Source organism: Chenopodium quinoa, unplaced genomic scaffold (assembly GCF_001683475.1).
Source record: "Chenopodium quinoa cultivar QQ74 unplaced genomic scaffold, ASM168347v1, whole genome shotgun sequence".
NCBI lineage: Eukaryota > Viridiplantae > Streptophyta > Magnoliopsida > Caryophyllales > Amaranthaceae > Chenopodium > Chenopodium quinoa.
The window spans coordinates 1,819,307-1,891,395 of record NW_018743979.1 but is presented as its reverse complement, the minus strand read 5'-3'; the positions used below and the strand labels follow the sequence as shown (position 1 = coordinate 1,891,395).

Genomic DNA, 72,089 nt, shown 5'->3' with positions numbered 1-72,089 from the left:
GGGCAACTATAATAGTGAATTACAATATGTTTTAGCTTAATTTTCTAATTATGTTATCATATGAAACGGCTATTAAAAACCAGAACAATCATGTAAATGTTAGTTGAGGAAAAGAATAAGTAATTAATTAATTAAATAAATTATGCAATGGAATTTTAAAGTTGAAATTTACCTATTAAATCACGGCACAACATAGCTTGAAGCGTATGTACTCCACAACACCAGCTATAATATTAGGTGTGTGCAACAACACCTCGCTATTTTTTTTTTTTTTTACTATAATAATTTTTTTTTTTAATTATTTTTTTTAACTTTAAATTTTGGCTCCCTACCACCATAACATTCATTAAACCCTTATCTCTTCCCCCCCCCCCCCCCCCCCCCCCTCACCTCACCACCACACACCCAACAACTTGTCCATTGTTTACATTAGCCCCTGATTCTTGTATCCTATTATGGTAACCCTACATAGCCCACCAATCTTTCCTCTTTTTTTTAGTCTTACTAACGCTCTCCATTCGCCAACGAAACCACACACTCCGACCAACGAGCCACAAGCTAAATCTTTTAACTTTTCTCCCTTATCTTATACAAGTACATGTTTTTATGGAAGAACAATTGAGGGTAAGCCACCACTATCAACAAGAATGACGGTATAACCTATAATAAACTACCATTATATAGGTGAGGAGCTAAACATCACTAGCGTTTTACTACCTAGCTAAATACCATGGCCATTGTACCTCTTTCTCCATCCCTCTTTGCTTCTTATTTTTTGTTCATTCCACCACCACCACCACCACCACATTCCTGAAATATCACAGCCATAGATCCCTAATTGTCGCAACTCCCCCACCGGCGCCACAACGATCCTAAACATATTGAGAAATAATTAACATGTTAACATTTAAACCACTATATAACACAACAAAGTAATTATTTTCTTCCCCTACTCCTTAACTTTCATTAATTGATAGAGTTAAAATCACACAACGGTTACAACATTTCTCCTAAAACATTCATTGAGATTATTCCAAGGGACAAATTTCTTTTTCAATTTTCTTGTATATAGTCTATGCATGGCATGGGCCAAAAGACTAGTTGTGTATTAATAAGCATTATATATATTACCATTTAAATTAAGTTATGCAGACAACTAATTGATACTTCGAATGAATTAGAGGGAGTAAACAAATTCCACCTAGTGACCTAGAGAACCCATACAATATGAAATTAGAAAATAAAACTATATAAAAATTCTTAACATACTCTTGTAAATAGAATAAAATAAACATATTTACGTACTCTCTATTAAGTTTTAATATGCACTAAGAATGACCAATTCGTGAGCAAATTATATAGTGTTGCATGTCTTCAACTCTACCATGTGGTGGTTTAGACAACTTAATTATCTAGATTTATATATGAATAAATTTTAACCTAGACCTTTTAAGATAAGCAAGAGAAAATTTACACAAAGTTGACTTTTGATTGAGGGATCCATGAGAACCATTTACTACTATTTTTTTTATGGTAAGATGAATGATCCTATAATACTAAAATCTCTCACAGATTAATTAAGTTAAACAACGCAGGTCATCACTTAAATGTAGAGGATAAAGGGAGGTAAGGGAATCCCCTTACTCTCAAGCAAATGTAGTTGGTGTGGCTTAAGTCACAAGGTGAGTTGACCACCAACTCCGTTAAGATTTCTTGGTTATGAGAGTCACTTAATTGGGTCATTCTTGTAAAGTACTTAGTAGAAAACAAAATTACTGGACATGTGAATGATCATTATTTAATGCTACCACTATACTCTAAAATCCTTTTACAGTCGTAAATACTTGTACACTAGAAATTGCTCGTAATATTAGTAAGAAATTAAAGTATCATTTGGAAATGTATACAATAATGTAAAGAATATATACGAGTGGGGCTAATGGAAGAGTGTAACAAATATATATTTTCACAATAACAGTGATCCCATGCTAAAATAGAATGAGCAGTAAGTTTGAAAAATGAAAAAAAAAAAAAAAAATTGCTAAGTGTCATAAATGAAGGGTGTAAAAGATAAAAAATTTATAGTGGCCGTTTGAAATATAATTACCACAATGTTTTAATGATTATATAGTCCATAATTGACTTATTTTTCTCAAATTATAAAGTTTACTTCTTAATTTTTGGTATAAAAGAGTATCATCAACATTTTTTTATTTATCCAATTTTTAGTTTAATTTATGTAATTTTTATTTTTGTTTTACAATTTCTCCAAATATATTTTTTTTAATGTTGGATTAAAATTTTCAAAAACTATTTTTGCATTGTAGATATTAAAAGAGTAACTAATTGTCTTCATATTATAATGTAAAAAAATGGACGATTATGTTACTATCTTATCATTAAAATAATATAATAGTCATATTTCAAACGACCACTATATAAACATCTAAAAAATAAAGTCAAGGTGCTAGGGAACTTACAAGAAGCCGAGGAACGTAACTTGTAGGTATAGCATATCAAATCAGAAACAAATACCAAGTGTTTCCTCCAATCATTTGCAAATATTCTTGCAAAGAAGAGTCTGCAAACTTTGTGGTTAGATTTAGACAAGTCCCGGAGCATAGCAGTAGCCCAGGTCCGACGATCGAATAGAGCTAATAAGCTATAGATCACGTCTTTGAGTTTGTCCCTTATTCGTACGCAGTCGTAACACCTTATTTCTAACCATAACATATTTATTTTCTACTTAGAACTTCGATCAGTTTGAAATTCTATAGCTGAAGGCGGACGCCAGAAGAAATTATTCAAGAACAACCGAAAAGAACGATGATCAACGGATGATAATACCCTCTTAATCTTGAATAATAGGACATAATCTAGCAAATTACTTTGGCAAATTTTGAGACACTTTGACTTGTTCCAATTCATGCTGTCTTCCATTTTTTCGCCTGTAAAAACGAGTATATTCTCTCTTTTGTTTCTGACTTTTGTTCTGCTTATGGCAACCAAAATTGCAAGCAATATATACACACAAGTATTGAAGTACATATATAATTACATAAAGTTGTGTCAAAAAAAAAAAAAAAAAAAAAAAATAAAAACATAAAGTGACACGTTAATTATGAAAGGGATACCAATTTTTTTATTTATACGAAAAGGGGTCAATATTAGTAGTCGTTAAATTAATATTTTAATTCCTTGACTTTTAATATTTGTAAAACCCCTTACCTTGAATCAAGATTAGTTCATATTATACCTTGAATTAGGAATTTAAGACCCTTAGCTTTTTTCTAGCATTTAGGAGTTTAGGACGACTTTCCTCAAGGTTTGTAACGTCTTTTGTTATTTAAACCTTCTTTTCTTACTTTACAAGAATAACAATGGTTTAAGAAATAGAAGTATTATTAGGTGTTAAATGGGGGTGTTTGGTTTGGAATCTAATACTAATTTATTTATTGTGTTTGTTGTTAAGCTCAAGTGAGATTGGAGAAAACGGCTAAGCCTAATATTTTCTGTAGCTCTAATTTTATCCTTCGTATAAGTTAATTTTGCCTTGTCATTGTTGATAAAAATGAAAAAAGAAAAAACCTCTAAATTAAATCTAAATATAAAAAAGAATGAGTTAACACTAAAGTATATTAATTCAAATAAACACAGTAGCAGTAGTAGTAGTAGTAGTAATAATAATAATAATAATAATAATAATAATAATAATAATAATAATAATAATAATAATAATAGAAGGGAGGTTGACATTGAGTTGTCTAGAAGGAACGACGGGGCCCTCAGACCTGCAGATGTGTTACCTTATTCATGGGATAGTGGTTGCAATGTCTGTGTTGACTTGACAGGGTCTTCTCCTTTGACACAGTCTGGGATATCTGACTTTGTTCCTGGACGGGTTGTGGCTGATGCAGCTCATCATAAGTAGGTCAAGTACGAATCCAGTTGTCGGGCAATTGCATATGGCTTCCTTCCTTTCTCTTTCTCTACACTTGGGGAATTAGAGAAGGAGGCAGTTGCATTGTTGAAGCGGATCCAAAAGTTCTCGAAGACCCAAGACATTGGGGCACGTGCTGCTGCTCATATCTTCACTAGGATAGGATTTGCTATAGCTAGAGGAGTGGGGGCTTAGATTGTATCTCGGCTTCCCACTAATATTTTGTACGTTGTATGACTTTGTCTGTTTTTGAGATATAATAATAATAATAATAATAACAATAATAATAATAATAATAATAATAATAATAATAATAATATTTTGTAGGTTGTATGACTTTGTCTGTTTATTATTATTATTATTATTATTATTATTATTATTATTATTATTATTATTATTATTATTATTATTATTATTATTGTTATTATTATTATTATTATTATTATTATTGTTATTATTACTATATTATTATTATTATTATTATTATTATTGTTATTATTATTATTATTATTGTTATTGTTATTATTATTATTATTGTTATTACTATATTATTATTATTATTATTATTATTATTATTATTATTATTATTATTATTATTATTATTATTATTATTATTATTATTATTATCATTACGCAAATTCTTATATATGGCTAGCCACAATGTGTATGTTCTATCATAGAGATTACTTCATTAGTGTTATAGAGCACTCGGTCAGTGTTACAGGGGTTACTTCGCTAGTGTTATAGGGATTACTCAATCAGTACATGTTATAGGGGTTACTCGGTCAATATTATAGGGTTATTCCGTTAATATTATAAGGGTTATTTGGTTCATTTGCATGTGGTCACATGGTGTGGTCAGGCGCACACAAGACACACTGTTATTATTATTACTAGAGTAGCTCCCATGCGATGCACGGATATAATAAAAAGGATTTATAATTGTGTAAATTTCAAAGACATATATGTCAAAATATGTAAAATCTTTGTATTACTTACAATATTATTAACATTTACAAAAATTAAAATAATATAAACAAAAGAAAATTCATGTCTACAATAAAATTTAGCGGACTTTGTAATTAGATGGACTAATCACATATATACCAGGTTGACATTTATTTTCCTTAAGACTTTAGAAATGTTTTTAAAAGAAAAAGTAATGAAAACTAAAAAGTTTAATGTACTGTATTAAACTACTTTGCAGTTAATATTTAGATTTTAATATATATATATATATATATATATATAATAATAATAATAAAGAAAAAATAAGTTTTGCAGGAAAAAAATGAAAGAGAAGCTGACACGTGTACAATTTGAAAAAAATAAATAAATAATATCAGCGATTATTATTTTAATAATAGTTATAAAAGATATGCAATATTACTTGGAAAAAGTAAATGATTACTGAATATTAGTAAAATTTAGAATTTGTCACTGACGTAAATTTGCTTATGCAGCAATAACTTTGAATTAATAATAACTAAAAAATGATGTATCCATGCTTAAAGAAATACTTAAGAGCTAGCTGTAATATTGTCATATACGGAGTATACTTCAGTTCTTTATTTATTAATTGTAATTTTTTAATTTGAAATAACACACTTTACCATTTAAATATTTATGTATGATATGATTTTCTTTCTCCTGTCATGGAAAAGTTGGCAGCAGAATTATGTTAGTCCAAGCAAATACAAATTGAACCTCTTTATAAAACTAAAAATATGGATGGGTACTTGTTCGTTAATGAACCCCTTTAACGTATAATATTTAATCAAATAATGGCGACAAAATTGACGCATTCACCTCCACGATTTATTGATGACACGCAATACAACTTGACATTGCCAACAAATTTTAGCATTTTGTCAATTGAGTGGTTGTGTTTCGTCACTTGATTTGCATCATGCTAAGGAAAGTTATTTTCTTTACTGAAGCTATGAGCTCATTACCTTGAAGTATTATTGGCTCAGAGAAGTCTTACTTAACTATTGGTATTGTAAGACATAAAAATAGTATAGTGGAGAGAGGTGTATCGTGTGCATGGTACATTCGAAAATACATTATATAAATATAAAATAATATTTTTGTATAAATTTGATTTTTTTTTTATTTATAGGTAATGTTCTTTATTTTATAAGTAATATTCTTTATCGAAAAACATAACTTATTCCACTCCTGTTATCCCCCTAAACAAACACCCTTTTGAAAAAAAAAATATGTTTATAACTACGATTTATTTTATATGCCCATAATTATTTAAATTCAAATAATATGTTTATTTGTAATGTTCTTTTATTTATAAGTTATGTTCTTTATTTATAGATAATGTTCTTTTATTTATATGTAATGTTCTTTTATTTTAATAAATTATTATAACTACAAATTTTTTTATATGCCCATTATTATATAAATTCAAAGAATATATTTATATGAAATGTTCTTTTATTTATAAGTTATGTTCTTTTATTTATAGGTAATGTTCTTTTATTTATATTTAATGTTCTTTTATTTATAAGTTATGTTCTTTTATTTTAATAAATTATTATGACTACGTTTTTTTTATATGCCCATTATTATATAAATTCAAAGAATATATTTATATGAAATGTTCTTTTATTTATAAGTTATGTTCTTTTATTTATAGGTAATATTCTTTTATTTATATGTAATGTTCTTTTATTTATAAGTTATGTTCTTATATTTATAGCTTATGTTCTTCCGGGTGTATTAAGCACATGCAATACCAGCCTGCATGTATGAATCACGAACTGGGTAAGACGTGCGTTTTTTGAGCTCGAATAATAATATCATCCATTTACTAGATGATACTCTCTCTGTTTTCATATGATAGTCCCATATGTAATCAATTACGTGAAATAAGAAAAGAATATTTAATTTGAAATCTAACATTATAGTACAAAAACAGTTTACAATTAGTTTGCCCTATTTAAATTTTTGATTTTTTTTTTTAAACCATCCGCCATAATTGCATAATTCAAGTGCGAATTTCCTTACTTAGATCCATCTCATCAATCCACAATCAATTAATTTAACCAATTAGATGTTTTTGACAATTTTTAACCGTTTTTTTTTACGAAGCCAAGTTGTCTATTTACAAGCTTTTGAATATATTCAATATCAGTAAAATAGGGGGAAAAAGTTATGTTAAAAATGGAATATATTCAATATGGGTAGATTTTTTTGAAATGTCTAAAATAGGATATGGGACTAACAAATAGGAACAAAAGGAGTATGATTAATGACAAATATTTTGAAAAATCGGATGTACAATTGTACATCCGCTGTAAAGTTACCTTAAATCATCAAAAGTTACCCTATAATTTATGAAAGTTGCCCATAATATATAAGTTACTCTGATATAAATAAAAGTTATAAGCATACAAGTTACCCAAAAAAGTCTAAAAGTTACCCTAAATTTAATAAAAGTTACCTCGATGTATAGTAATATTATTTTAGATCGGATGTAACAAAAGTTTTTGATGATTAATCATGTGGATGATATCATCTGTTTAATGGATGATATGGTTAATTATCTGGATAAGATCTGTAATTATATAGACTTGATATAGTATTTTTGAAATCATTTTTTTATATTCTTGTCATATATGATGATATCATTTAGTGTCTAGATACCATTAGTGGTTATGGGAAAATATTTATAATATTTTTTTTATATATTTTTGTATAGGCTTAAAGATATACTCTCTCCGATCCGTACAAGAATAATTGACACATTTGTTAGACTTTTTTTTCACTATTTATACTTCCTTCACAAACTATTATGTGCAATAAAAGGGGTGTGCACAAACTCCTGGGCAAAAACTTTTAAGAAGATTTAATTAACAGTGGGGGGATGTAATTAAGAAGAAAAATGGAGGGAAGGTCCCCGTTTTTTTTAGACCAGAATTTTCTTGTTTGTGGGAAACCATATTTTCCTTTCCAAAATTTCACCCAAATTTAAATTTTGTGTACGTTTTTACTTGAAATTTTCCCTCCATTCAAATTTTTTTCCCTTTCATACATCATATAAAAAAGAAGAAGCAACAATTTAATGTATAAATTCTTACTGATTAAAAATTTTAGAGCAATAACTACAGTCACCCAAACCCATGAATTACAGCCAGAGTTAGCAACAGATTAGCTCCCTAATTATCAATTAGTCCTAAGCTAAGGGCAGCATCAGGTTTCACTTCATCACCATTTCGTCAAAAAACAACAAGCAAAAAACTTCATCACCTTCCTTCAGACATGCACAAATTCAAGCAAAACAAAGAAAATGGCAAATTTATTTGATGAAGAGTTTTATGGTATAGAGCAGTTACTTATGGAACATAAAGACAAGTAAGGCAATGATACAGATAGCACAGAGGATGCATCACATAGAGTCATCAACATAAAACAACTCAATGTATAATACCCCATATTTTTGAGACGTATTTTCTAAATAATTAATTAATTATTATTTTTTAAAAAGGTATTTTAGTAGTTTATCTTACTATTTGAATTTTGGAGCCAATATTATTTTGAATTTTGGCACCAATAATATTTTTAAACTCAAATATAATTTTGGATTTTTGGATAAGATTTATTATCCATTTAATATTTTAATAAAAACCGAATTATATATATATTTCGGATATTTATAAGTAAAAAAATTATATTTCCTAATTGTATTTAAGGGGGCCAAAAATCCCCATTAATTAGCTAGGAAATTCGAATTTTCTAAGTGTAGAAAAACTGATTTTCCTTAGTTAATTAAATTGGTTTTAATTTAATATTTTCTAATTAATTATTTTCTACAAAATATATTATTTACACAATCATTTTTAATCCATAAAATCTAGCAAAATATTTCCTAAAAACTAGCAACGAGATCCGAAAATATGAGCATGGATAGGCTCAATAATTTTGTATTTCAATTATCTTCCTATTTTCCATATCTCCCAGTCAAAAAAAAAAAAAAAAAAAAAAAAAACCCTTTTTTCCCACTACTACAAAAATTGCATAAGAAACCGTACAAAACATGCCAAAGAAACCAGAAAAGTTATGGTGCCTAGGTAGTAGGTCTCTTAGCCTAAAAGATCCCAAAATTTGTCTGATTTCTTAGATTAATCAAAGAAACCATTTATCACATATAACTAGTTTCTTAGCTAGATTTGAAATCTGTTTATTGTTGAGGGAAAGGAATCATATATTTTAGATATTAGGTTTCTTAGATATAGTTGAGGCAGTGTAGATAAATTAAATATGGTCTCTTAGATTTATATAAGAAACAAAATGATGTTGAAAATCCGGTTCTTTGGTTCTTTGTTTTCACATACGATGTACATAATAATCTAAGCTAAGAAACCATAATACTTATACATCAAATTTCTTTTGTATTTTTTTTTTATATGTATTATGTATAATATTAACACTACATTGGCTGGGGTGAAGCTGTCCAAATTGATTAAAAATAAAATTGCTTCAATTTGCTATATGTACCTGTAGACCTGTAGTATTATATATTAAATAAACACAACAATATCAAATTGGGCTCAATAATTTAATACTTCACTAAATATATTTAATTAGACACTGTACGTTATGTATCTACAAAAAAATGAGGAAGCTGATTATAAGCCAATAATTCACTAAACATCACTATCCATTTTCCTATAAAAAAAAATAAAAAATAAAACTTCATCTAAAATTCTCCAAAGTCTAAACTTTATTCATTCGCCTCCATAAGAAAAAATCCTTGTATCCCAAAATATATATACAACGTTCAAATATGTGCAATAATCACTCATGATCATCAGCCATTCCCTCATTACTGACTTGTTTTTGCTTAAAAACATACGTAACTAAAGTGTCTCGTATCTCGTCTATCATTTCTTGATGATAAATAGCGAGAGCTTGGAGAAAGTACTGCAAAAATAAATTATATATATATATACATATATATATATATATATATATATATCATAACCATGTGCAATATCTATACAATTATAGGGATTCAATAGTAGACAGGCACAAAAATTGACCTTTCAACAAAAATAGCTTTCAATGTTAGAAGGTTTGTCAGCTGTTATGAACTAAGTTACAAGTCAACATTTTTCTGCCCTTGAAGCTAAAAAACAGTATACCTTCTAACGGTTCACAATGGCAAAGTACAAAGCTGCAAGTCTAATTATAATTGTGATGACCAAGTGAGCTTGTTATTTGAATTCTTTGATAACAAAGTAACAATCTTACCCTCTTAAAAATACATTGGCCAAAAGTTTAAAACTCAAACATTAAATAGCCAGACTGGTTATGCAGCAGTGCGCAAGAATAGCAGTGGGAATTGGATCGAAGTAATCCAATGGGAAGGATATGTAACAAGCCCCAAATCACTACAATGAAATTAGCACTTGAATGGATAAAAATCATGAATTGGCATAAGTGCATCCTTATAACAGACTCCAGGATGGCACTTTAAGAAATTCAGCAAGGACTCAACTACAATAAACTAACTTTCTATGTCTTTTATTCAAGTCTAAGAGACTCGATATTTATAATATATGGTTTCATTTTCTAAGAAACCGATGTTCTAACTATCCGGTGCTAAAGAAGTGGTTCCTTAGGTCATTTTTGTAGTAGTGTCCTTTAATCCTTTTTTCCATCTCACAAAGATATGATCATATAATTTATTTGCCTTAAATTCTACTTAGTTATTCTCCAAGAAAGTTTACTTACCATCTTATATTTCATGATCAAGCTACTTACCTTATATCCTTATTTCTTAATCATCATAAACAAAACCTTCCTTAATTCTTAAACTCTCCTTTCCAAGTAATTCCTTAAACTACATTTATCATAATTCTTCCTACAAAATCTTGCCTTAATTCTTGCATGCTCAAGCCTATAAATACCCCCTTGCATCAAAGCAAAAACTCACACTAAAACTCTCTTCTTTCTCTCATATTTTCCCACGGTTTCTTCCCCTATAGCTCTTCGTTTTCTTGCGCACCACCACCACAAATCACAAACTACACTGTCAGCCACCACCACCTCACCGGTGACCACTGTGACCAGCGAGCAGCAGCCACTTTCCGGCATGATGTTGTTGCTTTGTTGTGCCTCTTCTCCTCTCTTCCTCTTCGGTTTTTACTCTCTTCTTCTCTTCTCTTGATTATTATTATTATTATTATTATTATTATTATTATTATTATTATTATTATTATGGTTTTACAAAAAATTATTATTAGTGTTTAAATTAAATAAAAATCGGAAAATTATTCAAGTTTATGAAAAGAATTTTAATAGGGTTCCTGTTAGAATTGGGAGTTTTATTTTAATTGTTGTGATAATTTGATGACCTTATATTGTTTAAGGTCATATTTAATTGTACGGTGTTTTTGACAAGAGTGCTTAAGGTTCTTTGTGTCTTGCTAACCAAGGATTCAAGGTACGTTTAGGTGGCATTGGTTTGAATAGAACGTTTCATATGATTTTATTGGTGATTGACTTAAATTCATTTGAATTAAGATTTATGAAATAATCTTGAGAATTCATGTTTTAAAAATATGTTGAGAATGAATTTTAATATCATGTCTTAAATGGTTTGTATTAATTATCATGTTAAAAGGGTTTGATTTTGAAAGCATGTTGAATTAAATAAAAAAGAGTTTTGAGTTAACTTTAATGTAAAGGTTGATTTAATTCAAGCATGAGTTTATGAGGAATTATTGAATTATTATTAAAGCTTTACAAGCATGATTATATTAATCCCACATGCGGATTTGGTTGATAACACTTTGGACTTTGTACGACCGAGTCTTTCCTCAAGCATAGTCTTTCAATATAAAGATACTAACTTGGGGGGTGTGCACACTTAAGAGAGAAAATAGGTTTTAGAAAGAGGAATTGATTTATGAATCATTATAATTGAAATATTGAGTATTGGATTTGTTTTGAGAATCTTGAGATTGGTTTTGAATTATAAGGTTTGGATTATTGAATTATATATTGGAATTGTCCATGATTCGTTTTAAAAGCATGTTTGTTAATAAATTGAGTTTACTTATCTTGCACTTGAATGTACTTGGCATATTTTGCTAATTCGTATTTCCTATTTGTGTTTGGTTCACCCTGTTTACCTTAATAGTAAGTAGTGTTGACTATTTCAGGTGGAGTGACGATTGAGCATATAGGATTCCCGGGATTCACTTCACCTAGTTTAGGAATGTTGGTTGTTTTGTCTTATTTTTGAGTACTCATAATAATGGAGATTTCTATTTATAAGTATTAATAGAAGAAGAGTTTGAATTTAGCTGCAAGTTTTGGTAATGAGTTAAGTATTTTTAGTAGCCTTGCGTAATCACACGGTGGTAATACTCCTAAATCTATCTCTATGATATAATTGTACGTATTATACTAGTATTTCCGTAAAGGGAGATTCGAGGGTGTTACATAATGTCAACCAAAAACGAGAATAGTGGATGAGATTTTTGTTAACATGCAAGGGGGAAATTTTGTCACAATTAACAGTCAAGTTTGGGCTTCACAGAAGTACAACAACCAGATTACTGTAGAACAATAAACAACAAATGGCAAAGGGGAATGTGATTGATGTTAGGAGAATTGAAGAAACTTGGAAAAGCTGGTTACAAACCAAAAGAATATTCTGATGAGTGGTTACAATCAGTTCCTTTGTACCTAAGGACCATATAAAGGAGTTACGTTGCAGCTTTGAAGATAATAAATGGACAACTTCATAAGTTGAAGAGAAAAGGCAGGTTAAGAACACATACAAGTAGCAACCATCCAAGTCTCACATTAAATCACAAAATAGCAAGACTGAAGTAGGTGTTAACTTGGGCATATAAACATTATCCCATCAATTAGAGATCTAAAGTTTAGGGATATGCAACATTTTATTCACATTGATGAAAAGTGGTTTTATTTGAACCTTGAAACAATAAGGAAGTATTACCTCCTTCCAAAGGAGGAATATCTTTACAAATGTGAACAATCAAAGAGATTTAAGATCAAAGCAATGTTCATGATGGGGATGGTAGGGAAGCCCTTGTATGATAGAGGTGGGAACCTACTACATAGTGGCAATATTCCCATTTGTGGTACATACATCAAGTGGTAAAGAAAAAAAAACAAGAACAGAGAGCCTAGAACCCTTAAAACTACAGCAGTTTCTAGCATTAAGAAATGCAATAAGGGATATGTTAATAGGCACCATCATACTAGCAGTCCTAGCATAATGGCCTCCTAGTTTACCTAAGGGTGTCATAATTTAGTGGGATAATGCAAGGCTAATCAAATACCAAGAAATGATGAGTTTTTGGCAACACTATTCAAATTTTTTTTCAACCAGCCCAATCACATGATCTCAATGTTTTAGATCTAGGGTTATTAAGAGTCATTCAGTCATTTCAATAATAGTCTTTTCCCAAGAATATTGATGAGCTCATTGAGAAGGTGAAAGAAGCATATGATAACTTTGATCCAACACTTAACAAGTACACATGGATAACTTTACAATCATGCATAATTAAAATACGGGAGAAAGATGAAGGCAACAATTATTACAATACCCCTCACATGGGTAAGAAGAAGCTTGACCACTTAGGTGCAGTTACATGTAAGCAAAGAACTCATTCAATGTGCAGTTGACTACCTTAACACACTCTTTATTCCAACAAGCTTAGTTAGAGCAATGAAGAAGAGACTCAAATGGAAGTGGATGCAATTAGGTTCAAGTAAAGCACAACAACATACAACACATTAACTGTCACATCATATAACCAACTCATCACTTATAAATGAATATTCAAAAAAAGTAAGCCACAATGTTTGTCTTTTTTTTAAACTTTATTCCCTTTTTTTGAAGATTATGTATTGGTTATGTGTATATAGTCTATTTAAATGGCCACATATGTAAGGAAGTCATGTAAAGTGAATTTGGTTATAAAAACTCAGTATGTCCAACAAATGACAATGCAAACCATTTTGAAAATAAAATCCATTAGGTTTTTTTTTTTATCTTTTTTTTCAAGGGAATCTCATAAGTTGTTACCTCAACAACAACTTTAACATAAATTTGTAGGAGCAATACAACCATATACACCCTAGTTCAATTGAGTCCCTTAACCATCTAGATTTCAGCCATTAAAAAACCAACAAAATTAGGACTCAAGACTAATAGGCAACCCACCATACAAAATTGGGACTCAAGACTATAGGCAACCCACCAAACAGAACACCATATGAAAGGATTAATGACATATAACCACTTCATTAGTGTACCAAGTGGACTCATTAGGCACACCGTTCATCATCCATCAATCATTCATTCCCCATAGCCAACAAATTGGACATACAGAGTATTACATGGACACAAATTAAGGCTTAGTGATAAAGACACAAGGAATACAGAGAAACAAACTCCAACAAGGTAAAATAGTGCACAGAAAGTCCATGAAATCTAATTGCAGGCTATTATTAGCGCAAAACCAACATGCTCATTCACATAACTGTAGACACCTAAAAATGTCTCCCCAAAACCAAACCCGATGATTAACAAACTTTCACCACCATTATTGGTTGGGTTGTGTATTGAATCTGCAGAGTGCTTAAAATCATAGCTTTAGCCCAACATTTAATTCACCTAAACCAAACCAATTCCTAACTCATTTCCCCAAACCATAACTTATTTTTCCTCTTTTCGGGTCCACATCACAAAGCCGAGAAAAACTTATTTTATGGCCCCTTAATTTTGATCCAAATATTATTAGGTTAGATAGGCCTTGAAATAAGTTTTCCAACTATATATTCATAAGCCCAATTCCAATTTAAAACGAAGAAGATATGAGCAAAATACTAAAACTCGGCCCAAACCCGACACCCTTGCACTAAAACGGCCATATCTTAAAATCTACAAAAGCTTTTGACCTGATTCCAAGTGGGTTAGAAACTGTACTTAAAAATCTTTCGAATTATATATAATATGCCTTATTCCTAGTTACGGAACAAAAGTTATGAAAGTAATAAAAATGCGTAAAAATTGAAAACTACCGCACCACGGTACCAAGTGCCAAGCCATGGTACTAAATGTCGTGCCACCGTATTTTTTCCGTGCCACGACACCATGATTTTCCAAATTCTTTTCCAAAAATGATAGAATTTGGTACCGTGCCACGACACCTATATATTGTCGTGCCACGTTAGCTTTTTCTTTAGTGACACCTCGTTTCTAGTGATCCATACCTCACTCCATCATTTTTCTCTATAAATACAAGGCTCATTTATGAGTTTCGGGCCGGAAACATCTATTCTCTCTTCCTTATCTCATACTTATAATTATTATTATTTCATCATTTTTTCCCTAAGCACTCCAAGGAATCCATACAATACCCGAATTTTCGTACTTAAACCAAGGCGTGAAAGGTAGAACCAATTGAGGGTTTGTACTAAATCAACTCTACTTTTATTTAATTTAATTTCAATTTAATTTAATATTCTTTGAAGTTACTAACCGTTTATTCATGATGTAGCAATTTAAAGAAGCACGCAACGTGAGTAATTTATTCAATTACTTACTCTTATTTTATATTGCTAGTATCATGTTTAGGTTTATTATTATATTTTTGATGATTTGACTAACGATATTATGGCTAAATTGCTTTCAATATTATTGTTATTCTATTGTTAATTTTTTATGGCCATATTGCATGTTTAAAGGGAATATGTAATTGAAATAACACCTAATATGATAATTTTTGGACGACTGTTTTAGGTTCCTTTTTAATCTTGTTGTTTAATCAAGTGATCACTAATAATTAGAATTATGTGTTGCATTTATATTCAACCAATTTTGCCTAATTTAGTTTAGAGCAAATTGAATCTTTGTTTGTATGCATTTGAGATCGCATGAAATACTTTTCACTATAAGAATCGAGTAGAGGCCAATACGGACGAATGTAACTCCATGACTCACTTCGTACCATCATCCCCGATTCTCCTTTCGTGGTTCCGAACCATATGGAGTTAGTAATCTCATGGATTATGAATGGGGTGTAACCTTCGTGGGTCAATCATTGTTGCCTATCGTTGTCGCTTAATCTTGGTTGCCTTAAATGATCCGTGAATGGTTTACAAAATCCTTAAAAACTTGTTGGCGGCTCCCTACTTTATTTGTTTCTAATTGAAATATGTCAAATCCCACTTTCTATGATTGCCAAGCATATTCACACATGCTTAAGTAGGCACGCTTTGAATGACACCTACAATAATAAACAGCATCAACCACAATATTCAAACATTGGACTCAACTAGAGCAAATTAAATCAGGCCAACCAATAACCATTTAACCAGATACAAGACCATAAACCATACATTGACCAACAAAGGCACATTAAACAGTCAAATGAATAATCTTTAATTCAAAACAGAACTAAAAAAGATTATATGGTTTTATAGTAGTTATGGGGATGCTCACGGTAGGTAGCCCTTAATTAACCAAATATCAAGGATCCCAGTCGTACGTATCAATAGGAGGCCAAGATCTGACTCTCTTAGTTCCATAGGATGGTCCAGACAGATCAAGGTCCATCGAAGGCTTAGATAATGCCTCCTCTAAGGACTTAGTGTTAGCTACAATAAGGACCTCCTCCAAGGGCCCTTCATTCTCCAGGTATTCAACACCAGAGGAAAGAACAACGGCTTTGTTGGCCACAACTTCCTTAGGGACATCAGTCACCTCTTTCTCATCTTGAACACCCCTGAAAACCACCATAGCAGCACCGGTTTTGAATAAATCTAGGCCATTAATGGGCTCTTTAGCAACATCCTTTGCCGGATCTACAACAAGACCCTTCTCCTCCTCGTCATCACTTGAAATGTACTTAAATAACTTAGCAACACCACTGTACTTCAAGTAACGATGGGGAAGAACACAACAGCAAACTGGTCTTAGGACCCCAGTTCCTCTCTAAGCCTTCATAGCAATTTTGGAAGATTCTTAGCCTTATGCTAACTCCTCTTAGAAGAAAGGGACTCATAGAAAAAAAGCTTATTATTTTCATCGTTGGGGGAACTCATTTTAGGGAAAAACTGATTTAGGGATAGATTTTTTCAGAGAAAATGAGAGAAATCTACAGATCGCTAGAGGAGATACAGTAAGAAAGATAAACAAATTAAAATGTGAGGGATAGGGTTTTTATGGTGGAGAGTCTCTAGAATTGAAATTGAGAAGCCATATTGATGGAAAGAATCGAATGAGGAAGCATTGAATGAAGTGGTTTAAGAGATGAATGATTTTGATGAAGATGGTAATTTTTGCTGGAAATGGTTAAGGTTGTCAGATTCATTAAGTGTTTAATGAATCTGTTGATCAATTCTTAAATCTAGTTTAAACAAATTAATGAAGTAAGGGAAATTTGTTCATTTTGACATAAAAAACTTACTAAAAATGGAAAAAAAAATCGTTGCACATAATAGGAAGCATCCAAATATAGAAAATGTTGCACATAATGGTTTGTGGAGGAAGTATTAACTTTGACTATAATTTTTTACTAAAATAATAAAAAAAATTATCATAAAATATGACGTTAGACAGGTATTAATATAAAATTTCATAATATAACATTTATTATAGCTTTCATTAATATTTAATTATATAAAAATAAGGTCAAATTTGTGCATCGTCGAGTGTGCAAATTTTGACTGTGTCAATTATTTTTGGACTGGGGGAGTAATTCATTTTGGGATGATAGGATTGATTAGCCAAATGACATGGTTAATAGTCTAAATGATATAATTAATTCTCTGGATGATATCATTAATAGTATAGCTATGATGATATTTTTGATATGATTTTCATATATTCTTGTCTTAGATTGATGATATCATTCATTGCCGGGTGATATGATTAAATGTGTGGATGATATTAGTAGTCGTGGGATGTTACTTTTCAATATGACTTTTTATATTCTCTTGTAAAGGCTTGCTGATCTAATTTGTTGTCAAGCTTGGATCATCATATGATTAATTGGTTAGATGACATGGTCTATTGTCTGGTTGATATGATAAATTATATGGATGATATTTGTAAATGTGGGATTATATTTTATTTGATATTATTTATTTTTAATTTTTTATTTAGGCTGGATGACATCATTGACTAGTTGAATGATATGATCAATTATGTGGATGATACCATCGTATATGTAGATATCATTAATTGTCTGGGTGATGAAATATGATATTTTATCTGGATGACATCATTATTCATTTGGATGATGTAATATGATAACTTATTTAGAAGATGTCACTATTTATTTGGATGATATCGTCCAATGTCGGAATGATATTAGTTAATCTCGATAATATCATTAATTATTTGGATGATATCATTTATTGACTTGATGATATTATTAGCTCGTGAAGCCAGTTTTCCTCAGGCCACAATATATCAAATAATTTATATCTGTAGAAATCCCTCCAATTCTCTCTCTAAAAACTCCTTCATTTTCTCTCTCTAAAACCCCCTTCATTCTCTTTATCAATCTCTTTCTCTATTGAAACCATGGTACCAAAAAACCAAAGAAGTGAAGTTGACAACCTCGCCGGAAAAGTGGAATCAAGCATTGAAGTTCCTCTAAAGAAGGATGACTCGTAGGCTGACTCGAGATGACGTGGTCCCACCACCTTCACTATCCCAGGTGGTTTCAAGAGGAGAGGAAAAAACATATAGCCAGAGTGAAAAGGACATATTGTTAAAGAACATATTATAGAATTATAAAGAACATGTTGTTAAAATGTAACGAACATGATAATTTCTGAGCATCTACTTTAAATACATACTAAGTAAATATTTTACCTGCATTTAATGGTAAATATAATTTTTTTTTTAAAAAATAGTTCCTCAAAATAATTTTCTCCTAAAAATAATTCAAGATTTCATTTTTGAAATTCAAAACTTCAAATTTTTGTCTTTTGATCATGCTAATTAAATTTTAATAATGTTCATTACATAATTTTATCATGTTCTCTATCAATATTACAGATGTTCTTTAGATTGGAAAATCAATCATTGATAGAGGATGTCCCAAAAGACTATCGTCATCAAACTTAATGATCTTGATTTCAAAAAAAATATAAAAATAGTTATGAAATAATATTTTAAGAAAAACATAGAATTCATAAAAACAATTCACAATTAATATTATAATAATTAAAAATGGCGTAAAAATCTAATTTAAGAATAAAATATGTTAATACATCTATTATGTATTGTTCAATACCATAAAGACCATAATAGTTAAATTCAAAGAACACAAGGGTTAAATTTAAAGAACATCAACACTAAAACACATACAAGATTAACAAATAAAACTTTTCGCTTTTTTAAAAAAAACAAAATTGAAAGGCTGGATGTACCAAGCTTGGTACATCCGCCTTTACCATAAAAATTTCTGTTGACAACCTTAATAAGTATGCATTCTATGCATAAACTGGAATTTGAGAACAAAAAAAGGTTGTTGTTTTTTTTTTTCTAAAAAAAAAATACTATATGTTATTAGTAGGAAGATTCCTAATTGGGATTTTTTTTTTTTTTTTTGAGATTTCACAAAATGGAATGCTAAAGGAAAAAAAGGAAGTAATATGATTATTTTGGTGTTTAGAGAGCCGGTAGATGAAGAGAAGAAATCTTAGACTCATGGTCACTTGGTACTAAAAAGGAACTTCTAAGTAGGCCTGTAAAAAACTGTCCGAGAATCCAATCCGCACCTGATCCTAATTTTTGGATATTCGATCTGAAAAAGGCGGATATTGGATGAAGATTTGAATATTTATTTTCAAATTTTTGGATATCCGATATTTAAAATATAAAGGTTGAAATACTAAAATATATATAAAATTTTTAAATTGTTCAAATAAAACTGATTATGTATTATTAACTTATTATAATTTTCTTAAAATATTTTATGATAATTTTTATTTCAAAAAACTACTATTTTGTTGAAATATGTTGTACAGCTTAGCGATAAAATTAGTGAAACTTAGAAAATAATCATAATGAAATTTAATTAATATTGGATAACGGATATCCAAACAATCCATCCGATCCGAAAATTTCAGATATCCGAATATTGGATATCTGAAAATTTCGGATATCCAGTTATTGGGTATTCAAAATTTTCGGATCGAATTTGGATACCAATTTCTAATATCCGAGTATTCGGATATCTGAACCGAAATGTGATTTTGGTTCAGATATTCGATTTGTGATTAGGCCTAGCTCTAACTAGTTGAGCTATCCCTCACTCTCAATACTATAATTATATTATTTTATACTATCAAAATTTACAAAAGGAAGAATCGCCAAAATGACATCACCTATTAACGAGGTGCATAGAAAGTATAACACAAAATATTGATTAGATACCATGTAGCACCACCTATTGTCTTGAGTGCGTACAATGACATTAATGATACTGGAGGCCGAACATTCCACCGAAAAAGTAAAATTTTGCTTATTTTATTATTATTTTTTATTTCTCTCTTTATTTTAATTCCTTTATTAAAAATTTTCACAACCCACACATGACTTTTTTTATTGCTTTCTCTATTTCATTATACTTTATACCCCACCTATAAACCATGAACATTATGCAACCATGAAACAAAGGCTGTAAAAATGCAAATTTGGGTGAAATTCTTGTTTTCATCTTTGTTAACAGTGGAGATTCTTCATGGTTGAAAATGATTAGATGAAGAGTGGAGGGTGAAAAGGTTAAATTAGGAAATTGAGGTCAGGTGGGGTATAATGAAATAAAGAAGGAATAAACAAAGTTACGTGGAGTGTTGTTATACCCTGGAAATTTCATCCTTTTAAAACTCCCTTTTCACTCTAACAAAAACTCAAAATTTTAGGAAATAACTAAAATATTACCGCCACCGTGATAACAACTAAGGTTTTTCAAAGTCAAACAGCGGAAGTCTTAACTCAAAATAAAACTTTTAAAAATAAATAACTTGAGTTCACAACCTCAAAACCAAAGTAAAATAAAACATTCACAAGTTGGAACCAATATAAATATGGCCCTTCAAAAACCAATTTCTTATAAACATAACAATGTTAGTCCAAAATAAATTATCAATGAACTAAATATAAGTCTAAGAAAGCATAACAAGTAACTCTCTACACTCATCCCAACATGCTCTTCATGCTTCGAGTACTTATCACTTTCTCTTTATTTCAACCCTTCCTACTCACCATACAAAATGGGTCATGTGAGGAGGGTAGCCCGTCGTTGGGGATCCCACTTCCTCTATGCCCATGGCCTTTTAAAATCTTAGAACTTTACACTTTTAAAGGTGTGTTAGGATTTGAATTCCAGACTGTTTGGGGGACCTTGAATTAAAATTGATTCTATGATTACGCTTTTTTTTTTTTTTTATAAGAAACCAATAAAGAGTCGCCAATGAGTTTTAGAAAAATTCATAAACCTCATTCATGCCTTTCTCCCAAGTAAAGTTCAAGGGATATTTAGCACGAATCATAAGTTTATCCATACCCAAATCGGTCTACGTGTACCAGAAATGAGTTCGGGAGCGAGGGTAATAAAATAACGTTCCCATTAGGGGGGGAATCGCTATCCTTGCCCTAGTGCGGCCTCTACTACCTCCCCCTTTTTCACAATTTCATCGCCAAACAATATATGCAAAGTGATACCTAAAAATAAGTTGGTTGATTTTATTTACACGCATCAATCACATAAAGACTACAGTACAGCGAATGTCGTTAATCTTATTTAATTCAAATTCGTGAAAGAATAAAAATAAACAAGGTTCGCCTTGGCTTAAGTGATAAAACAATCAATTAATTAATTTAATTCTAGTATTATTTAACCAAAGCACACTATGTCGAAATTGATAATTAAATGTTTATTTAACGTGATCAAGCAACACTAATTAATCGTTTTAGATGATTTAAGACAAGAAAAGTAAAGTGATTTATCTAAGCCCTCGGGAATTACCACTTTTCCTTGCTAGAACTTCGTTTAGAATGCAAATGGACACCTTCTTGTTGGGGAACCTCCATCGTAAGGACAAAATAATTAAAGGGGTGAGTATTTTGGACAAGAGGGTTGATTATTGCATAAGTTCACAAAGATGTTATTGCTGTCTTTATGGCTATTTTTTTGTGTGTTTAGAGCTCGTATTGAACCTCTATTTATAAGGAATGGGTGAGATTAGGGTTTTGGAGATTATGCCGCAGCAGGTGGCGCGCGCAACTATGAAGGTTGCGCGTGGCTTTCGCGCGTAAGTGAAGGAGTTGCGCTGCCAAGGACACCGCGACTTCTAGTCATGCATGCGAGTGGCTGTATGGTAAGATTCCATTCAGTATCTTTCTGAAATTCTGAATCTTCCCCAAGCACATCTCTAAGGGTTGCGTTGGATGTTGCACACAGCCTTATGAGTTGCGTGCGCCAGGCTGACGCGACTTCATAAGTTGCGCGCGGATTTTCTTGCGGCAGCCCTAGATTTTAACCTAGGCGCTTTAATCAATTTGTCCAAAATTAGGTTTAATATATGGATTGGGCCTAATTTCTGATTGGGTTTAGTGTTAATGAGTTTTAGCTCATTTCGTTTGGGCCAAGCTAGCTGGTTTTATGTGTTTAGACTTTCCATCAGTAATCCATAAGCATTCCTTACACCAATCCAGCACAAAGATGGAATTATTTATCATCATAGCACTTTTGGTCAGGATAGGGGACCAAAAGTAGATTTCTACAAGTCATAGTAGGGCCAATCCAAAGGAAATCCAAACACAAACACAAAAGTACGAATCAGAAAAGCTGAGTACATATGCACTTATAAAGCTAACACACTAACATGATCATCCTAGTAAAAATAATTGAAACATGCTCGCTATACAATTCACAAGTCAACTTACCTTTGACTGATAACTAGAAATATTAATTATTAATAAGTAGCTTTGGATTACACATCGAACGGGTTTCTTCCTTAACTAGCCCTTATAAATATTTGGTCTTCCAACTAGGGAGCTACCACAATTGGCACCTACTATGTCACCTACTATAAAAGAAAGTACAGCGTTGTAGACACTTGATTGTGTCTCCCCAAAAACCAAACTCAGTGACGAGTACCTTTCACGTCTTTGATTATCGAGTTTGGTGAAGAGTTGAATAGTCTCGTGAAGTTCCCTTAAGCCTTGAGCATTTCTAACCTTTCCTAAAATGTCTTTAAACTCAAAATCATTCATTTTGTGTCTTTGAAAATCATTCATTTCGTGTCTTTGAAAACCATTCATTTCGTGTCCAATTTATTAAAGCATCCAAACCAGTCTATTTTGGTCCATAATCTGTTGGGTTTTGCGGTGTCTGACACTCTGCGGAAAGTAAACCCGATAACCGGATCGCATGCATAATAATTACAACATAAATAAAAGCATGCAAAATAAACACAAACATAAGAGAAGAGAGAGAAGAGAAAGAATGCTCACCCTTGTAGCGTGCTTCGCTCAACCTCAAGCTCGGACTTGAAAGCTTCAAGTTCCGCAAGTGAGAGAACCTCCGACGGCTCACACCCTCGCTACCAAACCGAACCGGTCTCAACCCCAAAGCTTAGTCGGGGCTAGACCAAAAGCAACTTAGAGTTATTAGAACAAAGGATTTCTCTTCTTGGAGATCCCTTAAGTTCACCAACTCAAGTGCTCTTACCCAATGCCAAATAATTGGTATTTATAAGGAATAGTGCCCTTGAATTCCCATCATCTTTCAATGTGGGATAGTTGTTAAAAAGGTAAAATAAAATTTAAATTAATTCTAAATTAAATTAAAAAGCCAAATGAATCACAAAACCATAAGTGTCACATGAAGAGCAAGGGGTTAGGTTAGGACCACAAGGGGAAGACCACCTTCCCCTTGCTCCGCAAGCAAACCCACAAAACCGCTCCACACACATACACGACCACTCGCAGCGTGCCAGCTGGCGTGGCCTGCCTTGGGCGCCGAGGCTGTCTTGTTGGCAACCTGGCTTCCTTGGCTAGGCCTGCTAGCTGGCCTCGCACGCTCGGACACACAACCCAGCAAGCTATGCGTGCTTGCGGGCAGCAGGGGGTGCTGGGTACTCCTACCGCAAGCCCAGATTGTGTGCTGCTATTGTGCTACTTGTGCGAGTACTTGGGCTTCTAGCATGCTAGCACGCCTCCCGCGCCAATGATGTTGGCCTGCTGCGCCAACTAGCCAGGGATGCTAGCATGCGATGGTAGCTGCCAACTAGCTCGGCATGTCACAGCTCCCCAAGCAAGTACGTGCATGCTGCGGCTGGGCTTGCGGCCATGCCTCGCATGCTGGCAGCCTTTGCTAGCCACATTGCTCTAGCCCTCGGATGGTTTAGCCATTCCGAGGCTAGGGCTATACGATGTGACTTGTCGTTTGGCTGACTTTTCCGTCTCGTCATTTCCAAAATTCGACTCGACTTATGACGCTCGATTTCGACGCTCTAAGCTCTAATCCGACGTCTTTGTTCGTAAAAACTATATTGACTCATTCAATCCTTCGTATTAAATCGTCGCTTCGGTTCGGTCACACGATTGCGTGTGACTCGAAGGGTTCAGTCAAGATTAAGCTGTAATATTGATTATTCATTAATATTACTGATCGGAAGCGGCCTCTAGCTAGGCATTCCGATCACTTGACCTCACTGAATAATTATCTTTCTAATTAATTCTGAACCCTCTATCGGAATAATACACTTGTCCGAAGGACACCATTCCTTTCAATCTCCTCCTTGTCCTTCCGGACAAGTGTGCTAATTGTGTATAGCTTATTTCCTATGTCTTTTAATGTCTCTTCATGAACTATAAGGTAAGATTCTTCGTCATGCTTATTACGTCTAGAAGTGTTTCTTGATTATCGAGTTCGACTGTCAATAAGCAGATGATTTCTAAAATCCATCTGAGCACAACCATGCATTTTCATAGTCTCGCAATTCGAGAGGCCTTGTAAACAACAAAGACATGTTCCCTACTGTAAATACGGGGACATTTCAAGTCTTGTATTGTCAGCTTCCTTTACTAAAAGGCCCTAGCCGCCCAACAATTGCCTTTATAATCCTCTTGTACAGCAAACGTTTGACAATATCAAAGCGGACTAGTACTCAAACAAGAGAACTAACAACACTCATGGTCGAGGAAAGAGGTTCTGATAATTATAATGAGTGATATACTTATGACGATTGTTAAATCTCTTAAAGTATTTTCATAAGTTGATCCGGTATAGTTCTAAACTGATACCTGTGCAAATAATTTTTGACCATTTTGTCCTTGTAGCACAAGAAGCGGTGCTATAAATCATATTACACACTAATCTCACGCGATCATTAGTCGTCCAACTTTCAAATGACCTCGATCGATTATGGATAATTTCGATATGATATTAAACGTTCACTTGATAGGTGTTTCTTTATCCAAGATATGTCTTGATACCCTATTTTGAATGTTTAAATCGAATGGACTCATTATTTAATTCTAAACCATAATTAAATAGAAATGGAATAATAATTTACAGAAAAATCAACTTAATTAAAACACACACAAACTCATCCGAATGGGCGTCGCCGGACGCCTACTCATGTTGGAGCAGACAGATTTGAGTTTTATTCAAGAAGCGAACGACCAGTGGCCGTATCTAGTTGCTTTTAAAACTTTAGCTGCTAAGTTTTGGACTTAGCTTATTTTTTCAACTAGATGTTAAGTATAGGACTTAGCTTATATCTTCAAATTTAGCCGTCTGTATTGCCCCTGAACAATAGCAGGCGGTATCTGACCAAGTAATTGGTAACCGCTTGTATTAAAATAGTCGGCAGTTATCCTGGTCTCATTTGATCGAGTCAAACGGCTGCGATCTTATCTTAATCCAGACAGACGGTAGGGCCGTTTGTTTTTAAGTTTATAGAGCAATGTGACACTTGAATGAGAGATGCTCTCTGCGATGAATTCACCCAGATGGGCGTCGTCGGGGCCTACTCGTGTTGGAGCAGACGAATTTTTTATGTAATCCAGCCATTGGCCTCATTTGGATCATTCGGCCATTGGCCTCATTAATAGCTGCTAAGTATTGAACTTAGGTTATATCTACTCATGTTGGAGTAGACGATAGAATTTAATAAGGTCGTCTGCACATTGCAAAGACAACACTCCCATTAGGAGGATGCATACAAGTAAACAATAAAAGTCATTGAAAACAAACAACAACTTTTTATTGATGTGCCTTTATTTATAAAAATTTTACAAGTCTCAAAGTAGAACTTTTTCAAGTTGTCTACGTTCCAAGTTCTGGCTAGTTTCTTGTCGTCTGGTGTTTCCAGGCGGTAGGTGCCGCCTCTTACTTTTTCATAGATCTGGTAGGAGCCTTCCCAATTAGGAGTCAGCTTTCCCTACTCATTTGCCCTTCCGGTTGCCTCCATTTTTCGTAACACAAAGTCCCCTACTATCAAGGGTCGTTTTTGTACTCTTTTGCTGTAGGCTCTTGTAATTCTCAGACGGTAAATCTCATAACACAAGGCAGCATTGCCTCTGCGTTCCGGGAATGAGTCCAATGCTAGCCTCATGGCCTCCCAGTAAACCTTTTCGTCATAACGCATGACTCGAAGAGTCGGCTCATAGTGCTCAATAGGCAAGATAGCCTCAGCACCATAAACCATGAGGAATAGGATTTCACCAGTCGCACCTTTTTCGGTTGTTCTGATGGCCCATAGGACATGTGGCAACTCACCCGCCCATAGACCACCAGTTCTTTCAACTTTCTTTTTAATGCCATTTGAGATTAACTTGTTGAAGGCTTCAACCTGGCCGTTTGTTTCGGGACGGCCGACTGATGCAAAGCAATGAGAGATCCCTTGGTCTCATAACCAATTCTTGAGAACAGGTGTCTCAATTGAGGACCATTGTCAAAGACCAGAGACATAGGTACCCCAAACCGGGTGATAACATTTCTCCATATGAAGGAGATAACATCTTTTGTTTTGATGCCTTTGACCGCCTCTGTTTCTACCCATTTGGTGAAGTAGTCAACAACAACCAAGATATACCTCTGTCCGCCTGTAGCAGGCGTATACTGACCCAGAATGTCCATGCCCCATTTGGCGAATGATACTGGGCTATGAATGGTCATAAGATCAGTGGTCAGACAGTGTATGAGTTTGCCAAATCTTTGACACTTATCACATTTCTTCACTATTTCCATGGCGTCTGCTTCAAGGGTGGGCCAAAAGTAGCCTTTTCGCCTGACCCAATTTACTAGGGACCTGCCGCCTGTGCGGGAGGCACAAAAACCCGAATGCAGGTCCTATAAAACCTCTTGCCCCCTTTCCAGGGTGATGCATTTCAATAAAGTTTGCAGATAGCCCTTCTTGAAAAGTTCTCCATTATGGATTTCAAAATTGGCCGCACGTTTTTTCATTGCAACCATCTCTAAGTAAGTGTCCAACAAAGTGTCGTCTATCAAATAGGCCCGGATGCCATCCATCCAGGTTGAGCTTCAGTCCAGTACTCCAATGGGATCTTGTTTAATACTTCTTTTTTCCATAACTTCCCAAAAGATTGACCTAGGTGTGTCACAGGAGGCGGATGAAGCCAACTTAGAGAGAGCATCCGCCTGATTGTTCTCTAACCTGGGCACCTAACTTAGATGAAATTCATCAAGTGTCCTAGCTTCTTCTATGACTTCCTACAAGTATTTGATCATGGCCGGATGGGTGGCCTCATAATAACCATGGTATTGGATAACAATCAATTGTGAATCAGAACATACCTCAATCTTTCTTGCCCCAGCCGCCTTACACATGCGGATGCCGGCTAGTAAGGCTTCATATTATGCATCATTATTTGAGGCCTGGAGCTTGAACCGTAGTCATATACTGCACTACAGTCGTTCATAGTAGAGCTCCCGTCCACATATACTTTCCAAACCTGATCAAGCTTTTCCAGCTCAGTCAGCCTTGTCATTTCGACAATGAAGTTGGCAAACGCCTGTCCCTTCACTGCCTTCCTTGGTTCGAAAGAGATTTCAAGGCTTTGACCTTCAATAGCCCATTTGATCATTCGACCGAATGATTCGATGGTTGTTATTGGCCACTTGATAAGTTGGTTTGTGTAGACCACAACTGGATGTGCCAAGAAGTAAGGTTTTTAACTTTTTAACTGGCATGAAGAGAGCGAGATCAAACTTTTCAACCATGGGGTACCGTAAGTTACCATTTCGCAGAACATGGCTAATGATATAGACCGAGAGCTGGGTGATGTCTCTTTCAGCAAGGAGAACAACACTGAGAGCATGATCTGAGACGGCTAAGTACATGTACAACACTTCCTTTGGAAAAGGGCTAACAAGCCTTGGCAACGAGTGCAAGTGTTCTTTCAATCTCTGAAAGGCCGCCTCAACATCCGCCCCCCATTCAAACATAGTCTTCTTTTTTATAGCTTGGAAGAAATAAAGGTACTTGTCACCAGACCGGCTGAGGAATCTCCTCAATGCCGCCAGGTAACCTGTTAATTTTTGAACTTCTTTGACAGTGCGGGGTGATTTCATGTCAATGACCGCATGTATCTTCTCTAGGTTGGCCTCTATCCCCCTTTGATCACTCAGAAATTCGAGAAACTTCCCAGACTCAACACCAAAGACAGACTTCTTGGGATTGAGCATGACCTTGTGCCTCGCTCTTGAGTGTGGAGAATGTTTCTCGGAGGTCGGCAAGGTAATCCGTCTGTAGCTTGGATTTGACTATCATATCATCAATGTACGCCTCTACATTCCTCCCAATTTGATTAATGAAAACCGTATTAATAATTCTTTAGAACATAGTAGGCGCATTTTTCAGACGGAACGACATCACGATATATAGCAGAATAACCCCTGATTATGACGAATGTCGTCTTCTCTTGATCTTTCTTCCACAAGGGTATCTGATGGAAGCCTGAATACGCGTCCATAAAACTCATCAAGGCAAGGCCGGCTATAAAGTCGACCAAACTGTCAATCTTTGGAAGAGGATAACTATCCTTTTGATATGCCTTGTTTAAGTCTGTGTAATCAACACACATGCGCCACGTACCATTCGGCTTCTTGACAAGCACAACATTGGCAACCCAATCTGGGAAGTAACATTGCCGAATGAAGCCATCATCTAACAGCTTTTTTACTTCGGCGGCTGCCCCCTGACATCTCTCCTCGCCATGGTTCCTTTTATTTTGCCTAACCGGCTTCTTTTTGGGATCCACGCCAAGTTTGTGAACAGCAAGATCTGGACTGATGCCTAGCATCTCTTCCACTTCAAAGGCAAAGATGTCTTTGAATTCTTTCAACAGATTGTGCAAGTCTGCACCCAAGTTTGCAAAAGCAGTCGTCCCAACCTTAATAGTTCGCTCTGGACATGTGTCATCCAGAGCAATATCAATGTGTTGACCAGCCGGCTGGGGACGGAGTTTAACTGACCGTTCCCCGGTCAATGATTGCTATTGTTTTTCTTTTTTTATGGCCACCAACTGGTCCACCTTTCTTTTCTTGCCGGCTGCTAATGGAGCAGACGCAGCATCCTTGACTTTGTCAAGGTCTATTGGTCCGTCACCCTGGCCGGATGCAGCCATCGTGGGCTTGACATCTTAGAGGAAGCACTCACTAGCCGTCTTTTGATCTCCGCTTAGGGAGCCAACAGACCCATCATCCTTCTCAAATTTAAGAAGCATAAGGGATGGAATAATAACAGCTTTGAATTCGTTCAAAGTGGGACGACCCAATATCAAATTATATGCAGTCAGCTCTTTAACGACCAAGAATCGGACTACCATGTGGCGTCCCTCACCCTTCTCTCCTAGCCGAATGGGTAGGTCAATCCGGCCTACCGGATGCACAACTCCACCCCCAAAAACAACTAAGGGGTGAGATACCTTGTGCATGCTGCTAGGTTTGTAATTTAGCTTCGCTAAGCACTTGTAGCTGATGAGATTAGACGAACTACTAGTGTCAATGAGGATCCGACCTACCTTTTGGTTGGCCACTTTGCATTCAATGACTATGGGGTCATCATGGGGTCGCCTGACCTTGCCCCTGTTTTTTTCCAATGATGAACACTTTAGGGAAGGTGTCCTTAGACGCTTTCCCCTCATCAACTGAGCTGACATCCAGCTGCCTGAGATAGTCCTTGATACCCCGGATGGTTAGGCTTCCCCCAGCAAAGTCGACTGCTATAGTATAGATCGATTCTTCATCAGTGTCCGAACTATTAACAGGTTGGGACTTCTTTTTGGACGGCTGCCCATGGTTAGTTTGCAAGGTAACCTTAGACCTCAGAATATATGACTTTAGCACCCCTTTATCAGCTTGACGGTCCAACAGATGCTTGAAACTATAACAATCGTTGGTGTCATGGCCTATGTCCTCGTGGAAGTTACAATAATTGTTTTTGTTCCGATTTTTGGCAGAACCATTCATTGCAACCGGCTTCTCAATGGTCACCCGGTCTTTGATCTCCATGAGGATGGAGTAACAGTCCTTGTTAAACTCGTACTTTGGGATGTACGATTTATATTCCTTCTTTTTCTTCTGGGACGGCTACTCAAAGTCGTCTGCCGCCCAAATCTCTTTTCTCTTTTTATTTTCTTCTTTTTTAGTCGGCTGTGATGGCAGACTCTCTTTGTAGTCAGACTTCTTGGAGTCCGACTGCATACTGATGTTGCAGAGTTCGGTCGCCTGTATATAGCCATCCGCCTCCATCAGAGCTTCTTAGAGGGTAGCAACCCTCTTTCTGACGTGGTCGAACTTAAAGGACGACCCGTCTTTCAGACCTTTGAAGAAGTCTATATAGGCCACTTCATCAGACAACCCTTGAATCTTAATTCTCATCAGATCTAACTGTCTGATATATGATTGTAGCCCTTCTCTATCTCCCTACTGAATTGCACCCAAGTCAAGACTTGTTTTCTTAGCAAGGATGTTCATAGAGAAGTTGGAAGCAAACAAGTATGAAAGTGTCTTGAAGTTGTTAATGCATTCGGCTGGCAGGTTGCCGAACTATCTTTGGGCGACACCCTTTAATGTGGCCGGGAAGCATCGGCATCATGCTACACCATCCAACCCTTGTAAATACATGAGGTTGGTGTAAGCCATGAGGTGATCTTCTGGGTTGGTGGTACCATCATAGGCACCAACAAGAACATTTTTAACCTTGGCCAGCTGAGCAGCCTCGGTTATTTCCTTGGAGAACGCAGAAGGTTGTTCCCCAAATTTTAGCGGACGGAGCTGCCAGTCCAAAGGTTAGACATTTTGTGCCGCCTACCCTCCAAAGAGGGTCGGCTGCATGTATGGTTGTCCATAAGACATGTATGGCTGCTGAGGCACATACGGAGCCGAATGGATTATCTGAGGGCTAGAGTGGACGAATAGGCCGCCTGACTGACCCTCTCGGTTTGATTGAGAATACCTCATAAAGGTATTCTGAAAGCTATTTGAGTAAGTCGATGTTGAAGCCGACTCAGACATTTGTTAACTTTTCTTCTGCTCAATTAGCATCCAAGCATCGGAATATGTCTTTTTTGAACCATCCGCCTAAACATGTCGGATGGCCTTCCTTTTCCCTATCTCAGGGAATCGGATCTTGGACAAATCAATCAAGGGCTTGTTCCCCTCTTTTGCTTTAGGATGTGGAGTAGGGACACATTCCTTGACTGGTTTATTCTTCTCTGAAAGAGAAGATTTCCTGGCCGACTGCCCCTTGTTGGGGCCAGCTGTCCTTTTCTCAATTAAGTCATTTATTTCCCCTTTCAAACTAGTCATGAATTTCATGAGTTCGTCTCTAGTAATTGGAGCTATGCCTTTTGCCGCCTGGGGTTATCCAGACGGTTGTTCAGTTGGCTCACTTGGACCAATTTGATCATTGCCTTGTCCCCTTATTTCTAAGGGACGAGTGCGCCTGGTTCTGAGTGAACCGTTGGCAGGTACATAGGTGTCGACGCCAAAGTCGTCACCATGGTCCTGGTCTGAGTAGACCTGGACTTCGGCCGAAAGCCCCTTCTCAGTAAAAGGCAATACAGACTCATGTGAATCCATCTTAGAAGTACTCTCCCCACAGATGACACCAAATGTTCCGGGGTTTTCTGTGTCCCTCGGAAGAGTTACAACACCAAGACTGGACTCCGAACACCTGTACCTGCAAAACAACGAAAACTCAGGTTGGGAGGAGCTCCGCCTCCGACGATCGAGTTAGAACGCGTTCGGGAGATGTAAAAAGTGCGAAAAGTAAAGTAATATCCTCTCGGATTCCGAGATCAAGTTTCTCTACGGTGAGAATGTGTTATTCGGCAATCATTGACTGCCTAAATATCTGAGTGTTTCTCTCATGTGTATTCAATGTATTGAATATTCTAAACCCGTTTCCTAGGAGGAAACATCTCCCTTATATAGGGTCTTGAAATGCGTGCCTTTTCTAGGTTACAAAAACCTAGGACTGACGGGCTGCTTAGGGATTTCGGCCTTGAAGGCTGCCATTCCTATATTGGATATTTGTTTGCCACTTGTTAAACCCTGGTAGGTCCACTTTGGGCTCTCCTTAGGGTGACACGTGGCGGACTCTGATTAGTCCACGTGGCGAACTCTAATTGGTCCACGTGACGGGGTATTAATACCCTAATCAACATCAACTATCCAAAAACATCATCAAAATATAATTAAAATCATGCCTTAAATTAAATAAGCAAGCTTTGAAATTAAAATAGGAGAAAAGAAGTTTTTTTTTTTATTTACTTAATACCAAATCGCAAAAGAGGAGAGGACAGAGAGTGGTTGGATGACCGGCGGTGTACTGGCAGCTGCTGCTGATCGCCGACATGCCCTGGTGGCCAGTGGTGGCTGATGGTGTCGTCGGTTGTGCGTTGAAAGAGGAGAGAAAGAGGCGTGGGAAAGAGAGAAGAAAAGAAGGAAAAAGAAGAGAGAGAAAAAGAGGAGAAAAAGTTTGGGTCTTTTGTGAAATATGATAATTTCATTTTTGAGTGAAAAATTCTTGAGCTTTTGGGTATTGATATTCCCTTTTAAAAACCAAAAACATTTATTTACAAAATTGTTCTTTACTAATCCTAATCCCTTTCAAAATCTCCTTCGGGGCTAGTTTGTTGTGCCTTTAAAAACCTCTTTATTCCCAACAAGCTAGTCCAATGTTTTAAATCATGTTAAACCAATTTGAAGTACTTTATTGCCCAATTAATAGCTCATAATAATTTATACATACACACTTGCTTTGTAATTAAATAATTAATTCATTTAAAATAAAACGAATCATTTTAATTTATAAATAAAATATATAATTTAAACATGTAAAATATTATAAAAATATGGAGTATTACAATATAAAAAAAAAAAAAAAAAAACAATATTTTACTTTTTTTAGTGGAATCTCCAACCTCCAGTGTAAAAAATGTCATTGTACGCACCTAATATAATTGGTGGTGATATAGGGTATCTAACGAACAGGTGGTGTCACTGTGGCCAATTTTCCATTTACAATATCACAAGAATAATCTATTGTTAGTTATTTACAAAATACACTCTTCTAGCTAAATCATGGAAAGAGTAAGAATGCTTTAACGTCAGAGATTTGACTAAATACAGGAACATTTCTGCATAAACATACAACATTATCCATCCAAAATTTAGCTTAAAATAACTAATCATCCAAAATTTTATTCATCTATTTACACGCCCATTCAAAAGAGATCAGCTCCTCTACAAAGTTGGATCATCACAAGCTTTCCAAGATGGACAACCTGCACCACATAAGACATAACCCATGTTAGGGAACAAAAAGTAAGTAAACAAGTTTTTTTTTTTTTTTTTTTTTTTTTTTTTAGAGCTATAAGGACAGGTGATGGGAATCAATTCAGGATTACCTGAAATCGGGAGGGGAGCTCTAATCACTTGAGCTATCTCTCACTCTAAACAAAATAACTTAATTAACAAGATCACTTAATAAATATGCTTTAATTTGTACTTTCTAAAAAGTGTATGCACAAGTAAAAATGAAACTTGCACTTTTATTTGCCTTATCTAACCTCTAATATTCTCATCTTATTTTCACTTATTTCGGATTTAATAATACGCTTAACTAAGGTAAAATTTAGATAAAATAAAATATAAATAAGATCTAAATTCTAATAGTATAAATGTACTATAAGGGCTACTATAAAATAAAAGGTTGTTAACTTTGAATAAGATAAGATAAAGTCTAGGGTCTAAGGTCTAAACAAATTCAGCAACTTTTGTGTGCGGGTGGTCACACCATGTGGCCAGCTGACACACACCAAGTAACCCTTGATCGACGAGTAACCTCTGACCATGTAACCCCTGACCGATCGAGTAATCCCTAACCAAGTAATCACTGATCGACTTAATAACCCCAGTTCGAGTAAGTAAATCCTGACCGAGTAACCCCTGACCGACTTAGTAACCCCTGACCAAGTAAACCTTGACCGACCGAGTAACCCTTAACCGACCAATTAACCCCTGACCGAGTAACTCATGATCGACTTAGTAACCCTTGATCGAGTAATTAACCCCTGGCCAAATAACCCCTGACCGACTTAGTAACCCCTGACTGACCGAGTAACCCCTAACCGACCAAGTAACCCCTGACCGACTTAGTAACCCCTGACCGAAAGAGTAACTCTTGTAGCACTAACAAAGTAACTGCCATAATGATTGGCCACACGGTGTGGCCAGCCACATATAAAAGTTTGTGAAATAAATTTATTTAAAGTTATATAAGAATTGATAAATTCAACTAAAAGATTATTTTGGGACTAATAAGATAAGATAATACGTGTGTAAAAAAAAAAGATAAGAAAATACATAGTAATAAGATAAGTAAAGCTCATTAGATATAGAGGGAGCACTGGTTACTCAATTTGAGTAACAAATATTGTGACTCAAATGGCAATCTTGTAAATATTGGTCTTGAAATAGCTGGCAATCCTTTCTTCTTCATCTCTCTCCGCCCAGATTACTCCATAGCTGGCAGTCCTTTCTTCTTCATTTCTCTCCGTCGACTTTCACCACCATCACATCCACCACCATCATCACAACTACCATTATCACTTCGCCGAACACATCACAACAACCACAATCGACCTCCTCTTCTCTAATCTTTCTCAAGCCCGTCAACCTCCGATCTTCTTCGTCCTTTCTCAAGCCCGTCGACCTCCGTCCTTTCTCAAGCCCTTTGACCTCTGATCTTCTTCTTCCCCCATCGACCTCCTCTTCTTCGTCCATTCTCAAGCCCACAACGCCACTTTGCGGCGGAACAAAACGAAACCCTAGTAATAAAAAGTGTCAAGTAGGGTCATATCAACCCCTTAGGGGAAGCATCTTGTTCACGGCATCAATTTTAACTACCTTAGGTGATGGAAATAGAGGAGGCGTTGATAAAGGAAGCTAGACTATGGAGGATGAAGGAGCCAAAAATGGAGGAAATCTGAGATGGAGAGGATGAAGAAAGCAATTAAATCGTGGCCTACTATTTTCCTCCCTACTTAGACAGACAAAATGACAATTATGTCCCTTGAGTAACATGAATTGTTACTTAGCTCGAGTAACTTGGATTTCCTCTTAGATAAAGAGAACAATACACTACCTTGAATGATGACAAAAAGAGTAATATTGTTTGATACATCTTTTTAACTCATAATTTAACATTTGAGAAACACAAATTCTTATATGAGGCTAGCCACACGGTGTGGCCAGTGATCGTAGACAAGGTTACTCGTTAGTGTTAAAGGGGTTATTTCGTCAATGTTATAGGTGTTACTCAGTGAGTGTTATAGGGGTTACTCGATCAGTATTACAGGGTTACTTGGTCAATATTATAAGAGTGATTTTGTTCTTTTACAAGTGGTCACATAGTGTGGATAGCCGCAAACAAGACGTAATTATTCAAGGAAATTGTACCATTATATTTTATAATATCATGCATATAGGTTACTACTAATCAGTTATCTTGCATTCTTACCATATTACATTGAATCTCCAAACATTATTGACATTGCAGACTAATTTTACAGTACAAAAAAAGGAAAAAAAATCATTATGACAATTCGTTTGGTTTAGATTTTGTTTAAAAAAAAATTAAGACATGAACACATACATACCTTATTCGCCATTGCCAATTTCCCACACTAAACTTTCTCATAATTACTCTTCTAAGAATTCCAAGTCTACAACATTAAACAATTGAAGAACCCATTAGTAAACTTATAAAATAAAGTATAATTAAAATAAATAAATAAATAAAACCTATGTTTTTTCACTTATATTATATTATCTTATTTTATTAATCATGAACTACTTACTAGCGTTTATATTATATTATCCGATCATAAATTTTTATATGTAGCTGGCCACACGCTTTGGCCAGCCATCATAGGAGTTACTTCATAATGTTATAGGGGTTACTTGGTCAGTGTTAAAGGGGTTAATTCGTTAGTGCTATAGAGGTTACTTGGTCAGTGTTAAAGGGGTTACTCGGTCAGTGTTATAGGGGTTACTTGGTCAGTGTTATAGGGGTTAATTTGTTCTTTTACAAACGGCCACACACAAAACGGGTTGTTATCAGACTAATCAACTCTTATCTTATACATCGTGTTATCTTATTAGAACTTTTTAACCCTTATTAGACCCTATTGGTCCTTATATATACAAGATGCTATTAGGCCTTATTATAATTAATTAACTCTTACCTCATTTATCAAACATAAAAATGAATTTAGTAACTCTACCTTAGATTATTAGAGCATTAGTTTAGTTTCCGTGCGATGCACGGTTTTAAACAAAACACATTGTAAGGTTTATTTATAATTATAATAATGAGAAAGAAAGTTTTCTACTCTGTAATTTTTTGTATACATGGTAATAAGTAATTTCTATTGTAAGCATATTACTTATAAAATATTAAAAAAATAAAAAAATTATAATAAACACTTTTGAACATTGAAATGTTAATATACTTAAAATAAAACCTCGATAACGACAAAGGATAAAGTATATCAAAAGTTTATTAGATAAAAAATAAAAAAAAAAAACTAATGACATCATCATAACAAATTGGTGGGAAAAAAAATTTATGTCAAAATAACATGTGATTAGGGGAATTTTATCCACCAATCACCGTCTGACAAGTGGACCAACCAGGTTCCGCCACGTGTCCTTCACGAAGGCCAATAGGAGCCTGCCACGTGTCAATCACAGATACGTCCTCTACGGACCAATCGAGGCACGCCACGTGTCCACCCATGCCAAATGGGAAAACCGGCCATCAAGGCCCAATCCTGTCTAGAGGCTTGGTCAGCCCTAGGTTTACCCTAAACCTAGAGAGTGGCACGCTTCTCAAGGCTATAAATACTTAATTAATCCTCATTAATTAAGCAATCCAGAGATCAAGAAATCAAGCAGAGAAGAACAGAAATATTACGGAACACTAATAACCGGCTAATCTCGCTAACGACGCAGATTACCAACATTAAACAGTCTCACCTAGAGAGATCTTATTACTTTAATTTCCGTATTAATTACTCCTTAATCAGGTACTAACTTGATCGTTGGAGGCGGAGCTCTCAGGAGTCTCCGTTATTTTGCAGGTACAGGCGTCCGGTTCCAGTCTCGGAATTGTAACTCTCCCGCAGGACATCAGAAAACCCCGAAACATTTGGCGCCGTCTGTGGGGAGAGTACTTCAGAGATGGCATCCAAGTCTGTACCGACTCCTGAAGAGAGGCGTCCCCTAGACGACCCTCAAGTTCAGTCGGACCATGATACCGAAAGTGAATTTGAAGTGGAAACTCATACAGCTCCAGACGGGACCCTAAGGGCCCGACGTACCCGTCATACCGAAAGGAGGGAACGGGAGCATCTTCAAACAGGAAGCGAGCCAGCAGGCGCACCGCCTGCTCGGCAACAGCCGACTGATGGGTCTGCTCCCATCACAAGGAACGAACTCATGACCTTCATGAGGGATTTCAAGGGAGAGATTCAAGAGTTGATCAACAAAAAGCCGCCTGCGTCAGTCAAAGAGCAGTCGGCCAAAAAACCTTCCACTTCACTGAAGAGGAAGCCAGTTCAAGGGCGAGAGGCGACTCCTCATCCTAAATCCAAGAAGCGGGAGCCACTTGCTCTTGATTTCACAAAATTCCGTTATCCTACGGGAAATAGGAAACCGGTTCGTCATATTCAGGCGGACGGGTCAAAGCAAACGTTCACAGATGCTCGGCTACTGCTAGAGCAAAAGAAGAGTGACCGGTTGTCAGAGTCGGCCTCTACTTCAAACTTCCAAGACAGTCTGCGAAATATCTCAATGAGGCATACGCAGTCGTATCATGAGAGTCAGTCAGGCGGCACCTCCTGTCAGTCTGGCTTTCATAGTGACCAGGCGGTACCAAACTTACTGTTTGTGCCGCAACAACAGTATTTTTTGCAGCCGCCTCCGTTTGGTGGACCTGCAGCAAAAAACGTCCAACCTATGGACTGGCAGCTACGGTTGCTTAGACTTGGTGAACAGCCGTCGGCCTTCTCCAAGGAAATTACTGAAGCCGCTCAGCCGGCCAAAGTAAAAAATGTACTAGTAGGCGCCTATGACGGCACTACTAACCTAGAAGACCATCTGATGGCTTTCACCAACCTGATGTACCTTCAAGGGTTGGATGATCCCACTTGGTGCAAGTGTTTCCCAGCGACTCTCAAGGGAATCGCACAGCAATGGTTCGGCAACCTGCCGACTGGTTGTGTAAACAGCTTCAGGACGCTTGCTTACTTATTTGCCTCCAACTTCGCCATGAACATCCCTGCGAAGAAAACGACCCTTGATTTGGGAACAATTCAGCAGGGCGAGAAGGAGGGGCTTCGTTCTTACATCAGGCGGTTCAACCTGATGAGAATACAGATTCAAGGGTTACCGGATGAGGTAGCTTATACTGACTTTTTTAGAGGTCTCAAAGACGGGTCTACCTTCAAATTTGATTTAGTTCGAAAAAGGGTGGCGACTCTTCAAGAGGCCTTGATTGAAGCAGAAGCCTATATACAGGCGACTGATCTGTGTACGATAAAACAGTCGGACGGGAAAAGGTTCGACAAAAGAGAAGGACGTCAGAAACAGTCGTCTAACAAAGATGAGAAAAGAAAAGAGGTCTGGGCGGCTGATTCCACTAAACAGCCGGCCCAGAAAAAGAAAAAAGAATTCAAACCATACTCCCCAAAGTATGTGTTTAACAAGGATAACCAGTTTATCCTGAAAGAAATAAAAGGACGGTTCTCAATTGAGAAGCCGCTCCCCATGAAGGGTTCTGCAAACAACCGGAACCAAGACAAAATATGTGCTTATCATGATGACGTAGGTCATCACACCAATGACTGCATCAGTCTCATGCGGTACCTAGACCGCTTGGCTGAGCAAGGTGATCTTGACACTTATGTCAAGAAATCTACGGGGAACACTTCCTCAAAAAAGCAGTCGGCCAAAAAGAATCAACAGGCCGACAGTTCCGATACAGATGATGCAGTCGTCTACACCATTGCAGGCGGCTTCTCAGGAGGCGGCCCCACTATTAGGGGCAACAAAGATAATATAAGGCGGTTAGATGTAAATTCCGTTCACCAAGAACGGCCGTCCAAATATACATTTCCTGAGATTGTCATCACTGAAGAGGATCTAGGAGGGGTAAGGGGGCCGCATGACGACCCTCTTGTTATTGAATGTAAAGTGGCCAACCAGAGAGTTGGCCGAATCCTCATAGATACCGGGAGCTCCTCAGATCTCATCAGCAGCAAATGTCTGTCAAAACTGAAATATCAGACGGACTGCATACATCCGGCCTCCCACCCTTTAATAGGGTTTGGAGGAGGAGTCGTCCACCCACTGGGACGAGTAGATTTACCCATTCGCCTGGGCGAAAAAGGGGAAGGACGTCACATGGTAGTCCGATTCCTAGTAGTAGAGGAACTCTCGGCCTACAACATGATTCTGGGTCGACCAACCCTGAATAATTCCAAGGCTGTTATAATCCCGTCTCTTATGCTGCTTAAGTTTGAGAGGGATAATGGAACAGTCGGCTCCCTAAGGGGAGATCAGAGGATGGCCCGAGAGTGCTATCTCTCGGATGTCAAGCCCACTGTTATGGCCACTGGGTCAAGTGGAGAAAAAACAGACCTTGACAATGTCAAGGAGAGTGCGCCTGTTCAAGAAACATGCGACAAAAAGAGAAAGGCGTCCCAGACAGAGTCCGCAAGAAAAGCAAGAAAATAGCAATCATTGGCAGAGGAACGGCCGGATGAGTTCCGCCCTCAGCCGGCTGGTGAGCATGCGGACCTGATCTTAGACGACTCACGTCCTGACCGAACAGTCAAAGTTTGAAGTCCATGAAATGCCAGGCATTAGTCCTGATCTGGCAGTACATAAACTCGCTGTGGATCCGAAAAAGAAGCCGGTACGGCAAAAGAAGCGGAACCATGGCGAAGAAAGAAGTCAGGCGGCAGCCGCCGAAGTCAAAAAATTACTTGATGCAGGGTTCATTCGGCAATGTTACTTCCCAGACTGGGTTGCAAATGTGGTGCTTGTTAAAAAGCCGAATGGCACCTGGCGAATGTGTGTAGACTACACAGACTTAAACAAGGCGTGCCCCAAAGACAGTTACCCTCTGCCTAAAATTGATAACCTGGTCGACTCAACAGCCGGCCATGCCTTGATGAGTTTTATGGACGCCTATTCTGGTTTCCATCAAATTCCTTTATGGAAGAAAGATCAGGAGAAGACGCCCTTCGTCACTGATCAGGGGTTATACTGTTACACGGTCATGCCGTTTGGTCTTAAGAATGCCCCGGCTACCTTCCAAGGAATGATAAACACAGTGTTCTTTGATCAGATTGGGAGAAACGTCGAGGCATATATTGATGATATGATTGTCAAGACTAAACTTCAGAAAGATCATCTAACGGACCTCCGAGAAACTTTCGCCACACTCAGGCGGCACCATGTCATGCTCAATCCCAAGAAATGTGTACAGGCGGTCATTGACATGCAGTCGCCTCGTATCGTCCGAGAGGTTCAGAAGTTAACAGGTTGTCTGGCGGCCTTGGGGAGATTCCTAAGCCGATCAGGCGACAAATGCCTATACTTTTTCCAGGCAATTAAGAAAAAGGCAAGGTTTGAATGGGGGCCGGATGCTGAGGCCGCCTTCCAGAAATTAAAAGTTCACTTGCATTCCTTGCCGAGGCTGGTCAGCCCTTTGCCCAAAGAGGATCTCTACATGTACCTGGCCGTCTCTGATCATGCGTTAAGCGCTGTGCTCCTTGCTGAAAGGGACGGCTGTCAGCTCCCGGTCTACTTTGTCAGTCACGTACTGAAAAATGCCGAGTTGAGGTACCCCCTAGTGGAGAAATTTGGTCTTGCACTCTTCATGGCTGTTAAAAAATTGAAGCCCTACTTTTTGGCACATACAGTCGTCGTGTATACCGACCAACCAATCAAGCGGCCCTTACCATCATGGAGTCGTCAGGACGAATGATCAAATGGGCCATAGAAATACAGAGCCTCGAAGTTACTTTCGAGCCTAGAAAAGCAGTGAAGGGGCAAGCCTTTGCTGACTTTATTGTAGAGATGACTCGTCCTCCTGACTCTCAAGTTCCAGACCAAGTCTGGAAGGTATATGTGGACGGAAGCTCTACTTCAAATGGTTGTGGAGCAGGCGTCGTATGTCAATCTCCAGAGGGCGACAGGTTCGAGTATGCTCTACGCTTCAGTTTTCAGGCTTCAAACAATGAGGCAGAATATGAAGCTTTACTAGCCGGGATCCGCATGTGCAAGGCGGCAGGGGCAAGAAAAATAGACGCCTGTTCTGATTCACAATTGATAGTGAGTCAGTACAATGGCGAATACGAAGCAACCCATCCGGCCATGATCAAGTATTTACAGGCGGTCCGACAAGCAGTCGGCTCCCTTGAGGATTTCCATCTGATCCAAGTGCCGAGATCAGAAAACAACCAGGCAGATGCACTGTCAAAATTAGCATCATCCGCCTCCTCCGATACTCCTCGAACTGTTTTTTGGGAAGTAATGGAGAAGAGAAGCATCGAGGAAAACCCTATTGGAATCCTAGACAGAAGCTCAACCTGGATGGATTCAATCAGGGCATATCTGACAAACGGTACACTGCCGGATGATCCTCAACAGGCGGCAGCGCTGAAAAAACGAGCCTCCTGTTTTGAAATGATACAGGGAGAACTTCACAAGAGGGGGTACCTTCAACCCTTCTTAAAGTGTGTTACTCCTGAAAAGGGACGAGAGATACTAGATGATCTTCACTCTGGTTTCTGTGCTTCCCATATAGGTGGTAGGATGCTTGCTCAAAGGGCAAGGCGGCAGGGCTACTTTTGGCCTACTTTGGAAGCAGATGCAATGGAGATGGTGAAAAAATGTGACAAGTGCCAAAGGTTTGGCAAATTAATTCACCGTCCGGCTACTGACCTCACTACCATTCACAGCCCACTACCGTTTGCTAAGTGGGGCATGGACATTCTGGGTCCATATACGCCTGCTACAGGCGGCAGAAGGTATATACTTGTTGCCGTTGACTACTTCACTAAATGGGTAGAGGCGGAGGCTGTAAAGGGAATCAAGACGAAAGATGTAATTTCATTCATTTGGAAAAACGTCATCACTCGGTTCGGGGTTCCCATGTCTATGGTTTTTGATAATGGTCCCCAATTTGAGACGCCTGTTCTCAAAAGCTGGTTGGGAGACCAAGGAATTGCACACTACTTTGCATCTGTCGGCCGTCCACAAGCAAACGGCCAGGTAGAAGCCTTTAATAAAATCATCTCAGACGGTCTCAAGAAAAAGATTGAACGAGCAGGCGGCCTATGGGCGGATGAACTACCACATGTTCTCTGGGCCATTAGGACGACTGAAAAAGGGGCGACTGGAGAAACTCCATTCCTCCTAACCTATGGTGCGGAAGCTGTTCTTCCAATAGAACACTACGAGCCGACTCTTCGAGTAATGCTATATGACGAAGAGGCAAACTGGGAAGCCATGCGCCTGGCATTAGACTCACTTCCTGAAAAGAGGGGCAATGCTGTTTTGCGCCATGAGATCTATCGCCTGTGAATGACTAGATCATACAACAAAAAAGTACACAGGCGTCCACTCAAAGTAGGGGACTTTGTACTTAGAAAAATGGAAGCAGTTGGTAGGGCTAATGAGTCTAGCAAACTAACTCCCAACTGGGAAGGACCCTACCGAATCTATGAGGAAGTCAGGGACGGTACCTACCGTCTGGAAACACCAGACGGACAACCGTTGCCTCGAACTTGGAATTAAGATAACCTTAAAAAATATTTCTTCTGAAAGATGTAAAGTAAAGAGCTACTTAATAAAGTTTGCACTTACTATTCAATTTTTGTATTACGAGGGGCATGCCGTCTGTACCTTTACAGTCGGCTACTCTCCATTGAGTTTTTTCACTCTATCTTCAGAGGGGCATGCCGTCTGTACCTTTACAGTCGGCTACTCTCCATTGAGTTTTTCACTCTATCTTCAGAGAGGCATGCCGTCTGTTCCTTTACAGTCGGCTACTCTCCATTGAGTATTTTACTCACAATACTTAGCTAAAAAGATTAGGGCCTGGCCGACCCTGTGCCTAACAGGCGGCTACCCTTCTTTTACTTAGCACCTACGTTCACCAAGAACTTACCAAGGCCACCGGCCGAATGATCAGACCAGGCGCCAAGCCACCTGATCAAATCTACAAAACTAATACGACCTGTCCCAACATCATAGCAGGCGTCCGACGGCATCCATCCGGATGAAATTCGTCGCAGAGAGCAGCTCCCTTTTGGGTGGAACATTGTTCTATAAACTAATTACACGGCACCTATACGACTGTCCCCAAGGGCAACCACATAGCCGTTTTTGAGACAAGGATAACTCTATCACTAACCAAACCAGTGGTAGCAGTTGACATCTGAGTCAGATGACCGCCTGTATTACTTGGGATAAATGCAGGGGGTACCTATTGAGTTAATAGCCAACAAACATTGGCGAATCAAGGGGTCTAGCCGGCCTACGCCGCCTGGTACCTCTACTTCTCAAACAAAAGTGACGGCGACTGAGTAACTCCATCGTTAACTCATAGTCACTCCTTCAAATTTGGTATGGAACCTAAAAGGTTTGAGTCGTCCGCCTGTTTTAAACAAACAAGGGCACTCAAACCCCTATTCCTACTAGGTAACCTATTGAGTTAATAGCCAACAAACATTGGCAAATCAAGAGGATCAGCCGGCCTCCGCCGCCTGGTACCTCTACTATTCAATTTAGAGTGTGACAAAGACTAAGTAACTCCTATGTTAACTTAATAGTCACTCAAACTTAGTATGGAGCCTAAAAGGTATGAGTCGTCCACCTGTTTTTAATAAACAAGGGCTCTCAACCACTACTCTTGCTAGGTTAATGATATACGTGTTTTATACAATGGTTTTCCCCGGTTTGATTGCATGATTTTACATGGTTTTGAGCTCTACGGAGCTATTTCTTGCTAACAATCTCTTCTTTAGTGTATTCGATTGTTTTAGTAAGCTTTTCAGGAATATGAAGCGTTTCTAGGCAATTGGACGTGTTTTTAGTAGATTCGGAAGAGTTGATAGCCAAGAACTGCAATTTATGTGGAATGCCCGACCGGGCATGGCTTGCCCGGGCAGACCGGGCAATGAGGAGTTCACAGGAAGAAGCCCAATTCTGAACGGTGCAACGCGCGCCCGATCGGGCAGGCTTCGCCCGGTCAGACCGGGCGATGAAGAAATCAAGTTATGAGATGCAATTTTGGAAACGTGTTACGCGCGCCCGACCGGGCGAGGTTCGCCCGGTCAGACCGGGCAAAGAAGGAAAACTGTCGTATTTTACGCAGCCTTCCTCCGCCCGATCGGGCGAGGTCCGCCCGGTCAGACCGGGCAAAGCTCAAGAACGCGTATTTTCTTATTTTTCCGAAATATTATCTTTTGGGGGTATAAATACCCTTTTGTAATTAACTTTTAGACAGTTAGTTTTTCATTAGTTTTCTCCTTAAGCCCTAGAAAACTCTCAAGAACCCTAGTTTTATTTTCTTAAGCAATTTCAATCTTTAATCCTAGTTTTATTAATTGTTCCTCAAGAATTCAAGATCATCAATTGAAGTATTTGGTATTTCTTACTTTCCATCTCTTTTATTTATTTTATAGTTCTTTAATTATGTGTTCTCTATTAGATCTTGTTTTTGATTTAATTATGATTTGTGAGTAGTTTCCTTAATCCGGGATCTTGCTAAGCCCGATTATGATTGATGTATAAAGTAGATCTTTAAATTCCCCAATAATAATCCCAATTGACATGCTTAATTGATTGTGTTTATGCCAATACTAGATTAGGGATAATTAGTATTGTTATCATCCCTTTGTTCTTATTGCAACGGAAGTTGGGTATTAACGGGATTAGGTTATTTCAATTAAGGGTTTGAAGATCATCACGGAAGTAGATGATTGAATAATTAGGAATCTAGGCATGGTGTTTAATGTCCCTTATTCGCTTGATTCCACGGAAGTAGGCTTGATAGTTAATTTGGGAAGCCATTGATAACTCGGAAGAGACCTTTGGTATTATTATTAGGGATTGCTTTTCTTCTTGTCAATTGATTTATATATTGGGGGTAGATTTATTAGTTTATCAATCATAATCGTGGTGATGCTTGATCTTGGATGCTTTAGTTTATTGATTAATATTTCCTCTAGTTAATTGTGTTATTTAATATATTAGTTGATTATTATCATCCATTATTGATTGGTGACGTGCTTAGTGATTAATTGAGTCTGATTAATTGAATGAACCATAGTCTCTTGGGATTCGATCCTTACTTGCCCTACTACATAGTTAGAAGGAATAGTTAGGTTATTTTTGTTAGGTACGCGATAAGCCTATCAAATTTTGGCGCCGTTGCCGGGGACTAACGGTTTTCATCTAATTATTTGTGATTCGTTTTTTTTGCTAAGCTTTTGGTTTGTTGCTTTGGCTATTATTAACTTCTTTTTATCTTATGAGTTGATGATATACATGCCTTGGAGATGGATGATTTATTGTCACGTCTTGCATCTGGCCATTGTTCTTGTTATTATCTTTATCATGAAAACCCTGATTGCCCTTATAGTGAGTATTTTGTTCGAGCTCCGGATGATTTTAGAATCTTTCCATTCGTATATGATTATTCTGAAAAACAGTTTGTTCTAAATGAAATTTATTGGAGGATTCATGATGAATATTATCATAATTTGTATAATACGTCGGAGGAAGAATCATTTGTTGAAAAACCGATGGTTAAAGAGTCATTGGTTATAGAATCAGTGGTTGAGGTATCATTGGTTCCAATAGAAGAAGAATCATTAGTTGTAGAACCATTGGTTGAAAAGTCATTGGTTGTAGAACCAATGGTTGAAAATTCTTTTTCCTTTGGTAATGAACTTATTCGTGAGCGTAAAATAATAGAGTCGTTATTGGGTGATGATACAGAACAAGACTACCTCCATGTTCGTTCTATTAATTCTAAATTTTTAGCGGAGGAAGCAGAAGGTTGTGGTGTATCTTCATCTTTTTCTTTTGATTTTTCTTTTTACCTTGAGTTTTCTTTGTGTGCTCCTAATCTTTTCTATGTAAGGATTACTGTGCTTGCAATTGAGCCCTATATAGTGCTTAATGAAATGTTTGCAGGAGCGTATGATAAGTTACTCAAGGCGTTAAGTTCTTCTGATGGAAGGAGAATGGTCAAGCTTAAGACCTTGATAAACTAGCGCTTTACGGGAGGCAACCCGTATTTCATTATTTTTATTTTAGTCTTTTCTAATTTTTGTGTTTTCGTTTGTTTTATTTTAGAGAGGTAAGGAGAGGATATTTTATTCTTGTGGGAGTTTCTATATGTGTAGGTTTTGATCTAGAAAGGTTTCGATTTTAAAGGAGAAGAAAGCTGGATTGTACTCGGGTTCGCTCGGGCAGAGCTCGCCCGATCGGGCGCGCGTACGGATCAGCAAAACTGCTCAAGTTCAACAGGCCGTAACTTTTACGTTTCTTATCGGATTTTTGCGTGTGACCTATCGTTGGAAAGCTCTTCAAGTCTACTTTCCAACACAATTAGAATCACTGCATTATAATTTATACAAAAAAAGTTATGATCAGAATAGTACGCATAACTCAATTTTTATATTTTTCCCACTAACACTTTGTTTCATTCTTGCCCAAATTTGTTCCAAAGAGATGCATTGAAATCCTCGAGGCTTTGGTGACATTGTTGTGGTGATGATGATAAGTAGTAGTCGCCTTGACTACTAGCTTCCCTTTAAGACAATGAGGACATTGTCTGATTTTGGCTTGGGGGAGATTTTTGGATTAAGGTATCTTTCTTTTCTCTCTCTTTTTGTTTTTTGACGTATTCAGTTTAGTTTTATTTCTTTCATAGTCTAGATTTTATTGCTTTCTAGGTTAGATTTTATTGCTTTGAAAAAGAAAAAAAAATACAAAAATACGATCCAATGAATAATAAATCATGCTTCCCTGTGCCCCATTCATGAAAATTGTTTTTAATTCTTGGTATATGATGACGAGTATTGTGGATAGGTTAGCCATGATTTGATGTTTGATTGCTTGGATGTCTTACCATGAGTCAATTTTGCCCAACTACTTGTGAATATAGTGCTTGACTAGTTGATTTGGTTAGGAATGTGTGTTAGTTCCTGGTATGTCAATGAAGTTGAGTATTGGTTTATAACTTTGAGTAATGTTTGCATGACTCATTAATATGCACATTGAGGAGGACGAAGGCATTTGTTCCTCTAGGTGGCCTTCAGACGATATTAGATACATTTGTTCCCTTCTTGCTACCCATGTTGTTGCTTGTGCCCTTTTATTGTTTATTTTGCCACATTACAAGCCTATTTAAGCCCCATTGGTTACTAGTCCCAAGCTTAGCTTGGGGGAGCTAATAGTGAGTGAGGCGAGGGAGTTGTAGTGTGCATGTAATTTGCACAATTTTGGGTGGATTTGAGAAGTTTCTTATTTGTTCTTATTGTTGTGGATTGAAAAAAAGAAAAAAAAATTGAAAATTTATTGTGCAAAGAAAAAAAAAAAAAAATTCCAATGTGAGAGAAAAGAAAAAGAAAGAGCAAAGGAAAAAAAAATTGTTTCAATGTTCAAGTGTTCTAATTGAAGGCTGCTCAAGAAAAAAAAAGAGAGTTCAAAGTTTGTTTGTTTACTCAAGTTCTATAATTTTATATTTTGTATATATGAGTGAAATTTTAAGTGTTGGAAATTTTTAATATAATTGGGATGTTTGGTGAATTTTTGGTAGAGCTGAGTTGTGTTGGAGATGATTTGGTCATTAATTTGTTTTGACCTTGGTTTTATTTATTAGGATTTTGGCTCCCTTAAGCATAGCTTTACTCTTACATTTTCCCAAATATTTCCCACCTTTTACCCTAGCCTTACATTACAAGCTTTGAAGACCTTCTGACCTTTGTGCATAGAGTTGTGTGAATGTGAAATTAGTTGTTTTCCAATGCAAAGAATGATTTGATATATTTCGAGTCGACTGCTAGGTTGAGTGCTTGTTTTCTTAAAACACACGAGTGCGTGAGCTTGGGAGGGCATTGTTCACATTTAAAGGAGTTGGATGGAGAGCGACCGAGTATATCTTTTACTCGCCACATAAATGAGAGTTGAGTGTGTGAACACTAGTCTTGAATTCTATATGCTCTTGTGGTTTGCTCTATTTGACCATTGTCAGACAGGATGAGTAGTTAGATGGATTTGATTGGTTGACTTTGATGCATAACTGTCGAGTTTACCTTTAATCGTATTTATTGATTTGAGTTACTTTTGGGGTGAAGTATTGATTTATTTATTCATTGCTTTGCTTAGGGACAAGCAAAGGTTTAGCTTGGGGGAATTTGATATACGTGTTTTATACAATGGTTTTCCCCGGTTTGATTGCATGATTTTACATGGTTTTGAGCTCTACGGAGCTATTTCTTGCTAACAATCTCTTCTTTAGTGTATTCGATTGTTTTAGTAAGCTTTTCAGGAATATGAAGCGTTTCTAGGCAATTGGACGTGTTTTTAGTAGATTCGGAAGAGTTGATAGCCAAGAACTGCAATTTATGTGGAATGCCCGACCGGGCATGGCTTGCCCGGGCAGACCGGGCAATGAGGAGTTCACAGGAAGAAGCCCAATTCTGAACGGTGCAACGCGCGCCCGATCGGGCAGGCTTCGCCCGGTCAGACCGGGCGATGAAGAAATCAAGTTATGAGATGCAATTTTGGAAACGTGTTACGCGCGCCCGACCGGGCGAGGTTCGCCCGGTCAGACCGGGCAAAGAAGGAAAACTGTCGTATTTTACGCAGCCTTCCTCCGCCCGATCGGGCGAGGTCCGCCCGGTCAGACCGGGCAAAGCTCAAGAACGCGTATTTTCTTATTTTTCCGAAATATTATCTTTTGGGGGTATAAATACCCTTTTGTAATTAACTTTTAGACAGTTAGTTTTTCATTAGTTTTCTCCTTAAGCCCTAGAAAACTCTCAAGAACCCTAGTTTTATTTTCTTAAGCAATTTCAATCTTTAATCCTAGTTTTATTAATTGTTCCTCAAGAATTCAAGATCATCAATTGAAGTATTTGGTATTTCTTACTTTCCATCTCTTTTATTTATTTTATAGTTCTTTAATTATGTGTTCTCTATTAGATCTTGTTTTTGATTTAATTATGATTTGTGAGTAGTTTCCTTAATCCGGGATCTTGCTAAGCCCGATTATGATTGATGTATAAAGTAGATCTTTAAATTCCCCAATAATAATCCCAATTGACATGCTTAATTGATTGTGTTTATGCCAATACTAGATTAGGGATAATTAGTATTGTTATCATCCCTTTGTTCTTATTGCAACGGAAGTTGGGTATTAACGGGATTAGGTTATTTCAATTAAGGGTTTGAAGATCATCACGGAAGTAGATGATTGAATAATTAGGAATCTAGGCATGGTGTTTAATGTCCCTTATTCGCTTGATTCCACGGAAGTAGGCTTGATAGTTAATTTGGGAAGCCATTGATAACTCGGAAGAGACCTTTGGTATTATTATTAGGGATTGCTTTTCTTCTTGTCAATTGATTTATATATTGGGGGTAGATTTATTAGTTTATCAATCATAATCGTGGTGATGCTTGATCTTGGATGCTTTAGTTTATTGATTAATATTTCCTCTAGTTAATTGTGTTATTTAATATATTAGTTGATTATTATCATCCATTATTGATTGGTGACGTGCTTAGTGATTAATTGAGTCTGATTAATTGAATGAACCATAGTCTCTTGGGATTCGATCCTTACTTGCCCTACTACATAGTTAGAAGGAATAGTTAGGTTATTTTTGTTAGGTACGCGATAAGCCTATCAGTTAACAAATTACGAGTTAAAGCCAACATTGGCAATAAAGGGAAACAACCGGTACCCGCCGCTTGTTATCCTACTTACTTAATTCCTTGGCGACTAGGTAATACTATTTACTTGGTCAGACCGATTGAATAAAGAGTTCGAATACCGATTGAATAAATGGCCGCCCGATCGTCTATCCTGGAAACAGACAACCAGTCGTCCAGGGGCATAGGCGGCGTACTTACTATTTGTACCTGTCTGCAACGTTCGGCCATACACAACAGTCGGTCTAGTGAACAATGGAATACTTAGACAAATTTGAATCAAAACAAAAATTTGATTAAAAATAAGCCGGTCATTAAAGACCAGCAAAATATTCAAAGCCCCGGCCCCCTGGCCGGGTAAATACAAAGCAAACGGCACGCAGGCCGTGGGAAAAATACTTTAAGCTTAAGAAGGGGGCAGTTCAGTATTAGCAGCTGCCGCCTGGTCAGCACTCTTCTTGCTGGACTTGGCTTCAGCTGCATCCTCTTTTGATGCCTTACCCCAAGTGGCACAAGCGCCACTATCGGCTGCTCATCCCCATCCAAGGCCTCCTCCAACGCCTCGTCCTCAGCAGCCGCCAGGATCTCTTGATTATATGTTTCCGAACACTGGCGGTACGTTCTTTCCCATGAGGCAAAGTCGGCACTGGGGAACAGGCGGCCCCAGGTCATGCGCTGGATTTGAGCGGAGTCTTCCACCATCTCCCGGACGAGCTCTTTCTTCTCTTGCTCGGCCTTTTCCGAGAGCTCTTGGGTAAGACTCTTCTCTTGGCTCACCAGGCGTTCTTTTACGTTGGCCAAAGATTTCTCCATGGCTTCGTAAGAGTGCATTTTTTGGCGAAGAGGTTTCAACTCGGCCTTAAGATTTGTGACGGTCGCCTCCAGCTCGTCATTCTTCTTCTGGGCCGCCTCTAACTGAGCCCGAACAGCGGCGGTAGCCTACGCCTGATAATAAAGAAGATCAATGGTCAGTACTTCATTTTGGGCAATTTGAAACATTGCCTTATCACAGCTGGAGGCGGCCATAGCTTTTGCGGCCTTTACCTCTTTGTTTTTCCGATCAATCGGCTTGCGAAGGCTGTTGACTCGGAGCAGGGCCTAAGTACAAAAAAAACAGGCGTCAGTTTCCAAACAAAAAAGATAACAGGCGTCCTGGAACTCAAATACTCAAAAATATGCTAAGTATACCTCAGCAAGGACCCCTGAAATCCCATCAAGGTCAAGGGTGCCGGCACCCCTGACCGCCTCCCTTTCAGATGGAGGAACTACTTTGACCATGGACTTGGCTACCTCAACCAAGTCAAGCCCCTGAGGGCCGGCTGCATCAAGCGTAAGAAAAAAAGCAAGTTAGACCTAGTCAAGAAGGAAGCAAGTGTGAAAGTTTTTACAAGTGATTGTCCATACTTCTAGGCGGCCCCGCCGGGGTTTTAGAAGAAGTGGCCGGCTGCTTCTCAGCCGCCACTGTTTTCCTGGAAGACCCAGGAGAACTTGCAACAGTCGTCCTCCGGGCCTTGGGGTCCGGCTGTTGCGAGGAAGAAGCTCTTGGAGTGCCCGACTGAAAATAAAAAGAGTTAGTATATGCATAAGACAACTCCTAAAAGAAGAGTTTTCGAAGCCTACCAAGGGTGCCCCTTGTTGGGGGAGTCGGCATAAGACTGTTGCATGAGAGAGGCCCGCAACATGGCCGCCGCAGTCTTGGTTGCTGTTATTTTACTCATGGCGTCAGCTGCAAAAAATAAACAGCAAAGTTAGTAAAGATCCCAAGTAAACATGGCGTGAAAAAAACAGAGTATTTGTCAGGCCGGCTACCTCTAGAGCACCGACTGCTGAGGCCACAGGCGGCCAAAAAGTACTCGTCATAGAGCCACTTGAAGCTCGGGACGCAGTTTAGGGGTACTTGCTCTCGTACCCCTGAAGTAGGGTTAACCCTAGTCTCTACTTTGAAGAGTCCTTTGTCTAGAATCTCTCTTTTAGCCTTTGGGGGAACAGGCGGCATGCTGCGGCCGCCTGCGAGAAGAGGCGGATCCCTATTCCACTTGTTAAAACGTTGGTTCAGCTCCGTGTCTGAACCCTCAATGATAAGGAAGGTGTTCCGCCAATCCTTCCATTTGTTCGCTTTACCTCTCGTCATGAGGTAACCCCTATGGCTTGTTAATTGATACCAGCCGGTACCTCCCGACTTAGGGGTCCGGCTGAGATAGTTCATGTGGGCGAAAGCCTCAAAGCTTGGCTCCACCCCGTACAATTCGCACCCGGCCACATAGCCGAGTACGTTCACCCAAGAGTTGGGGGCTAACTGCCATAACCCCAAATCATACCCATCTAAAATCCGCTGAACAGCCGGATGTAATGGGAAGCGCAGTCCAGCTTTGATGGCCGCCACATAGCAGCCAAAGCAGCCGTCATCATAGCTGGTACCAGCCGGCCAGACGACAGTGTCTTCTGGATCCGGCACGAACAGTAAAAATTCCGGGCCCATTCTGTGGTTAGCAATAAAGCTCGCCACTTTGTCTTGCATGGTTGCGATCCGGCCCCGGGGTACCATGCAGTAGTAGGGGGCGTTTTCCTCTCTGTAAGAGGCGGACGGCTCCGCCCAATTGTCCCCCTTCTCAACTGCATGAGAAAGTCTCGCCTCTTGTAGGCGGCTATGTCTTTCTTCTGAGCCTGGAGAACTGTGGCCAGAAGAGCTGGACTCGGACTCGTCCTCTGACGAGTCCGAAGAGGACGACTCCTCCCCTCTCCCAGAGGGGCCCGCCTCCTCTCCCTTAGAAGGAGCAGGAGGAAAATTAGACATGTCAACGGTAAGATGGGAAGGGACCACCTTGGCCCCTCTCTCAGAACTGTCGGCTTGGCAGCCGCCTCGTTTCAATTCTACATCTGGCGCCTGGTCAGATGTTTCACTAAGGAGCACCCTTTGGGAGGAGCCGTCTGAGTTTGATATCATAGCAGTCTGTTTTGTTCTGGCCATCACGTTCTGCATAGACACAGATACAATCGGACTTTGTATAAAGGGCAAAGATGGGTCCAGAAAAGGGCACGCGGCACTCCTAGTCCTAGATTCAGCCGTCCCCGGTGACCGGCTGATCACTAACTTAGGTCGTGTCGTGTGCTTCCGTGGTGCCATTTCAAAAAATAAAAAGAAAATTAAGAGTAAGAGAACTGAGTTACCTGAACGAGTGACGGTTGATGAAGTTCTGGAAGTCCGGTGCAGTCGGCTTGTCAGAACAGGCGGTAGGCAGAAAAGGTCCGAAATGTCAGAGCAAGTTCAGGGGTCCGAATGTTCTCGCAAAGTTCTCAAATGTGAAAATGACCGAAGTCAGCACTTCCTTTTATAGGCAAAGTGAGAAGGCGAAGGGTCGCTTCCAAATTCAAAATTTGGGCGGGAAAATCTCTCGGCCGTTTGCAAGGTGACACCTGTAGCAGGCCGTCGCCTGTCACCGTGCGACACCTGTCACAGGCGACACGTGACCAGTCACGTGCCACCTGTGAGGGGCAAATGATTAGGGGATTTTTATCCACCAATCACCGTCTGACAAGTGGACCAACCAGGTTCTGCCACGTGTCCTTCACGAAGGCCAATAGGAGCCTGCCACGTGTCAATCACAGATACGTCCTCTACGGACCAATCGAGGCACGCCACGTGTCCACCCATGCCAAATGGGAAAACCGGCCATCAAGGCCCAATCCTGTCTAGAGGCTTGGTCAGCCCTAGGTTTACCCTAAACCTAGAGAGTGGCACGCTTCTCAAGGCTATAAATACTTAATTAATCCTCATTAATTAAGCAATCCAGAGATCAAGAAATCAAGCAGAGAAGAACAGAAATATTACGGAACACTAATAACCGGCTAATCTCGCTAACGACGCAGATTACCAACATTAAACAGTCTCACCTAGAGAGATCTTATTACTTTAATTTCCGTATTAATTACTCCTTAATCAGGTACTAACTTGATCGTTGGAGGCGGAGCTCTCAGGAGTCTCCGTTATTTTGCAGGTACAGGCGTCCGATTCCAGTCTCGGAATTGTAACTCTCCCGCAGGACATCAGAAAACCCCGAAACAACATGTGTACAATTTGAAGAAGGGATGATGCCAGCAACATTTTATTTTAGTATTAGTTAATAAATATTAACCTTGTATTATTTTATTTAACTTATTTGCATCTTATTTGTATTATTAAACTTGAAAAAAATGAAAATATGTTGTCTTAAGGGAAATGAAAAATACAACTCTTAGACTTATAAACAAGCATTTATTTTCTGGAAGTGGATTGGAGAATTAATTTAGTATGAGAAACCTATATCTATCTTATATATTAAATTTGGGGTTCCAACGCGCATGATACGTGTGAAGTGGCTAATCCTTTGAAAAGAGTTTTTTCAATTGGCCCTAATATCCTATGCCTGTTTGCATGAAATTTTATAATACTATTTGTGCACATGGGATAAATGTGCCAGATGTTGTGTAATCGTGCAATGTTCGAAAATTTAGTAAAGTGAATTTAGATTTAGTGAGAAAGTGACAAAAATATCATGATCTAGAAATGTAAAAGTTTGATATATTTAAAGTATTTAATAAGATGTATCAACGACTAATCAAGGCATCACACGAAAATTGAGAGTAAAAGATATACAGAGTAGATTTGAATTATTATTGAAATGAACACAAGTTTTAATTTTAGAATAATTAATCAATTTAGCATTAGTTAAGTTTTGTTTTCCTAAATGTAATAGGAAAATAGAAAAGAGTTTCTCAAACTTTTAAATTGGATTAAATTTGTAAATAAACATTTTTAGGGTATAAATGTTCGCACATTATTTATAAGAGCTCTTTTAAACTTTTTAAAACGTTGGGAAGCATTCCTGACAAATAATATATGTCACGTGTCACCCTTTGAGGAAGTTTTAACCTATCACATTGTATCTATAAAATGTATTAGATAAAATTTTAATCAAATTACCTTTAGATGCTCTTTTCTTCCTTGCGGGAGCACTAATACCCTGGTTCTTTCGTTCATCTTGCCAATTCTTGATGTTCAATTCCTTGCATTTTCTCTTTAGGGTGGATTCTGAGACTGCACAACAATAATGTAATTGCATCTATCAGTTATTAGCATGGTAAAAGACACCACATTAATTTGACGACATGCACTCATTTTGAAGGTGACAAAGTCTTTTCCAAGAGTGCCAATTGTTGCAATAATTAATGACAATAGCAAGTACTACATCATTTTGAAGATGTTGAAGAAGTAGTAATGCAGTAGTGTTATATGTATTTGTCGTTACATAACATTCAAATTCGTATTTAAAAGTTAATAATTGTACATTTGGGTTGCGAAATGTACCATTGATAGTAGAATAGTACTACTAATGGTTGTAATAGAGTACTTTTGAAGCTAATATGTGTGTTACTAGATTGTCAAATCGTATCATTGTTAGAGTAGTGGTATTATAAATTATTGTACTGGTACTAATGACTACAGTGGTACACAAAAATTTCAAAATGAAAGTGACAAAATGTAGTCTCGTCACCTTTTATTATAGTACTAAATTACATACGTACCAAGAACACATGACAATACTCCCTTTAGAATTCCTGGAAGATATTACTCCTCATTTGATACTTTTTGCTTTATGATGGTACATCATATGTACCAACAAGTGATGTAGAAGTACAAATGAGGAGTAGTGGTACTTAGGGGTGAGCATAACAAGGAACCTGTTAAAATTCCTGGAATTAAAATCGAAATCTGTCGCAATAGGTTTCTCAAATTGGGAACCAAAATCGGAACCGAAACTTGTTGAAAAGGTTCTTGGAAATTGGGAACCGGAATCTACAGGTTCCGATTAGATTCCGATTCCGATTCAAGGTACCCTATCTTGTAATATACGGAGTACTTAACAACTTTTTGCAAAACTTTTTATAAAAAACTAGATAGTCACTAATTATAATTGTTTTAACTCACAAATAAAACAAACTGATAGTAATTGTTGAGCAAATTTAATACATATATTTATAATTGTAATTTTGATATTTAATATTTAAAAAAAAAAAGGTTAGAATTGGTGTGTAATTTGAATTTAAATGATACTTTTATTAGGCTGTAGGGTGCCCTAAAGGTTTCGATTCCAAAAAATTGAGAACCTGAAATGGAACCTGTTGCAATAGGTTTCTCCATTTTGCTACTTGGAACTGGAACCTTTCATACACATTTCGGTTTCGGAACCTGCCGTTCCTAACATATTTCTGTTTTGGTTTCAAGGTACCCTAATTTTTTTGCTCACCCCTAATGGTACTAAACACCTTCATAATTGTACATGCTATTGTCACTAACAAGTACTACCTTCGTCTCAGAAATTCTGGTACGTTGGACTTTTTTCACTATTCATGTATTAGCTTTGACCATGAGTTTTTTACTAACATAATAAAAATATTTTTTTTTATAAAATATGTTGTTAGATAGGTATTAATATAAAGTTTCATAATAATCATTTTGAAAATAATTTTCATTAATATTTAATTGCGTAAAAATAAAATTAAAGTAATGCATTGACATGTGTACAATATTGACTATGAATAACAGTTAAGTTAATGATTAGATAACCTCGATGAGGAGTGTGAAAAAATACTTACTTCCAAGGTGGTCAGCTGCAGCGTCTAATGTTCCTTTGAGGTACGGCAACAAATCTTCCTTGGTCAAATTGCACTTTTTCTTCCTAGCTTTTTTTGAAACTTCGCATTTGACACCTTCAATTCCACGATTAATAGATTGGTATTCATGATCAATTTGCTTATTTGAACGGATGCCAACTTCATTGTTGTGCTCGTCCCTTGCCATTATTGTACTCGATAAGAATGTATAATCTTCTCCATCACCCTCACCATCGATGAGTTTTGTACGATAACTAACTCGCTCTGTTTCAGCCTCCAACTCTTCATAAACAGGTGAAACCATACTTAGCTTATCAAATTGTTGTTTCATCGACGTTGTAATAGAAAAGACCTTAAAATCATCATCTTCTATCGTATTTTTCAAGGTTCTTTGCCAAAAGAATTGCACGATATAGACATCATTTGTCGCGTATGCACTCCCTAAGCATATAGCCAAGGAGCAATTAATCTTAAACTGACGTGACAAAGGCACCAAGGAGAAGTTGTCCGGAAAGCGAGTGATATCTCTACAAAAACATAGTCCTTTTGATGAAAATGTCGTGCCAGCAACCGCCTGTCCTTCAGTCATGTGATACATGGCACCGGCTTCCCAAAAGGGGTAATAGGAAGGGTCTTTCATATAAAAAGGCAACTCTGCATTCGACATGCAGAGTTGCTTCGAATTGCAGCTTCGATCAGGACATGTACAAGGCATCCAAGTTTGTGCCAAAGGTAAATCATGATCCTCGCATACCTTGGTTATCACTTTCAAAATCTCAGCTAGCACTCTTTGCCGAGGTTGGTAATGAAACTGTAAATGAAATTTGTTTAGCTACAGTAGATGGATAATTGCTCGAAAAGATAAAGGTAAAACAAACGCAGAAGGAAAGTGTTACCTGTGTGTTTGCACGAAGGTTTACTGCCTGTAAGAGATTTAAACTTTATTAATCTGACAAATTTAATTAGCAAAAGAAGTTTTCCAAGTATTCACCTAAATCATTATTGTGATGGAACCAATTATATCATTCTGAGAGATAAGTAATTTTACTCGTTTCAATATCATTTAGACATTCTGTATAACACTTAAAATGTTAGCATGCAATTCGTTTCCTTAATTTTAGACATGTATGTATCTACTAATTACATTTACACAACATTTTCGTTGCACCATGTTAAGTTGTTAACCAACATTAGCTGTCATAATACCTTTGGAACATACCTTTGAAACATTTATCTAACAAATTAACAATAGTAGATCAAAACGAAAAACAAAAGGTCAGGGTAGCTAATATATTTGAAACATATATCTTACAATACAAATGCTACCTTTGTATCATAATACATTCCCCCATTTTGACCAAAAAGTTATATTGTAAATTGCTCAAACTTACAATACAAATGCTATCTTTGAATCATAATTAGTACGTACCCACATTTTGACCAAAAAGTTATAACGGAAATTGCTCAAACGTAGCAAGTAAAATAAGACAGAGGTACAACAAGCTTTAGAAATAGAGTAGAACGGACGATACACATAAATGAAAAGAGTCTAACCTTGAGAAGATTGCAGATTATATCAACAACAGCAAGATCAATTTCGGTAGATGCAATTACAACTTCATAAACACCAACACATTGGTTAGTGTAAGGATCAAACACAGGAATTGCCAAAGTTCCGCATATGATATAGTTTTCCTTGGAACTACTTGGTTTCGGACAATTTTGATGATGATGCTTGTAAATATGCAAATTAGGCGCCCATAGAGGGCACCTAAGTCGAAATGCAGAGACCGAAACCTGCCTATTTAGAAGGTAAGTCACCTCTTCCGTAGTAGACAAGTACGGAATAAGGGTGTCAATGAGGCCAAACGAGCTACTGCTTTTAGTCTTTTGATCACAGGAATAAACTCGGGTTAACGATTCACATAAGTATCCCTCGGTCACATCTAGCATGAACTGTTGATCTTCGGTCCACGAACCAGGTATATTGCGTGGTGAAGATCTTAGTACATTTTTCTTGACGATTTTTGTTACTAACCATAATTGAACAGCTACAATTTGATTAGTCTTTAGTTGTGGATGGAAATCCAAAAGTGATTTCTCCAAGTTCTGTTCAGTGAAAAGCTTAACTGCAAGGTTATAATTTCAAAATATGAATTAGCCACATTATATGTTATTTCTTGCACCTTTGTATCCAAAACAATGGAGTGGATCTAGTCACTTGTCACCCGACCCGAATCGACCAAATATCAACCGACAACTGATTTGAGCTAATATCCTATATCAATCAAATATTGCTTTAAAGAGTTTAAACTGACCCGGTAATAGTCTGAACCCAAACTGACACCTAACCCAACTAGAACTCGAAACCTATTCTAATCCGACGTAACTAGCAATTGACCCGGCCCTAATGATTTGTAACATAGTACAAGCCGATTTGACTCATCATCGCTAAGTCAACCAGTCACAAAATAAGTTCATTATTCAATCTAAATCAATCTTGAGTTTAATTTGATTCCAATATAAAATTAAGTTTAGCATAACAAGGTATTGATAAATTATGTTCATATGATATACCCCTTGTTCGCAATTATTTAGGTTTAACATTATATTTGTCATAATGCTTGATCGAATGATAAAAGATAAAAGGAGTATAAGTTTTACTTGAACACACCAATATTGATCTGACTTGAACTTAACCCAAAATCAAGAATAACCTAATTTAAGATTAGCAAATCCAATAATAATTGATCTAACCCAAATCTTACCCCAAATTGAATTCACCCGCCATAAATTCGACTCGCATCAGAAAGGGTGAATGACATGACATAAGATGTACCGAACTTGACCCAACCGAACCTTAACCCAATCAAGAGATTGTATTTACTTAAAATGATCCAATCTGAGTTTGATCTGAAACATGATTTGGCTTGACCTTACTCTTACCCCACATAAATACCCGAATGAGGACTCTTGTAACAACAAAAACAAAAGATAAATAATTAACAAGAATTCATCTATAATGTTTTAATGAATATAATAATTAATTAAGGAAACAATCTCAAACAATGCGAACAACTATATATTGTATCATCAATATTTAATGAATCTATCCTTATTGGTTTGTGTTTTGTTAGTATCTATTTTTACCCCTATGAAGTTGGTGGGTTTTACTAGGCGACAATTTCTTTGATCGACAAATAATGATTCATATTTGCCCATATTTCAGGGTTTATTTTATTTAGCATATCAAAGCATAATTAGAAAAACTATGAATATATTAATCTTAGTTATTAACACAAATGAACCCATCAAACCACCACTTCGGAACTAAGTGAAACTTACCGTTACCGGAACCGTCATCGTTGACTTGGTCAATAAAATTGGAAACTGGAGAAAATGGCGGAACTAGCTCCTCAGGAAGCAAAACGGTGGGCCTTGGCTCGTCAACTCTGCTAAAGGTTCCCAAGGGTTCATCGTTTTCAACTTCGATTACATACAAAACAACACGTCGTCAGCTTTGATTTAATTGTCATGCTGCTAGTATATATAACCTAATGTCCTTCTGTAATAATACGATACTAACTAAACACAATAAAAACCCAAAACTAGAGCTCGATCTTACCTGTATTATTGCTTGAAAAATAATCGATGATCACCCAAGAAGGAAATTGTGGATCGGATGAAACAAAAGAGGTAAAGATCCCGTCGGGCACCGGCTCGGGCACGAGCTTTTGCGTAAGCATGACTTGAAGGTGTGAAATGTTTCTTGGAGCACTTGCCAAAGCAAAGAGATTGGATAACAACAGTGGATTAGTGTCCCAAAATCAAAGAAGAGGTCCATTTAAGAGTAGAAAAACAAATGAATCCTTCTCGAGTCACTATCAAGGTGATGTAAACATTTACAAAACTTAGACTCTCCGATCAGCGTTTGTATCTTTAGATGGGATGATCTGATTAGGATTGAGAAAAGGTCAGCTTTGACGCATGGATCAAATTATATCTGATTGAAATATTTTATATATAAGTTGGATTATATAATTGTATTTATATTCTAGATCTACGTTGATATTAGTAATTAAATAGTAATTAAACCATGATTAGCATCATAAAGGTGGTCATTATGGGTTGTGGACCTTGTGGCCCTTTTAGGTACCCAAATCAATGCAAGAACAATGTGTTTAGAACGATTGGAGAATAGAGGAGTTTCTTGGGCTGTTAAACCCAAATTTGTGACATGGACATTGTATGCAGGGCCTTCAATAAAAATTTGGCAAAGAAAGTATTTGTAATTTTGTATACATTACAGTTTGTAGGAACGAATTACTACGCAAATGTGACGCGTGTTACGTACTTTCTAACCCTAGAATTAACAATATTCTAGGAAGATAGAAATTGATTAAAAATAAAAGATAAAATCTCCTAACAAATACTATTCCATAAGATAATTCCCAAAAACATATTATACGATATGCCGATATTATCTCATTACCCTCTCAAGTTGGAGTATGAGGTTTGAAAATTTCCAACTTGAAAAGCAAATAATCAAACTGTGACTTGCCAAAAGCTTTTGTAAAAATATCCGCAAGTTGAGACGAGGTCGAAACAAGAGAAGGAGAGACCAAGCCTTCATTAATCGCATCACGAACAAAGCGACAATCAACCTCAAAGTGTTTTGTTCGTTCATGAAACACTAGATTCCTTGCAATGAGTAATGCAGACTAACTATCACAAAACAACTTGATCGTCTTTGAATGTTACACACCCAAACTTAACAATAAAATCCTAAGCCACTTTAGTTCACAAGTTACCGCAGTCATGGACATGTATTCGGCCTCAAAGACCTTGACACTGTATGCTGCTTCTTCGTTTTCTACGAGATAGGTGACTTACCCAAAAATATGAGCCAACCGGAAAAAGAACGACAAGTGAGAGGACAAGCCGCCCAATCTAAGTCACACTAACCCTGCAAATTCAGGTCACAATCTGCACTGAACAAAATTCCCTTACTTAAAGTACCTTTCAAATAACGAACCACTCGCAAAGCCGCATTCCAATGCTCACTTCAGGGATCGTGCATAAACTGAGACAAAACATGAACCGAATAGGCCAATCAGGACGAGTAACCACTAGATAGATTAAACGTCTCACAAGTCTATGATACAACTCTGGATCCGAAAGAAGATCACTATTAGCAAGGCCAAGTTTGTGGCTTTGCTCTATCGGAAGCCCACTTGGCTTGGCGCCTAATAGCCGTGCTTTAGAAATGATGTCCAACGTATATTTTCGTTAATACAGAAACAAACCTGTAGAGTTACGGGCTACTTCTATGCCCAAAAAATACTTCAAAGGACCGAGATCTTTCATCTTGAAACAATCAGTGAGATAGGCTTTAAAAACAGTAAGCGCAACGAAATTATTCCCAAAAATAACTAGATCAATAACATACACTTAGACATTTATTTGAACATTGTCTTTAGTATATGTAAACAAAGAGCAATTAGAATAAGATTGCAGAAATCCAAATTGTTTTAAAGCTGTTATGAGCTTTTTGCAAACTAACATCTGGGAGCTTGTTTCAAACCATACAATAACTTACGCAATCTGCAAACCAATGAAAGATCCGAGCTTTCATAACCGGGTGGCAACTTCATGTAAACTTCCTCATCAAGGTCACCATATAAGAAGGCATTATGAACATTCATTTGATGAAACTCCCAATTTTTTGAAGCCGCGATAGCAAGAAAAGTTCGAATCATTGTCATTTTTGCAACCGGAGCAAAACTTTCTTCATAATTAACACCTGCCTGTCAGATCAGCTGATGGGGTTGCGTCCCTTGGGTGCTGATCCAGCAGCAGCTGGCAATCCCACCCTACGACATTAAAATTTTATCACCCAATTCATAATCCACATTAATATCATCCATCGTAGCATAAGCATGCGAATTAATATTCACATCATCCGGACAACTAAAAGGAAAAAACATCTTCCACGAATTTCACATCACGAGAGATAAAAAATTACTTTGTATCAAGATCATACTACCGCCATCCACCCCCAAGAAAACACATTTACGACTCCCGTTAGTAAACTTATCTCCTTTAGTCTTTTGATTATGAGCAAAACACAAACACCTAAAAGTACAAATATCATCAAAAAAGGAGATTTATTGAAAAGAATTTTGAATGGGGTTTTATTTTGTAGGAGTGGAGTTGGAGTTCGATCAATCAAATGAGCTGCAGCTAAAACATATTCACCCCAAAAATAAATAGGTAATTTAGATTGGAATCTCAAGGCTCTCCCAACATTAAGTATATATGTTTGTGTTTTCACTCTACTCTCCCATTGTTGAGGAGTTCCCACCTACGAGATGTGAAACATAATTCTAATTGCAACAAAATAATCAATCAAACAATTAAATTCGGTTCCATTATCACTTCGAACAATTTTAATTGTTTGATTAAATTTCCTAAAAACCATTGCAACTCAAAAGCCATAAACATCTGAAACACTTTCGTCTTATCAATCAACAAATAAATCCAAATAGCTCGGGAATAATCATTAACAATAGTTAAAAAATAACAAGCTCCACACGACGAAACATGTCTGTACGGACCCCACAAATCATAATGTATTTTTTCAAAAATTCTAGATGATTTATTCTCACTGAAAGGAAACTTGTCTATGATGTTGAGCACGAAAACACACCTCACATCCCTTAGCTAAACTACCTTTATTGACGCTAACATGAGGAAGCAACTTAACAACTCTCTCTGAAGGATGCCCCATTCTTCTATGCCATAGATCCAAATCTGATGTTGCTTCGATCAAAGACACACGTTACACCACATCTGGTTTGCTAAGGAAATAAAGTTTGTCTCGCCGAAGACCCGTTCCAATCAACTTCTTCATTTGGTCCTGTATAGCACACATATATGAATTAAATTAGACAACAACGTTTAACTGATAAGTAAGTTGGGAAACAAAAATTAAAATTGCAAGTTAAATGTGTCACAAAACGGACTCCAATGATAGTGATGTTTTCTGACAAACGAACAAATCCTTCCAAAATAGCAAGCACACTCTCACCATTTGGTAACCCAACTGGACATGCAATGTCGTGAGTATCAAATAACCAAGATTTATCACCGATAACATGATATGATGAGTTGCTCCGGTATCAATAATCCAGGCCAACAAGTATCATCGAACTGACTATTTAGGCGATTCTCAAGGATTTTTGCATTTCGTGGTTGCATCCAAAATTTTCTCATTCTTGAGATCCATTAAAACATTAACAAGTTCTTGTTAGCTAGCTTGTTTAATTGGTAATTAACGAGTGATAGTGTTAACGCTTTAATGGATCTCAAGAATGAGAAAATTTTGGATGCAACCACGAATAAGGGACATGAATCGATAAAGGTTACACTTTTCAACAATCCATAAGATCATTGAACCACATACAATAATGTAACTTGAACCATTTAGGATTCAAGGATGGTGGTATGAAGTTAACCAAGAGTTAGTGTTCAACCGAATTTGCCACAACTCGATTCTAATATATATTGACATGTGGGATATTTTAGTGTTTGAATAGCATGCACATACAAATTATATTGAACCCTAGAATCATGCTAATTGTTAACATAAATTTAACAAACATAAATATTAATTCTAGTGACCACGTTAAAGTAAACTGAATAAAAAGGATTGATCCTAGCTAATAGCCCAAATATATCCTATATTTGTTATGTAATTCAAATTAATTCGGTCTTGATTAGCAATATTTAATTCAATGGTGATAGTAAATAATTAAAGACATACAATTATACACAATTATACAACCATATACTTATATATATAATAAAATACCTGTATACAATTATACACTAGAAAAGCAGTAGAATTTTGATAACCTATATTTAAAATATATTAATCAATAAAATAAATATACTTTAATAGAATACAATTAAAACATGGAAAAGGTTTTAATTAGTGTTTGAAATAGAATCTATTCTTATATACTAAAGTAATCCCCATGTTCCAATCTAACCTAGGCTATATCTCACCTAGCCGCCTCCTTTTCTCCCTCCTCTCTCCTCTCTCCTCTCTCTTCTAGGGTTTTAGTAGTCTTGGTTGTTTAGGTCGGAAATATTCTAATCTACGAAAAAAATTAGACTATTTTCGACCCTTTTTCTTTAATATATTAAATTTGGTTTATTGCTTGGTTCGCTTTTTGTTTGTTTTGCATTGCTTTGTTCTCTCTATTTGTGAGAGAGTTTGTCCCAATTTTTTTGGGGTTTTCCCAATTTTCTGGGATTTTTATTCTTATCTATGGATAAAAACTTTTTTTAGGGTTCTAATAATAATTGGGAAGGTGATTTGGATTCATATAGATTTAGGGTTTGTCTGTCAACTCTACGATCAAAATATCAGCGGAGATTGCGAAAATCTCTACTTGGAAAGATGCAAAGACATCGAAAATCACTGCTCGCATCAAGTTTGAAGCGGTGGAGTGTAAGTTATGCCAAATATGCAAATTAGTTATGATTTTGATTGTAAAATTATGTTAATTTCTCTCTAAAACTATCGTTTACAAATATTTATTTTTTATTGTAGATGTCGTATGGCTATTCATTAATGATATTATGTCTTTCTGTCCAAAAAAATACTAAATTAATCCCCATATTTATCCCCAAAATACACGTGTAATCACCTTATAAAAAATTTACTCGCCAAAATATTTTGTTACTAAATTTATTTTTTTTGTTATTAAAATATTACTATATCTCAGGAAAAAAGTTTTTGCTTTATATTTATGGAATGATATGATGCACAACAAGAATAATTTTGATAATTTAAATATAATAAAAAAAATATAGTGGTAAAGAATAAAAAAATATTACATGTAGAATATTAACAAAAAGGGTTGTTTTTTTTTTTTTAATAATTTTGTTATCAACAAGAATAACATGAATAGAGAGTATATTTTGATTGAGAACAAGAGTATGAATAATATTTCATATTACGAGTACTAAAATATTATTTCTCTAATCCTTCCATCCCATTTTACTTGTATTATAAAATTAGAAATTGAGATAAATTTCATAGTATATCACATGAATATGTTTTTTTACTTGTGATGATTTTGTTTTGTACATTTTCTAATAAACATATAATGAAATACTATTGTAAAACCGTGCAAGGCACAGGGTCTGAAGTTGTTAATTTGAATAAAATACTCTCATAATTGTAACTTTATTGTCTTTTGGCCAGAATTGAAACTTGAATGGACCTTGGAATATCTAGGTTAATGGAATTGACTCAAATTATGTTTGAACAATGTTTGAATCGTCTTTAATTGACTTGAAAATGGAGTATAAAGATGTTTAAGGAGGCTTAAGGCTTGATACCGATGTTTAAGGCTTGTAATGCGTAATTGTCCATGTGAAAAAGAGGGGTCAAAAGGTCGTTACATAGGCAAGGGCTATATATGGAAATTAGGGTTGTTAATTTGATGGATCAATACGTGCAACACTGCAACATGTTGTCTAAGAGCCCCTTCCTCACCGGCTCATCGCCATCTCCAACCACCTAGGTGGAGAAAGGGGCGGGAGGAGGTTTAATTTTACAAAACAAAAATAAAAAATAAGATAATAGCTAGTGAATACATGATACATGATACCATTAACTGGTCAAACGGGTCACGACAAATTAAGGACCATTTTGAAAAAGTCCTCATAGTTGGGAATTTTATAAGCTCATGAATAGTTTGACCCTTTTAAAGAAGAACGCTAATAGTTAGGACTGTTAGCATTAATTTTTCCTAATTTATATGAAGTAAATAGTATAGATGTTTATCAACATATAAAATGGAAGTATACAATGTCCCGTCAAAAAAAGGAAAAGTATACAATGCAAAACAGCAAAAGCATGCACCTCAACTGCGATAAAAATTTCTCTCTCTAGAACAAAGAAGAGATTTCCCTTCTCTCTAGAAACAGAGAGCCTACTTCTTCAATCTCCTTGTTTATTCAATCCCTACCATTTTCAACCAACTTATAAACCATGAACAATCCCTCTAACTCACCATCCCTAACTAGAATGGGAATGGGAATTCCAAACCTTTACTATGATAGTCCAGATGATGTAGACAAGTACAACATGGTTGTGGTTGAAAAGTTCTTTGACCAGAGGAACATCATTGAAATACAAATCCAATCCTAGGTTAATCAATACTGGATCACAAACACAAATGTCATTGTAGAAAAGGTCACACACTCAAAAGACCTTTTCTTTTTCTTCTGTACTTCCTTGGAAGATAGGGACAATCTTATGTCTTTAGGAACTGCTTCATATAAGGGGGCATTGATAGTCTTCAAAGGGTGGACACTAGGTGCTAAGGTTATGAAAATGGATTTTTTCAGAAACCTATGTTTAGGTGAAGGTGGATGGTCTACCCACAGAGGAGTGTCAACCTTATGTTTCAAGAAGGGCGCTTGAGCGGATTGGGAATATTGTTAGATTTGACACTCTGGATGATAGACCACATAGTATAATCAAAGCTAAAATGGTGTACCTAGTAACCAATCCTTTAACCTTGGTTTCTTTTAAGAACTCTCAAGCTCCCGAGTGTTGCGGGTTCACTTCAAATATGAATCAATTTTTGTATTCTGCCATAGTTGTAGAAAAATAGGCCATAAGCAATCTACCTGCAAAGCTCCAAGAGGACTAGCACACAAGGAAGTCAGATATAGATTAAGGGGTATATGTGGCTTGAACCATGATGATCTTCTAATTGCAAGGCCAAAGGCTCCTCTGTATTCAAAGAAGCTTTTGGAGTTAGAAGATCTGGAAATGTATAGAACAAAAAGAGTTAATCTACGAGTTTTCCCTAATCCAAACATAGAGTTCCCAAGGCCTGAGGGCTATTATTTTACCAGATTCAGATAATAATTTAGAGAACGATTCAAGCAGTAAGTCAAGTGAAATCTCTGATTCTTCTCATTCGGGTAATTCTGGTCCAAGCTCGCGACCTCCCCCATTGCTAAAGCGAAAAAGGAAGGATGATAATTCTTCGAGTAAGCACAAGAAGAAGAAAGGAATTATTTCTTAAGCATTCAGTATTAAGGTTCGAAAAGGGCTAAAGGCAATGGCTCCAATTTTTATCCCGGAAATACAACAGATATTGTTCGTTGAAGGGGACTCAGTTCACTGTTTATCAAAACGAAGTCAATCAGCTAAGCAAGCTCAGTCAAAACTTGTTTCTCCAGGTATTAAGCCTCACTCAATCACCTCAACTACCCATTTAATGCATGTCTCCTCTTCCCTAACCCCATTAATCTCCCATTTCCCTTTGATCAGTGTTGTTAATCTGAACCCGAGTGATAGGAAAGCGCCGCCAAGTAAGCTCCCTCGAGCCTCATAATTCTTTTGCTCTGAGTATTTCATTAATCACTACTCTTCTAACCCTACTATTGGTCAAAACTCTTCTTGCCAACCAGCTGACTTCACCTTCTTTCCTTTTTTGAATTAACCAACCACCAACATTTATGGCAACTCTAGTTCAAACCATGAGATTTTATTTCATTATCTGGCAAATTGTGCTTCTCCCCCATTTATCTCGCTTTTAACCCCACGATATCTAAGTTTATCCCCTTAGCTCCCTTTTTCACCCCAACAACCAACTTTTTTTCTCACTCACCACTTGGTTTCCACAAAAATGGAAATAGAAGAAGAGTGCCAAGTCACCCTCTACCCTACTCACAGATTACATACAAAAAACCCTTTTATGGACCACTTTTTCCCAAAAAGCATCTTTGTTGACGCTATCCTCCAACAAATTGAGTTCTCCTTTCCTACTGTTATGCTAAGCAACCCAAAACTCTTGACCTACCGTCTCCCCCAAGTTTCTTATTTGAACTTAACCCCTGCAAAGATGACTTCTTTGAAAAAGTCAGCTCCCTCTCCTTCTTATGATGTTAACAAAGAGATAAGCCCAGCTCATGCCTGGCCAAGTTTGAAGGGCCCCATGATAGGCGAATCTTCCATCTCTTCTGAAAACTCGTACACTAAATCAGAAGAGAGCCGAAACCCACCAAACTCTCCCAATTCTATTGAATCATTCAACACATCCCCTTCCTCAATCTCCTCAGAGGATTTTGCTTCAACGCTAAACTTGAAACTACTTAAGCTAGACTTAAGCCATGAATCGTCTGACTTTAAGCAAGAGTATTATTCACGAGAGGAAAGAGGATGTTGTTCAAGAAGAGAAAGAGTAGGAAATGCTCAAAGGAAGGGCCTAGGAAGAAAAAGGGGGGATCAAGAGTGAAGAAGGATCTGGAGGGAGGAAGAAAGCTCTGGATATCTCACTGAAGAGATTATCTACTACGGTAGAAATGAGGGGAGCGTCCCCTCCAAAGAAGGAAAAGAAAGAACCGCAGCTTATGAAGATAAAATTTGGGTTAAGTAAAGAAGATTATTTATGGGAGAAGTTATCTGATGGAGAGGCGAGTGGAAACCCAAAAACTATGATTCAAGTTCTGTGAGTGGTTGCTGGGGAGGATACCATGGACTCGAAAGATGAGGTGACAAGTAAAGAAACCCCGGCTGATGTTGATGGCGCGGCTGGCCCACGGCCTTCAGAGGGAAAATGAGCTCCTTTAGTTGGAATTGTAGGAAAGTGAGTGATTTAACCTCCCCAATTTTACTTGTCATTAGATTGTTATCGGCTAGGTTTAATGTTGATTTTATCTTTCTTAGTGAAACTAAGGGTAGTTGTAGTTCCCTCACCCCCTTTTTCAGTAAGCTAAGGTTTAAAGGGTGTACGGGGTTAGATATTTTAGCCAACAAAGAAGTTATGTTCCTATGTTGGTCAGATAGAGTTTCGGTGCAAGTCGGAGAAGTCTTGCCTTTTGTAGTTCTCTGTAAAATATTATTAGTAAGAGATGTTTTGTATTACTTTGCTTGTGTGTATGGAAGCCCTTACCTGATGGAACGTAGCTACATATGGGATTATCTGCATTATCGATCTAATCACAAAATACCAAGGAAATTGGGTTCTTCTAGGAGATTTTAACCAATTGGAATCCCTAGACCAGAAACTTGGGGGAAGGGTGTATATTCCAAGAGCTGAGGATTTCATTACGTAGAAAATCAACAACTCACTTTCGATTATCCCTTCCATAGGATTAAAATATACTTGGTGTAATAATAAAGAAGACAATCCAATCTATGACCAACTTGACAGGGCGTATGCAAATGATAGTTGGAGAATCCTTTTCCCAAATGCCAAAATTTGGAATCTTCCGATCGTTTTTTCGGATCATGCACCGATTATCTTGGACTTGAACTCATCAAGAAGGAAAAGCGTACTCCATACAAGACGGAGCCCTGATGTCTAAAAGCCCATGAGATAGCCCAAATTGTCTCTGAGGCCTGGAATCAAAGTGTAAATGGATCAAATTTATTCAAAGCCCAACGAAAAATTAAGAATTGTCTATTTGAGGTTAAAAATTGTTGTTTGAGCAAAAAATCAAATAACAAAGTGGTGGACTGGGAAAAAATACAAGAAGACCTAACAAAGGTCAAAGTCAAAGTGGGATGCATTTAGGGAGCAGTCAACGACTTTCTTCTATAAGAGCGTCAAAGATAGAGCGGTGAAAGCAGAAATCAGGGCCTTGGTAATAAAGATGGACACTAGATCACAGATTCGGCCCAAATAAAGGCCAAATTTCTATCTTATTTTGTAGACATCCTTACAGTCTCCAAAGCCCACCAGACGCAGGACATGAAAGAATAAGTGAATTTTGGGTAAATTACCCAAGTTATCATTAGCCCAAAAGCAATCATTAGTGACCCCCTTTTCAGATGAGGAGATCAATGAGGCAGCGTTTGCTCCACACCCATTAAAATCACTAGGCCCAGACGGGACCCCCCCCCCCCCCCCCCAATCTTATTCTAAGAACATTGGACTACTATTGGCAAAGATGTTATCAAAGGGGTTAGACATTTCTTCAATACATGGAATTTGCTAAGAGAAACAAACAGGGCGTTCATCGCTTTGATCCCAAAGACAAGCCAACCAAAGAAGGCAGAAGAATTCAGACCAATTAGCCTTTGTAACTCTCTTTACAAAATCATTTCAGAATGTTTGGTGAACAGGCTAAAGGCAATTCTACCAGAGATTATTGGTAAAACACAAAATGCTTTTTTCCAGGACGACTTATGATTGATAATTATTACATAGCACAAGAGCTTCACAATGAAGTCAAAGCAAGGAAGAAAGGAGGTTGATTTGAAGGTATACTAAAAATAGATCTAACCAAGGCCTATGATCGAGTTAGCTAGCAATCGGTTAACAGTATCTTAGAGAAAATAGAATTTCCAAGAAGTTGGAGAACTTGGATCAACCAATGCATCTCTACGGTTACCTATGCCATTATGGTAAATGGTGAGCCTACTAATTTCTTTTCTCCAACAGTAGGCCTACAATAAGGTGATCTGTTGTCCCCCTATATTTTTAATACTTGTCATGGAAGTACTTTCCAGGAAAATGCTGATGATTCAAAGACAAGAGGACATAAAAGGAATTAAGGTATCAAGAAGAGCTCCGAAGATATGTCATCTTTCTTTGCTGATGATGCCCTATTGTATTTCAAAGCTACTCCACCATCCTGTAGGTCATTGAAAAATACACTTCAAGACTTCTATAAAATCTCAGGTGAAGTCATTAATTTACAGAAATCCTCAATTATCTTCAGTTCAAATACTCCTTTTAGGTTTGTCAGGATTATGAGAAAGTCTATCAAGCTAAGAAAGGGTCTTGGGCAGCGAAAAGCATGATTCATGCGGTGCACTCACTAAGGAAATGAGTAGGACTAAGGGTGATGAATGG

General features: G+C 37.1%; 2 protein-coding genes across 3 annotated transcripts in view; both read right to left on the bottom strand.

Annotated features, from left to right (window-relative positions):
- Positions 1 to 3,152, bottom strand: part of LOC110690002 — a 7,192-nt gene extending 4,040 nt beyond the window's left edge. The window contains exon 1 of the mRNA XM_021866825.1: positions 2,481 to 3,152. Coding sequence (XP_021722517.1) covers positions 2,481 to 2,733 — 253 coding nt within the window. The 5' untranslated portion in view covers positions 2,734 to 3,152. The remainder of the gene's footprint in view (positions 1 to 2,480) is intronic.
- A 30,355-nt stretch (positions 3,153 to 33,507) lies between these two features.
- LOC110690001 (protein NLP6-like) lies at positions 33,508 to 61,162 on the bottom strand. 2 transcript variants are annotated; one of them, XR_002504981.1, is made up of 8 exons: positions 60,818 to 61,162; positions 60,538 to 60,678; positions 58,747 to 59,321; positions 58,089 to 58,115; positions 57,175 to 58,003; positions 55,502 to 55,615; positions 33,918 to 36,236; positions 33,508 to 33,794 (listed from the first exon to the last, which is right to left on the bottom strand). XR_002504981.1 is itself a non-coding variant. In XM_021866824.1 (8 exons), the coding sequence occupies exons 1-7, from the start codon at positions 60,936 to 60,938 to the stop codon at positions 36,214 to 36,216; spliced, it is 1,830 nt and encodes a 609-aa protein (XP_021722516.1). In that variant the 5' UTR covers positions 60,939 to 61,162; the 3' UTR covers positions 33,508 to 33,794; positions 36,171 to 36,213. The 2 variants fall into 2 exon arrangements, 1 of the variants encoding a protein (XP_021722516.1); XM_021866824.1 differs by having other exon boundaries at positions 36,171 to 36,236.
- Positions 61,163 to 72,089: the final 10,927 nt, after the last annotated feature.

What these genes read in the sequence shown, in the direction of transcription:
- LOC110690001 (XM_021866824.1), bottom strand. Translation starts at nt 60,938, where the DNA reads ATGCTTACGCAAAAGCTCGTGCCCGAGCCGGTGCCCGACGGGATCTTT. An exon ending in ACCTTCGTGCAAACACACAG is followed by an intron (nt 58,004 to 58,088) that starts GTAACACTTTCC and finishes TTTCATTTACAG; the next exon opens with TTTCATTACCAACCTCGGCA. An exon ending in GAAGAAAAGAGCATCTAAAG is followed by an intron (nt 36,237 to 55,501) that starts GTAATTTGATTA and finishes TTAATGTTGTAG; the next exon opens with ACTTGGAATTCTTAGAAGAG.